The sequence below is a fragment of the Cucumis sativus genome, unplaced genomic scaffold, assembly GCF_000004075.3.
Source record: "Cucumis sativus cultivar 9930 unplaced genomic scaffold, Cucumber_9930_V3 scaffold67, whole genome shotgun sequence".
Classification (NCBI taxonomy): Eukaryota; Viridiplantae; Streptophyta; class Magnoliopsida; order Cucurbitales; family Cucurbitaceae; genus Cucumis; species Cucumis sativus.
The window spans coordinates 135,868-207,956 of record NW_022279560.1 but is presented as its reverse complement, the minus strand read 5'-3'; the positions used below and the strand labels follow the sequence as shown (position 1 = coordinate 207,956).

General features: G+C 37.0%; 1 protein-coding gene and 6 long non-coding RNA genes across 7 annotated transcripts; 2 read left to right on the top strand and 5 right to left on the bottom strand.

Moving 5' to 3' along the window:
* Positions 1–40,521: 40,521 nt before the first annotated feature.
* Positions 40,522–44,441, bottom strand: LOC116406140. Its single transcript, XR_004219170.1, has 2 exons — positions 43,774–44,441; positions 40,522–41,209 (listed from the first exon to the last, which is right to left on the bottom strand). It is a non-coding gene; the product is annotated as an uncharacterized LOC116406140 (long non-coding RNA).
* A 202-nt stretch (positions 44,442–44,643) lies between these two features.
* Positions 44,644–46,568, bottom strand: LOC116406137. The gene is made up of 4 exons (XR_004219167.1): positions 45,891–46,568; positions 45,726–45,798; positions 45,592–45,640; positions 44,644–44,821 (listed from the first exon to the last, which is right to left on the bottom strand). It is a non-coding gene; the product is annotated as an uncharacterized LOC116406137 (long non-coding RNA).
* A 659-nt stretch (positions 46,569–47,227) lies between these two features.
* On the top strand, positions 47,228–48,469 carry LOC116406138. The gene is made up of 3 exons (XR_004219168.1): positions 47,228–47,442; positions 47,528–47,577; positions 48,405–48,469. It is a non-coding gene; the product is annotated as an uncharacterized LOC116406138 (long non-coding RNA).
* A 4,743-nt stretch (positions 48,470–53,212) lies between these two features.
* On the top strand, positions 53,213–55,533 carry LOC116406136. The gene is made up of 4 exons (XM_031889837.1): positions 53,213–53,507; positions 53,596–53,693; positions 53,870–54,045; positions 54,139–55,533. The coding sequence occupies exons 1-4, from the start codon at positions 53,372–53,374 to the stop codon at positions 54,149–54,151; spliced, it is 423 nt and encodes a 140-aa protein (XP_031745697.1). The 5' UTR covers positions 53,213–53,371; the 3' UTR covers positions 54,152–55,533.
* A 500-nt stretch (positions 55,534–56,033) lies between these two features.
* On the bottom strand, positions 56,034–57,347 carry LOC116406139. Its single transcript, XR_004219169.1, has 3 exons — positions 57,109–57,347; positions 56,982–57,029; positions 56,034–56,259 (listed from the first exon to the last, which is right to left on the bottom strand). It is a non-coding gene; the product is annotated as an uncharacterized LOC116406139 (long non-coding RNA).
* A 3,284-nt stretch (positions 57,348–60,631) lies between these two features.
* Positions 60,632–62,205, bottom strand: LOC116406142. Its single transcript, XR_004219172.1, has 3 exons — positions 61,728–62,205; positions 61,592–61,642; positions 60,632–60,752 (listed from the first exon to the last, which is right to left on the bottom strand). It is a non-coding gene; the product is annotated as an uncharacterized LOC116406142 (long non-coding RNA).
* A 396-nt stretch (positions 62,206–62,601) lies between these two features.
* Positions 62,602–64,370, bottom strand: LOC116406134. The gene is made up of 2 exons (XR_004219165.1): positions 64,224–64,370; positions 62,602–63,121 (listed from the first exon to the last, which is right to left on the bottom strand). It is a non-coding gene; the product is annotated as an uncharacterized LOC116406134 (long non-coding RNA).
* Positions 64,371–72,089: the final 7,719 nt, after the last annotated feature.

Sequence of the window (72,089 nt, the reverse complement as noted above, 5' to 3'; positions counted from 1 at the left end):
TAATCCTTCACATGTTATTCGTAACCTCGAATGGATCAAATTACTGTTTTATCCTTGAGACTACATCTTATTTCTTAAGTTTCATTGATCCACTATTGAACAATTGGTTTAAGGTCCAACCTATAAACTTAATCCCTCTCGGGCTAATGTGAGGGTGGGGCCCCTTGTTCAAGACTTGGATTCAGTGCTTAAGAGAACAACCTATCTACTAACCCTAAACAGGTAGAAGTGAATTTTGTCTTGCATCCTATGTTCCTAGCCATTCATCTGATCTTACCCTTGAAATAGGAGGCTTATTGGGAGAACGTTGATGAGATACCCTCACCTATGCATATGTAACCCTAAAACAAGTAGAAGTGAATTCAGTCTTATGTAAGTACTTTACAGTGCTTAAGAGAACAACCTATCTTCCTAAAACAGATAGTGAATTCTTATGTAAGTACTTTATAGTGTTTAAGAGAACAACCTATCTACTAACCCTAAAACAGGTAGAAGTGAATTCTGTCTTGCATCCTATGTTCCCAGCCATTCATCCGATCTTACCCTTGAAATGAGAGGCTTATTGGGAGAACGTTGATGAGATACCCTCACCTATGCAAATGTAAGGATAATCTCATGTGAACAGGAGTTCATAGTTAGCTTAGGATTAAGATTAAGCTACCTAAGTCATCAATAAACGAAATAGTCAGTTCTAAACAGTAAACGGTGTTATAACGTAAAAGTGACTATTTCATGGATCAGTCTTATGTAAGTACTTTACATAGGATGCCCCCACTTTCATGTCTCTACATGAACAATTTAGGATCACCTCGTTTGTACTAATTACAAAGCGGGTCACATCCGTAGTTTCTCTAAATAAGGCACTATAGACTATTTAGGCTATACACTCGAACTTGATCCACGTTTATGTCTCGACATAAAGTTCAAATGTATTAAAAAATAGCATTAAGACTTAGTTTATTGGATTTAAGATTATAATTTTAAATTTTTCAATAACGATTTTATTGAACTGAATATGATAACAAACTACGAGTTTTAGGACATAAAATCCCAACATATGTATTTTTGCCTCTAATAATAATGTTGAAAGATGTTTGTTGTGGTTTCATATAGGTGATATCTCTTCTGGTTGGACATAGTTAGGTTTTGTAATGGGTGACTTTAACGATATCAAAATGCATTTTGAGGCTTTTGATAGGTCTTCTGTTCCTATGGATATGGAGGAGTTCGATATGGCTATTTGCGAGGCTTATTTAGTTGAACCTACAGTACAGGGTAACTGGTTCACCTGGACTAGAAAGGTTCATGGGTCTGGTTTGATAAAATGGTTTAATCGTATTCTGGTTAATGGTGTTGGATTACTGCATGGCCTTCGGGTATTTCTGATCACTCCCCTCTTATTTTATCCCAACTTTTAGCAGAGACAGTGGGTAGTTTCTTTTTGTTTCTTCAACCATTGGGTTGAGGATTCTTTGTTTATTGATGTTGTCTCTTTGATTTGGAGTCGCCATGTAGGAGTTTCTCTGATTGTGAGTTTCGTGAGAAATTTACATAACCACAAGCCTACCCTCCATAGACAGTTTGGTAAGCACATTCAGACCTAAGTGAGGAGGTTCGTATTGCTAAAGAGTCCATGGATAAAGCTCAGAGAAAGGTTGGGCAAAATCCTATGTCTGATGTTTTGAGTCGCCAAGCAGGTCTTGCCATTGAGGCCTTTTGGACGGCTGTTAGATTGGAGGAAGCCTTCATGTGTTAGAAGTCCAAGAGGTTTGTGAGTTGCCTTAGAACTTGTGTTACCTCCTCGATGTTCTCCATTATGATTAATGGCTCTTTCAAGGGTTTTTTAATGGGAGGAAAGGTTTGTGGTAGAGTGATCCTTTATCTCCTTTCCTTTTTATCATGGTGATGGAGGTCCTCTCTCGTATGTTGAATCGGCCTCCTCCGAGCTATCAGTTTCACAGGCATTGTGAGAAGGTTAGCTTAACTCATCTAACCTTTGCTAATGATCTTATGATTTTTTGTGCTGCTGATGATTCCTCTCTGAGTTTTATTAACGAGACTATTAGAAAGTTTGGTGATCTCTCGGGGCTATTTACTAATCTTAGTAAAATTTCTATGTTTGTTGTAGGGGTTAATAGTGATGATGTTTATCGTTTGACTACCAGTTTGGGTTTTGTTCTCAGGCATCTCCCTGTTCGTTATCTTGGGCTTCCTTTACTTTCTGGAGGTTACGACCTACTGATTGTGCTCTCTTATTCAACGTATTACTAGTCAGATTCATTCTTGGTTTGCTAGAGTTTTATCATTTGCAGGTAGATTGCAACTGGTTTGATATGTGCTTGATAATCTTCAGGTTTACTAGGCTAACGTGTTTGTGCTGCCTGTGAGTGTGCATCATGAGGTTGATAAAATCTTGAGGTCTTATCATTGGAGGGTAAGGAGGAAGGTAGATGAGGTGTTAAGGTGGCGTGGGCTGAGGTGTGTTCCTTTTGAGGAGGGTGGTCTTGCTATTCTTGATGGGTCTTCTTAGAATGTTGTGAGTACTATGAAGAATCTTTGGTTGTTGCTGACTAGTTCGAGTTTTCTATGGGTTGCTTGGGTGGGCATATGTTCATAAAAGGAAGGTCATTATGGGAGGTCGATTCTTGTGTTGGTCGGTCTTGGTGTCTTTGCGCTATCATGTGTAAACGAATAGTCTAAAAGAGCATGTTCAGATGGAGGTTGGGGATGGTAGGCATTGTAAACTGTGCCTGGATCCGTTGTTGTAGGGTGGTCCTATCCTTCAACAAGTTGGTGAGAGAGCGCTTTATAATGTAACGAGTAGATAGGAGGCTAGGCTCTCTAAGTTTATTGGTTTGAAAGGGGAGTGGAGGTGGTCGAGGGTGTCTTTGGATGTGATTAATTTATGGGATAGGGTTCAAGTTGTAAGTTCGTGTCCTAATGTTGGTGATAGGTGGGTTTGGGTTCTTGGCCGTCATAGTGGTTTTTTGATTGCTAGTGCATGGGATACTATTCATCCTCGTAGTGTTAAGGTTCGTTGGACAGGTTTCTTGTGGGTGGGGATTGAGAGTCTCGTTATCATTTGTTTTTTCATGTCCTTTTGGTTGTGATATTTAGTCTGGTCCTTTAGGTTATGGCTTCCTCTCAAAGGATTGGGTATTGGGGTTGAGTTGTTTAGGGTTTGTCATTAGAGTATTGTAAGGTGCTGTGAGAAGGAAGTTGTGGTATGTTCTCTAGTGTGCTACGATTTATTTTATGTGAAAGGAGCATAATCATTGTCTCCATGGTGGTCAAGCTCGTGAGCTCATTGTTTTGTTTCAGCTTATTCCATCTTGTATCAGTGCTCGTGTTGTTTATTTGCGTGAGGATGCTCATGGTATTATTTAGCTTGTTTTCTTTTGATTTTTGTTTTATCTGCTTGTTCTCGGGCTGTGGGGTTGTTTGGACTTTTTATGTTTTTGTTGGGTTTATTATTGTTCTTTCTTTTGATACTTTGGATTCTTCCTGTTTTTGTGAGCATTGTCCGCTCTTGTGAGGTCATCCTTGTTGTATTATGATATTAACTTTTCAAGAAAAAAAAAAGATAATGCAATTCAACTTTAGATAGAAACATGATTCGAATTTTCATTTCAAGAAAATACAAGGGGACAGAACTCAAGGATTATGTGGATCACAAAACTTGAATTACTAGAATCTAAATTTCCATATGTTAGATATCATTAGAAGCAGTTAGACCAAAAGTTATTATCAATATGTTAGTTCAGGAACTGTATAATCAAGCACATAAACATCCACATTGTCATTCATTGTAGGCAGCTTTGATACACAAAAAATATGGATATTTTCAGAAGTTCAAGCATACACAAAAACATATCCTTGTCAGAAAATAGCCAACTAAGAAAAGAGAAGTTCAAGATTATATACAAAGTGCAGCTGCAAAAGGACAAGCAAGATGCCAGAATCTATATATTATGCAGTCGGATATTAATTGGCAAGTACTAACAGCAAAGGTACCAAAATAAAACCGTATCAATTTATCTTGTCTAAAACTAAACAGTATATGTAAATCTTGCAAACAAACAAGTTTTTTGAATCAAAACTGCCAAAAGATTTTGATTCAAGTGATATGTGGATTGTGATCTTTTGTGTCACCCATCCATTCCTCCTGCTTTTAACCATTTAAATCAATAAATAATTTTATGTTCAAACATAAGTTGGACAACCTTTGTTAAAGAACTGCTTCCCAAAACAAATAGCATTAACCACCCTTTTTTAATTCAACACATGGGAATAAAGATCGAATCTCTGATTTTTTGGTCTAAGGTACCTTTCCTAAACTTTTCGAATTCCATTTTCTACACCAACTTTAGAACGAGTATATACATCAAGTAATTTCATGTTCAACTCAAAATTGGACAACCATAGTATTACTCCAAAGCAAACAATACTAACTGTTCCATTAAATATTTTTTTATAGCTCTTGATTGTCTCACTTTTTTGTATTTTGAATTTACAAGCCTCTTTTTTCTTTCTTTGGTATGAAAGGTGGCAACTAGGCCTTGCTAGAACGAGTGGGGTATCCTTTCTATGGTAGTACACTTAGTTTCGAAGTTCGAAGTTTTCCTCCTACAGTGGATCATCGATATTGATTCTTCTACTGTTAATTCGACCTCCCACTAATTCTCTTCTTCTAAGGATTCACTTTTCTCTAAGGCTCTGCACTTTACTAAAAAGCCTTGATCTTCTTCCCCCCAATGTTTTCATAAACTTCTTAAGACAGACCCTGACCTTGGTTAGGCTCGGATCTCCTTGGATTATCAACTTATTCCCCTGATATGTAAATGTTAACATCATATTCTTCCAATCCACTCCAGTCGTTCCCAAGGAATACAATCACTGCATTCCAAGTATGGCAACTACCCCTCCCAACTTAAAGGGTAAAAACTCATTCACTACCTTCTAGTCTCCCAGCATTAACTCAACATCTTCACAAATTACCTTCCCTTTGACTACAGTGCCCGAACCCAAAATGACTCCATAATTTGACGTTTCTCTTGTACTCAGTTGCAACTCTTTCACTATTTTTTCCTGAAATGAAATTGCGTGTGACTTCACAATCAATTAGTACTATAGCCACATTCCCTTGTATCATCTCTTTTACCTTCATTTTCCCTAGGTTGGATAATCCCACCACATAATTAATGGATAATTCCACCACCACCTGACTCTCCTCTATGATCTCAGGGGCATTCAACTCTTTCTGATCAATTCCTCATTCTTCAATAATTTCATACTCCTCGCCTTCTTCCTTCACAACAATCATTCACAATTCCCTTTTCTCTTTCATCTTGCATTTGTGGTCATGAGAATATTTCTCATTACAGCGAAAGCACAATCCCTTCTTTCTAGATTGAAATTCAGCATCAAATAAGCGCTTCGCCTATCCCTCTTTCTGTACTTCCTCTTTTGTTGTTCCTCGTAGAGTAATAGTTCTCATCGGCCAATTCATTCCTCCTTTACTTTCTTCTGTATTCGCAATGGTATTAGCCTTGGTGCTATTATGGGAGTTTATGACCTTTTCTCCAGAATATCCATAAAGATTTGCTTCCTGGTGTATATCTTCCTTGTTCTCTACCTTTTGCGTGATTCTTATCGTTTGTGCTAATCCCTTCGACTCACATAAATCCATCTCCGCCTAGATCCACAGTTTCAATCACGACATAAATATCTCTTTTACCACCTTCTCTAATAGGTCCGACAAAGGAGATACCCACTTATCGAATAAATTTTAATATTCCTCTATCGTTTTCTTTTGTTGAATTTACAAGAACCTTACATACAACGATTCCTCCCTCACGGATCGAAATCGCACAAATAATCTTTCCTTCATATTCACCCAATCTACAAAGTTCTCTCGTTCTTCTTGAGAACGGTAAAAGTTCAATGCTAGTCCTCAAAACTAATAGTGGATACAGTCATTTTCTCAAATTCAGTAAGTTTATGAATGTGCAAATACCTCTCTACACGAAACAGCCAAGAATCGGGATCATCTCCATTGAATATCGACATCTCCACCTTCTTAACTTATTGCAGTAACTATTACTTTCATCATATATTTTCTTTCCTTCCTTCCTGTTTTCGTTCTCCCATCTTGGTCACCCTTCGCCTTCGTCCACATTCTTCGTCGATGAATTGTGCATTGTTGTCGATTCCATAATTTGTAACATCATCTAAATTCTACCTCTCCATATTTTTGGATATTTTGGCCAACGTCTTTTCGATCACCAGTATCTTACTAATCTCTTTCTTAATGTCCTGTATTTCCTGGTCAAACGTCTCCATCTCTTCGATCCGAGTCTGAACCATTTGCATTCTTCTTGCCCGAGATCAATGCTCTGATACCAATTTGATGGAAACCAGTCTTGGAATGAAATTGCTATATATATTATTAATGATAGAATAGGAATGAAATCCTAATTACAATATGAAATCCCTCTCCTGTTATCCTCTCTCTCAACGAAGAATAGAAATTCACTTTCTCAAACAAAACCTAACTTTCCCGCCCACGATTTTTTATTTATACTAACAATAAGGCAACTAACCTTCCCTTTACTAACCCTCACATGCTATTCATGTGCACGTGATTTTTTAATTTCTTTGTCCCTCTTCCACTATACAGATGTAATATAGGGGGTCTATCAGATTCCTCCTCTTTTCAAGCCTCCAACCAAACTCAATGCTAAGTTTGACTGCTCCCTTCAGAGTGAAGACCCTCATTTTCCCCCTTCCGTGGTTTGGGGAGGATTCCTTCTCTTTTTAAAGCCCTCAATCAAACTTGATGCTATGTTTAGAACGCTAAGAATAGGTGATCTAGTTTTGGTTAGGCCAAAGGTGAAAATTTCCCCCAAAAGCACTAATAGTTAGGGAACTCAACACATTCTACTTGACTTAATCGACTTGACTCTCTAATTTTTATGAGCTTTTTTCAATGCATATTGCATATGTTTTTTTTATAGTTGTTGATTGTCTCACATTTTTATGGTTTGCATTTACAAGCCTCTTTTTTCTTTCTTTGGTATGAAATATGGTAATAGGCCTTGCTAGAACCGGTGGGGTAATCTCTTTATGGTTCTACACTTAGTTTCAAAGTTTGATTACTCCCTTCGAAGTGACAACAAGCCTCGTTTTCCCCTATTGTGGATCATAGAGGATTCCTCCTCTTTTCAATGCCCTCAATCAAACTCAATGCTAAGTTTAACTGCTCCCTTCGAAGTGACAACAAGCCTCGTTTTTCCCTATTGTGGATTAGAGAGGATTCCTCCTCTTTTCAAAGCCCTCAATCAAACTCAATTAGAGTAAAAAGGAAAAATTTTCATCTCGGGTGCGTGTACCTCACACACGTCTCTCTAGGATTTCCAAGTTCTCTCACTCAGCTGGTGAAGGAGGCGAACGACTGGTGAGTGCTGCGGTCAGCAAGGGATCAAATTCGAAGGTAATTCGTTCGGTTTTGGCAGATTGAATGTGAAAACTAATGTCATTTGGTATCCATTTTGAAATTTATTACAATTGATCAATTGAACCATTACGAATGATATTCTTTTTGATTCCGGAGAATTAACGTTTGTCAGAAATTGTTTAAATCGGTTTCCAAGCTGAATTGATTTGAACTATCTTGAAAGTATTGCGTGTGGTACGAATCAATTTATTGGCTATCAGTTCTGCATTTGAAGACCGTGATTGAATTCACTCGCTGGAGGGATCTCGCATGAATCTCCTCGGTTGAATTTCAATTCTTTTTTAGTTCATTCGTGCTCCTAGATTGGGCCGAAAAGATCATCACGGGTGTTGGGTTGATGTCCTTAGCATGAAACGATGAAGAAATTTTCCTTTGTGATTAAAAGGAGGCGAACGACCGAAGGGCGGAGACTGTAAAGGCTGACCTAATTTCTGCGAGGAAGAAACGGTCGGACATGAGTGGACCCGAACTGTTTACGTGAACTGTGATACATATAAAAACCGAAATACAGGAAATGGACCGAGCGAAAATGGTCCCATGAAGATTGTTGGCCCAAAGGCATGTGGGCCGATTGTTTTGAATGAAAACTTGATGAAGTCCAATGAGCCGATAAAGGGGCTGAAGCCGAATGGTGTGGACACATTTACGAATGGAATTCGTCATGGATCTCTGGTTGATGGGCCATCGTTGAATGATGGGCCGTCCATCTCACACGAAACTGGGATCTCACAGAAGGAGTGCTTATCTGTTGGTGCTTCAAGTGTTTAGCATGTTGGGCAAATTGCAGCGGCCAAAGGATATGGACCTGGGCTGGATGCTATTGCAAGTGCCGCAAAGATTGGGCCGGTTGATGGGCATTTGAATGATGGGCCAGCCATTAGAGAACCGTTTGGTACTAATTCAAATGGTGGGCCGCCTGTTCCGATTCGTGGGCATGAGGTGCATAAATCTAATAATTCTGGCGGTGCAGGCAAAAATTCATGGGCTTCCTTATTTGGCTCAACAAGAGGTTTCTCTATGACCTATACACCTCTAACTACCGTGGGAGAGAAAATTGTGGTGACCCCGTTTGAAGAAGTTATTAGTCAAGGAGTTAGAGTGCGGGAGAACTCCCTCGTCAGCCAATTACTTGATGCAAAATTGCCGTATCTAGTCATCTATCGTCTTATAGAGAAGATTTGGGGTAGAATTGAAATGCCAACAATTACTCTGATGGAGAATGGGCTCATCTACTTTCAATTCAAACATCTGAAGTCGATAGAGTGGATCTTATCCGGTGGCCCATGGCACCTTGGAGGCAAACCTATGCTCCTCCGCAAATGGACTCCAGGAATAGTTCCTGAATCCTTTGTCTTTGATTCAGTTCCTGTTTGGATAAAGTTAGGGAGGATTCCGTTGGAGCTATGGACGGATGCTGGTTTGGCTGTGGTAGCGAGTGCAATAGGAAAACCTCTTTCAGTTGATCTTGCTACTAAAGAGAGGCGTCATCTTTCTTATGCCCGTATATGTGTGGAATTGAATGTGGACAGTATTATGCCTGCCGAAGTAACAGTCAACCTTAGAGGAGAGCAATTTATTGTAACTGTCACTTATGAGTGGAAACCGAAAAAATGTAACTTGTGTCGATCTTTTGGACACTCGCAGAACACCTGCCCTAAGAAAAGAGGCAATGAAGATAGTAAAAGGAAGCTGCAAGTAAAGAGGTTCCTGTTAAAGAGGTTGTTCCTACTAAAGAGGTGGTTCCAGATTGTGGGGAGTATGGAGATGTTGTGTTGGAATCCTTCCAACACATGGAAGAAGGAGAAATTATTACCCATAAACTACCTGAAAAGGTGGAGGTAAATCGGGAGGAATTTACCTCAGTGGACAGGAAAAATAAGGGAATGATCTCTATTCGGGACAGAGGGAAAAGGGTGGAAGTGAGTATCACTGACTCCTTTAACAACCTCATGGAGGTGAATAAAGGAGATAAATGGCCTTTATCTATAGTGGATGGCTCCCCTCCTCCCTTACGAGTAGATGACTCTTCTATGGTCCTTTTGAGTACTACAGGTGATGTCATTCCTATGGGAGAGGCAGCTCCCATACGACCTCATGGTTAGTTGGTGTACGTGCAACGTGCGGGGCCTTAATAGCCCTGTAAAGTGTAGAGCGGTGAAGGACTTCTTAGCCGTGTCTACGGTGGGTTTCTGTTGCATCTTGGAGACTAGAGTTCGAGAGGAGAACTTTGTCTCGATATCTAGAAGATTTGGTGATTCGTGGGGGTTCATTAGTAACTACAGCAATAGTGGAGTAGGTCGGATGTGGATTATGTGGAAACGTAACAGATTCGTGTTCACGACTAACGAGGTTATCGACCAGTTTATTTCTGGTGTAATAACAGATTTGATCTCTGGGGAGAAGGTAGAGGTTCTGTGGTGTATGCCTCTAATAGTAATATCAAGAGATGTGTTTTATGGAGGCGAATGGCTGAGATCTCTGCTGGTTGGAGAGGACCGGGTATGGTCTTGGGTGATTTTAACACCATCAGACTCCACTCTGAAGCCTTCGGGGATGCTTCGAACGTGGGGGATATGGAGGAGTTTGACATGGCTATTCGAGAGATGGACCTTGATCGTATCCTAGTGAATGATGAGGGGCTTAGTACATGGTCTAACATGAGGGTTAACGTCCTCCCGTGGGGTATTTCTGATCATTCTCCCATACTTGTCTATCCCAGTAATCAGCGAAGCCAACAAGTGGTCTCTTTTCGTTTCTTTAACCATTGGGTTGAAGAAGCGTCCTTTATGGATGTTGTGTCCTCTGCTTGGACCAAAGATACTAGAGTTTCTCCAACTGTGAATATTGTGAGGAACTAAAGAAATCTCAAGTCGATTCTTCGCAGACATTTTGGTAGGCATATCCGGACCATCAGTGAGGATGTTCGTCTTGCCAATGATACCATGGACCGAGCTCAAAGAGAGATGGAGACGAACTCTTTGTCGGAGGAGGCGAGTAATCACGCGAGCTTAGCCACGGTAAACTTTTGGACAGCCGTTAGAATGGAGGAAGCCGCTATGCGCCAGAAGTTGCAAATCAGATGGTTGAAGCTAGATGACCAGAATACTGCCTTTTTTCATTGATCTGTTCGATCAAGGCAGAGCAGCAATGCTTTGAGATCAGTTATTGACCCAGATGGAAATCGGTTGACTAACCATGATCAGGTGACTCAGGTGGTAGTGAATTATTTCAAAGATAGTCTGGGTTCTCAGAATATTAGCTACAAAAAGCTCTCTACTAGTATTGAGGAGATTGTTCAGTTTAGATGGACTGAGGAGTGTTGCCAGACCCTCCAGTCGCCTATTGGCAGGGAGGAAGTGAGACGTGTTCTGTTCTCCATGGATGGTGGAAAGGCTCCAGGCCCTGATGGGTATTCAGTTAGCTTCTTCAAAGGAGCTTGGACGGTGGTTGGAGAGGGTTTCTATGATGTCGTCTTACACTTCTTTGAGACCAATTACTTCCCTCAAGGGGTGAATACGATTGCTATTACACTTATTCCTAAAAGGAATGGTGCTGATCGATTGGAGGATTTCAGCCCTATATCTTATTGCAGCGTTATTTATAAGTGCATTTCAAGAATATTGGCAGATAGGCTTCGTGTGTGGCTTCCTTCTTTTGTTAGTGGAAATCAGCCAGCTTTCATCCCTGGGAGGAGTATTATTGACAATATTCTTCTTTGTCAGGAGCTTGTAGGGGCATACCATTTGCACAGAGGTAAACCTCGGTGCACTATGAAGGTTGACCTAAAAAGCTTATGATTCTGTTAATTGGGATTTCCTCTTTGGCCTGCTGATTGCCATAGGTACGCCTTTAAGATTTATGAGTTGGGTTCGAGCGTGTGTGACCTCTCCGATGTTCTCCATTATGATTAATGGATCGTTGGAAGGTTTTTTCCATGGGAGGAAAGGACTTAGACAAGGTGACCCTTTATCCCATTCTTATTTGTGATGGTCATGGAGGTGCTTTCTCGCATGTTGAACAGCCCACCTCAGAATTTTCAATTCCACCAGTTTTGTGAGAAGGTCAGATTAACTCATCTTACTTTTGTAGATGACCTAATGATCTTTTGTACTGCTGATAATCATTCTATGAGTTTCATAAAAGAGACTATTAAGAGGTTTGGTGAGCTTTCGGGATTGTTTGCTAATCTTCCTAAAAGCTCAATTTTTCTTGTGGGGGTTAATAGTTCGAAAGATTCTCGGCTTGCTAACATGGGTTTTTCCATTGGTCATCTCCCTATTCGTTATCTTGGGCTTCTCTCTCCTCTCTGGAAGATTGCGGAGCTCTGATTGTGATCCCCTTATTCAGCGTATTACCATTCGTATTCGGTCTTGGTCTGCTAAAGTGTTATCTTTTGCAGGTAGACTTCAGCTTGTTCGCTCAGTCCTTAGGAGCCTTCAGGTTTATTGGGCTAGTGTGTTCATGCTTCCTATGAAAGTCCACAGAGACGTTGATAAGATCTTGAGGGCTTATCTGTGGAGAGGTAAGGAGGAGGGAAGAAGTGGTGCTAAAGTTGCCTGGGATGAGGTTTGTCTTCCTTTTGATGAAGGAGGTCTTGATATTCGCGATGGATCTTCTTGGAATATAGCAAGCACGTTGAAGATATTATGGTTGCTACTTGTTAAATCTGGTAGTTTGTGGGTTTCTTGGGTGGAATCTTATATCCTTAAAGGGAGATCGCTGTGGGAGATCGATGCTGGGGTGGGTCGATCTTGGTGCTTTAGGGAAATCTTGCGTAAGCGGGATATCCTTAAAGCTCATGTTTAGATGGAGGTGGGCAATGGAAGGAAGTGTAGAGTGTGGTTGGTTCCATGGATTCAGGGTGGGCCGATTATCCAGCAGTTTGGGGAGAGGGTGATCTATGATGCGGGTAGTCGGTGGGATGTGAGGCTGGTGGATTTCATGGGTCGGGATGGTGATTGGAGGTGGCCGCTTGTTTCTTTGGATTTGATGGACATTTGGGATAGGGTTCAGGGAGTGAGGCCGAGTCCGAGTGTTGAGGATAGGTGGGTCTGGGTGCCGGGGAGTCGTGATAGTTTTTCGATCACTAGTGCGTGGGAGACTATTCGTCCTCATAGTAGTAGGGTTGGATGGTCGGGTTTACTATGGGGTGGGGGAAATATTCCTAAGCACTCCTTCTGTGCTTGGTTGGCCATCAGGGATAGGTTGAGTACTAGAGATAGGTTAAGTCGGTGGGATAGGTCGATTCCTTTATCGTGTTTGCTTTGTGGAGGGAACTATGAGTCTCGTGATCATTTGTTTTTTTCTTGTCATTTTGGGTGGGAGATTTGGTCGAGGATCCTTTTGCTTATGTCATCTTCTCATAGAATCGGTTATTGGGGGTTGAGTTATCTTGGATTTATAATCAGGGTATTGGGAAGAGTGTGAGGAGAAAACTGTGGCGCCTTCTCTGGTGTGCTACAATTTATTTCATTTGGCAGGAGCGAAATCATCGTCTTCATGGAGGTGCTGTTCGGGAGCCTATGGTTGTATTCCAGCTCATTCGGTCGTGTATTAAAGCGTGTGCTGCTTCTTGGTCGGATGGTGTTCATGGTCTTATTTAATGTTCTTTTCGTTTGCTTGTCCTCGGGCTGTGGGGTTTCTCTTCTCTTTATTAACTTTGTTGTCTTTCTCTCTTTTTCTTGTCCTTTTAATGTTTGGAACACTAGTTGGTTTCTTTTGGTTTTAGTTCTTGTTCCCGAGATGTGGGGTTGTTTTGGGTACTTATGGGTTGTTTTGTCTAACTACTTGTTTTGTGAGTGTTGTTCGCTCTTTTGTCTTGACCTCAGGCTGTGAGGTCCACCTTGTTGTTGTATAATATTATCATTACCTTTTCAAAAAAAAATCAAACTCAATGCTAAGTTTGACTGCTCCCTTCGAAGTGACAACAAGCCTCGTTTTCGCCCTACTGTGGATCGAGGAGGATTCCTCCTCTTTTCAAAGCCCTCAATCAAACTTGACGTTATGTTTAAAACACTAAAAATAGATGGTCTAGTTTTGGTTAGGCCAAAAGCGATGTTTTCCCCCAAAATCTCTAATAGCTAGGGAACTCAACATGTTCTACTTGACCTAATTGACTTGACTCTGTATTTTTTATGAGCTTTTTTTAATGCATATTGCATATGTTTTTTTTTTATAATTGTTGATTGTCTCACTTTTTTATGGTCTGCATTTACGAGCCTCTTTTCTTTCTTTGTTATGAACTGCGGTAACTAGGCATTGCTAGAACCGATGGGTAACATTTCTATGGTTCTACACTTAGTTTCTAAGTGTGATTGCTCACCTCTAATTTTCAAAACACTTAATTTCTAAGCACATACAATGTTCACCTAGAAAAAAATGAAAATTGTTGTAGTTAAGATCAAAACTAAATAGTTATGAAATAAGACATAAGAGATTTGATTTTAACAACCTTCCCGTTGTACTTGGGATCCACTCTGGCTTTGTGCTGGAAAATTGGTTTGGAGCTGATCGTAAGCTTTCGGTTGCTCTTCTGTAACCTTTAGATACTCTTCAAAGCTATAAGCTTTGCTTCCTGACGAATAATCTTCTACTATTACAATACATAAGAAAATTCTATTTCATAAACCCTGTATCATAATTGAGGCTGATAGAATGATTATTCTATAACCCTACCGATAGTTTCATTCTTAACATTCATAGACACGATGCATGGCAGCTATCCAATTCTATTTCATGTTCTCGAGAATGGCTCGGTTTAACAATAATGTTAATTTTTGTTTTCTATTTTAAAATAATAACGCTGCTTACTAATAACTAAATGTTTTAAGCCATTTACAAATTAGATTTCAATAAATCGATAATCATATTTTTTTACAATATAGGACTAAAAAAGATAACTAATTTATATATATATATATATATATATATATACATAACAGTATTTAGTTAAATTACAAAAAAAAATTCTTTTGAATTTTGTAGTTTGTGTAAAAAAATAACCTTAAACTTTGAAATGTTAAAAAAAATTGTTTTGAACTTTTAAAAATTATTCATAAATACATCTATATACGTAGGATGAAGGTATTGGCATGCTTCTCTAAAAAAACTTTCCAAAAAGATGTTGTGTGACTTTTGAAAAGAAAAATTACAAATGGGGTCGTTTTTAAACAAATTAGATATATCGAGTTATATTTATTTAATTTTTTTTCCTTTTTTCACATATTATCAATCACATCTTACTTTTTTCTTTTTTCTTTGGAACCCTGCAAAAATAACAAAAACATTTATAATCACATGACTCATGTCACTACATTTTCTAAATTTTAAAAGTAGTAAATTTAAAAGTTGATAACCCTATGATTATCGTTTGATAGTCATCTAATATCACTAATTTTGTCATATTCGTAATATCCAAATAAGGTTTCTTGGTGAGTCTAGAGTCAAACGTGAGGACTTATACTAAAAATATATTTATATTTTGAAATTATCTTAAGGTGATTAATAACATACGCCTAAGAACAATAGCGGTATCATCCACTTGTAAGGGGGGAGGGGAGTCATCCACTATAGATAAGGTCCACTTGTCTCCCTCACCCAACTTCATAAGGCTGCCAAAAGAGTTAGGCATAATCACATCCACACGTTTACCCTTCTCTCGAACATAAACCAACTCTCTTTTCTTCCTAATAACGAGTAATTTCATCTCGATTACCTACCTCCTTTTCCTTAATATGCCTAATGGGGGAGCTATTAGTCTTACTTTCCTCCAACTATTTAAAGTCTAACACCACATCCACAAGACACAATTGTCCATTCCTCCTCTTTGTTTGAAACCACCTTGCTCACATCCTTCTCTCGATGAACTTTGTTTTCCACAATCTTAGGACACTTACCACTAGAATGCCCAAAAGACCGGCACAAATTACACCTTCGAGGCTTCCACTCATAATTCACAGTCATAACGAAATCCTCTCCCCTAAGGTGAATTGTAAATTCAGCAAGCATAGGAGAGTCCACATTTGATTCAACACATACTCAAGCATGTGACAACCTTCGTCTTTCCTTAGTAGCTAGATCTAAAGATAGAGGTTTTCCTATAGCACTAGCCACAACAGTCAATCTGACATCTATCCATAACTCCATTGGAATCCTACCTAGTTTAATCCATATAGGAACATAATAAAAAACAAAGGATTTAGGGACAATACCTGGAGTCCATTTACAGAGGAGCATACTTTTGCCAGCAAGATGTCGCGATCAACGAGGTAGGATCCATTCAACAAGTTTTGGGCATCTGAATTGGAAACATATGAGTCCGTTCTCAAGAATTGTAATCGTTGGCATTTTAATTTTATCAACAATAACAACGAGCTAAACAAAATCCTCTATCCAGGACGCACTAATGAAAACTAAAATGTAAAATAAGTACGAAGTAATTAATTAAAACAGAAGACAAAAGAAACCCAAAGTAAGTTGACAAAATGCCCACAATAAGCTTCAAGATGAGTGAGAGGGAACACCAAGAGAAACATGAATAGCCTTGCTAACTTTTCACTACTAGCTAACTACATATATTTTTACAATACGTGTTAGGGAAATCTTTCCCTTTGCAAAACAGACCAATATATAATCAATCATTGGCTCCTTATGGGAAAATACAGAAGCCCTATACATGTCTGTTTCAAGCTTGTGTTGAACAACTTTTAATTCCCTAAGATAAGGAGATTTATCTGAAGGTTCGAGAATAATGGCATGTCCTAAACTAACCCACCATTTCGCAACAGTGAACCAGTTTGATCGTTAGGGGACAACTTTTGATAATAAGCGCACAACCATGCCCCAATTCCAATGTTGCCCAAAAGTAAAGGCCTTTCTTCACAATGCTCCATAAAAAAAAAGTTTGACTTTCACATAAAGATCTTATTTCTTTTTTATTGCTCCAAGAGATCTAATAGATCTATTTTCACCACGCAAATCCCTTTTGTTATCATGGAAAATGTGTTGGTTGTGCTCAAACCAAATCTCTGCTTGCAACACTTTTATCAAATTAACCCATGTTTTTTTTTAAAAAAAAAGAGGATATGAGTCTCACTATTATTAATATTGAAAAATGAAGAGACAAAGCTCAATGTCATGAGGATTATACAAAGAGCAATAGGATGGAGGATCAATAGACGCACCTGGACATCTCAACTAGGTTGACACCCCCTTAGCACCCTCATCACATCCAAAAAGCGACAACACAAGATCAAAACCAAAAGCCACAAATAGAAGGCTTTTTTTGTGTTTGTTTTGCCTTTGGACATTACTCCTTTGTTATGGGTTTTAGCTTGGTTGGATATGATGAGGGTGCTATGGGGGTGTCAACCTAGTTGAGATGCCAAGGTGCACCCCCTGATCCATGGTTACATGTTCATTGTATAAACTCTCTTGTACTATGAGCTTTTGTCTAATTATTATTATTATTTTAATATTAATAAAGAGGTTGTCTCCTTTTCAAAAAAAAAAAAAAAAAACAAAAAACAAAAAACAAAACAAAACAAAAGCCACAAATATAAAACCAAGCAAAACGATAAAATAATATGTCCAAAACAAAATCATAAATCATAGGTAGCAGGTCGAGAACAAAGAAGAATAAGCCTTGATTGAGCAAAAAATCCCAACAAATATTGAATGTTTGGAGAAGACGGAACCAACATTTCGATACAAAGACATAGTCAATTCAAAGGTGCTAAATATTTTTCATGTTATCAACACAAATGGGGCAGACATGAGGTGAGAGGACATGGGAGGGAAGTTTTCTTTGAAGTACTAAAGCACAGTTTAATTTTCCAAACAACGTAATCCATATGGGGATATTTATCCAAAGAGTGAGCTAAATAGCCCAATGAGTGATTGTTTTATAAAACATCGTTTTGAAATAATAAGTATTTAACAATTAACTCTTAACATAAATGAAATCAAACTCAAACAACTTATCTCAAACTTTCCCTTTCAGTTGCTATACCTAGAATCGTCGAGACGAAAAACAATAAACTAGGCATAGAAGCCCTATCCCGTGATACGATACTTACGAGATGAAACTCTAGGCATCAATTGTGCCCTATCTCGTTATAACTACAATGAGATGGAAAACTAGGCATTCGTACAGGCTCTCATCCCTTGAGATGGGAAACTAAGCATCTTTAGAAGTCTTCATCTCTTATCTAATACCAATGATGGAAAGCTAGGTATTTACTGAATATCCAAATCAAATGACCTCTATGCACAAGAAAATATTTCCCGAAGGGTTGCTATATATCTTAGAATATTTTAGGTATAGACTAAAACATGCTAATATTATTTTCAAGCTTAAACATTTTGAAAACTTAGCACAATCATGATTGCTTATAATTTTCATTAGTAAATTCATCAATAAAAACATGTTTACCAAAATGTTTCTAAATTCATGCTTTGGAAATACTTTATAAGTCAGTATTCTCAAATATTCAAACATCAAAGCATGCTTGAAACATTTGATAGTAAATTCATGTTTAGAAATCAACTTTAAACTCATTTTTGTCATTTATAGAGAGTAGCTTGGACCCTTGGCTTATAAACTTGTTCGATCTCCTTCAGATCTAAAATAATGAAAAATAATGGGAAATAATTCCATTTAATTCCCGTTGATCATAAAAATATCAAAACTTTGCTTAAAATTTCCAAAAACCACAAAAACAGCCCAAAGACATTAGCTTGCGTACAAAATATTGTGGCAGAAGTTGGCAGGTGCGCGTAGGGCTTGCCTTGCCATGTCTCGTTCTAACCTCATGTGCAGCGTGTCACAATCACAACTTTTCAAACACGGAACAGACTATTGTGCGACACTTGTTGTAACTCGATGAACACGTCAGTTGTATGAAATTCGATACGATGTAGCCTCCCTATAGGTTTTAAGAGAAATTGGTTTTATTAAACATGAGAGAGAAAGGAAAGCATTGGAAACATCGTTAAAAAAAACTTTGAAGACTGTCCATTGCAAAGAGAGCTTAAATTGCAAAGAGTACCATTAGTGTCGTTTTTAAGAAAATTGTTTTCTTCTAGATATTATAACTCTCTTTCCTTCTAGGAATAGAAAATGAAGTAGAAGAGAATCATGAGATTCTATTAATTTATAAATAATTAAATTAATATATATTTCAAATCTACTGATTAATTAAACATTAATCAATTAGTTAATAATTAATGAAATCGAATTTAATTAAATAATATTAAACTAAACTATTAATTAATTCTCCAATTAACTAATAACACTAAATTATTTATCTTATATTTAACTTAAATTAAATTTGAATCATATTCAAATATAAGTTTCTCTCAATAATTTTAATATGAATCCAATTCACATTAAATTAATATTTGAACTCATTCAAATATTTTATCTCTCATAAATTAATTTTGAATCATCCCCAAAGTTAAATTTATATAGTAAAGTTTGATAAACTTTATATTATAATGTATCACTATACATTATACTAATTCCCAAGTTAAATTTAAACATTTTAAATTACAACCAATACAAATAAATCTCATTACCCTTTACGAGCTAGGAAAGGGACCTAATGGACCTACAGATCAGAAGCTACAACGATCTAAGATTAATTGGCTAAACTCATTAATCAATATTTGTTAGCTTTGTGTACACTCCACTAAAGACTCACAACTGAACTCTTCTCACTAAAAATATATTTATGTGTCCATGGATATAGACCAATAATAGTAAGTTAGTCCTTCACGAGTGTTTGTAACACCAGTTGGACCAATTTACCGCTTTACCCCTATGTTACCTCTAATCCTTAAAAACCAGTGCTCCTCTAATGAACAACTTGTTTATGGTCCTACTAATAAACAAAAACCCATCTCATGTCATAGAGAGGGTACGAGCCCTTTGTTCAAGTTTTGGAGACACCATTTAAGCTAACATTCATCTACTTACCCTAAAGTAGGAAATGAGTGAATTCCATTTTGTGCAATTATAATCCCAACTCCCCACTCAGTCTTGTCCCCAAAATCACTACTACAAAAACAGGCTCTCTTGACGGTTGTAGTTTTCCTTTCTTGACGTTTTTTCCCAAAAACGTCAAGAAAGATGTGATTTCAAATAAAAAAACGTCAAGAATTTTTATGAAAGGCCAATTTTCAACTTTCTTGACGTTTATTAAACGTCAAGTAAGATGTACTTTTTCTTGACGTTTTTTAAACATCAAGAAATATCTAATAATTTTTTGACGTTTTAAAAACGTCAAGAAATTTATAAAAAAATTCTTGACGTTTTTAAAACGTCAAGATAATTCTAAAAAATCATTGATGTTTTTAAAAACTTCAAGAAATTTTAATTTGTTTTTGATGTTTTAAAAACGTCAAGAAATTTCCAAAAAAATTATTGTGTTAATATTCTTTTACAAAACGCAACGTTTCAATTAGATCACTTCCCCTTTTCTTAATTAAACCTAATTCGCCGCGACTTTGTCCCTTCTCCACCCGAAATCAAAAGCGTCGTTCACCTAACCTTCCCTTCGCGTTCATCTGTGCATTCATCTGCGTTCATCGCCGAAAAAGACTTCCCTTCGCGTTCATCAGCGTTCACCTTCATTCATTTGCCTTCATCGTCCGTCACCGTTCGTCTGCTTTGCGTTCCCTTCACCTTCGTTGATTTGCGTCCGTCTGTTCACCGTTTGAAATGTGTAAACACATTCTCTATTCGAAAACGAGTAAACACGTTCACCGTCCTTCTGTCGCATTCCACTTTCGCTAAACCTCTATTCGTTTCCAAATCCTTCATGGTTACTCATTCATTTTCTTCCCTTTCTAAAGGTAATAATTTTCCTTTTTTCCTTTGTGATTAAAATTTGTAATTTGGAATTTAAAATTGGAATGCAAAATTAAAGAAGAGGAAATATGCCTTAGAGAATGGAAGAAAGGTTTTGCATTTTAGGCTTGAAAAGGGGGATACAAGTTATTATAATTGTAATATATAATATTTTGAACAAGGCTACCAAGCGTGCGAATATGATTCATTGGTTAGTTTAGGGATTGGAAAGAGAAGGATTGTGGAGTTTGTGATAATATTTTGGTACACTGGAGCTGGAAACAGAGAATATTAAAAAACACATACTGTTATACACAATATTATAATAATACGAATCACTAGATTTTCTTCTTCGTTTTCTTTTTCTTCTCCTTGAATTTTTGTTATGGGTATTGTATTGAGTTTTGTGTTTTAGATTGTGAAGTATGGGGTAGCTAAACTCTTAATCCTAGGGATAGATGTAGACAAAGTTTATGAATTATTCTTTGTAATGCATCTGATTATCTGCTCTTAATCTTTTCATGTTTTTATGTGAATAATGTTCATAATATCTTAATCACAGATTAATTGTTGATTGGCCATGAACCTTAATCTTTGCATGACTAGAGTGGTTATGAACTTGGAAAGAGCTAATTAAGGATCCTTGAGGAGGTTGTTGAAAGAAGTGGACCTAAAAACTTTTGTTTGTTAATAAAAAGAAAAATGAACAGAGATTCATCTTCGTGAGGGGTCTTGATGTTTAATTTAATTTAAATTGTGTATGAATTTTTAATTACGAGCATTTTAATATGTTGCGTTTTAATCCTAGGGATAGATGTAGACAAAGAGCACTATAGCCAAGGTATAGAGTGAGGGAGATAAGGTTTATATGTCTTAGAGAATGGAAAGATGGAATTTGTGCTAAAATCATTAGTGTTCCAAATACAATTATGAATTGGGTATAGTTGCATTCCCCCTTCTGGATTGCATAGCACATAAATATACTCTCATGGATTGCATAGCACATAAATATACTATCAAAAACAATAACATAAAACACAAACTTGATTTAGTTTCATTCACACTTGTACACCAACATGTTTCAATTAATGATCATATATTAAAAATCATTTTCAAATTTGGTAATATAAAATGGAAGAAGTGAGACCTTGAGGTTTTAACCACCAATACTATCTAACTGATGAGTTTATGATTTTTGTTTCTATTGTGTTTTTTCCTTAAGCTTTAACTTGCTTTAGGGGCAAGATGGTGAAGGTCTAGTCCACAACCTTTCCCAAGAATTTAATGATGTTTGGGTTGACCCAATTATTGTTATTGGACACCGTTTTATGGTAATTGGTTGTTATGGTTTTTAAGTGTGTTTTGATATCTTGTGTTAAAAAGTAATTGCAAAAAGTCAGAAAAGTTTGTTAAAGATTAAGTGTTTTTAAGTTTGTCATTCCACTTTAATTCTCACCAGTACTTGCTGAATGAATGGAAGCCTCTTGTCTAAGACAATTCGAGTGGAATAACTCTCGTGACTACCACAACATTTGGGAACTCACCAAATGTAAGACTATTCCTTTATCCTAGCATTTGATCTCTCTCTATAATTTGGTTTGCTATCGTAAGTTTGATTAAAATAAATGCTGATAATTCAACTCCAATGTTCTTATTTTCTTAACTCTCATTCAGTCAGTTAGAATCAGAACTCATTTATTTATCTTGTCTCCATAATTTGGATTCAAAGATTCATCACAATAATCTTCTCAACAACATTCTTGAAAAGGTATTGAATTTTCAACTGTGTGACCTTTATACACAAATTTCTTCAAAGAAATTTACATTCTTTAGAGTTTAGAGCTTTGAATTCTAGTACAACTTATGAAGCTTTTGATACTTGTTAGACTTTTTTGCTTGGTGCGGATAAAACCTTATTTACATTCTTTCTTTCCTGCATGTTCTCTTTTGATATTTGTTAGACTTTTTTGCTTGGTTGTCCTTAGTGTTTTCCTCTTTAGCTGAAATTTCTCTATCTTGAAAAAAATAGAGCTTTAAAATTCAACTTCAACTTTATTTGATACTATCTTAGTCCATACTTATTTTGGTAATTCTTTCCTTTCTCACAAACACATCTAAGAGGTTGCCTTCACAATATGGCCAAATTAACAATATGGCAACCTTTTTCATTGCAAAACATATTAGAGGTTGGTTACTTAGTTAGCCTTATTGGGTAAATAATTGACATTTAGGTACTTTTTAGTTTGTATATTTATAGATGCCAAATCGATATGTGAATTTTAATTGTTGCTTATTTGAAACATTGCAACCATTTGATAAAATGTTGCTATGTGAATCCATCTTAACTTGATATATTATTTTATTTTTGGTTTAGGTTGTGGAATCCAAGTTTGTATTTGAAGTCAAATTCATCCAAGATCATTGAGTTTCAAAGCTTCTTTAATTAAGATTTTGTTTCTTGAACTAGAATTGTAGTCTTGTGATTTTTGGAATAGCATAGTTGGATTGGTTTTGTAATTTTGGGATTATCATATTAGGTTGGGGTTGACTGAAGTAGTGTTTTGTATATGACAATATCGAACAAACATGTAAAGTTTTCGAAATGTTCATACATATATGATTAAATGTTAATATATGTTAAAGTTTTGGAATTGTATTCGTGCATATTTATGAGATTATTGGGCCACACTACAAGAATTAAAGAGACAATACATGAACAAAAATATAAATAAATTATAATTTAGAAAAAAAAGAAACAAGCTTCATGTTTTTTAAATGTCATAAACAAATACATTCTTGACGGTTTTTCAATGTCATTAACAAGTAAATTCTTGACGTTTTTTATGTCATAAATTACATTTGTCATTAACAATTAAACGTCATAAACAATTGTGTTCTTGACCGTTTTTAAATGTCATAAATTACATTCTTGATAGTTTTTAAATGTCATGAATACTCATTCACTTGACGATTTTTAACTGTCATGAATATTTGTATACTTGACGTTTATAAACTGTTAAGAATCGCTATTCTTGACGTTTTATTAACCGTCAAGAACATTAACTTTCTTGACGCTGGCTTCAACGACAGTTTTAAAACCGTCAAGAATAGTGATTATTGACAGTTTAAAAACGTCAAGAGAGTCTATTTTTGTAGTAGTGAATGATAAGCTTATTGAGTCGGCGATCTAGCCACTCTCACTCGTACAAATCAAAGGACAATCTCTCGCGAACAAGAGTTCATAATACACTCAAGATTAAGACTAAGTTATCTAGGTCATCCTAGTGAAATAGAAACCTGTAACGCCCCAAACTTGAAGGAAAATTATTTTGAGAGAATTATTTCGATTTGTTCAAGATTTTTTTTTTAAAATATGTTGAAGGGGAGAAAGAAGATTTGAAAATGTATTAATATAATTAAATATATATATGTATTTAATTATATTTTTATTATTATATATATTTTACATTTTATTAAATAAAAGAAAAGAAAATGAAAAAAAATTTACTTTCTTCTTCCTCCCGTACGCCCATCCCTTCCGTTCTCCTTCCGTTCGCAGCCAGCAACCGCCGCGACACTCCTTCCCCTTCTCTCCGTTCGCGCAGCAACCGCCCCAACCGTCCTCTTCTCCTTCCTCCCGTGCGCCGCGACAACCCCACCGTCTTCTTCTCTTCCGTTCGCAGCAGCCGTCGGCCGCCGCGTCTCCCCTACTGAAGCCGAGTGCCGCGACCTCCATTCCGTTCTCCATCACCGTTCTTCTTCTCCTTCCGTTCGTGCCCAGCCGCAGCCCAGCCGCCGATCCTTTCCCTTCCGTTTCCTAATCGCCTCTGTCTCCGTCGAAGCCAAGGCCGCCGCGTGAACCTGTAACCGCCGTGTCTCTCCGCGCCGTTGTCCAGATCTGCAACGTCGGGTCCCCACCGGTAGCCCCGTCCCAATTGTTTTGCCGACGCTTATCGTTCAGATACGAGCCGTGTAGCATCCAACAGTTGTGCATCGTGAAGTCCTCATCTATTGCGTAACTCCTCGTTTTCCAGTCGCGGGTCCGACGTTCATCTTTATTGTAGTGTATATCTGTTTTGCACGCATCAGTTTCATTCGATTGTCGCTGATTCTGTTCTGTTGTCAATCGTCAAAGCTATGTTGTGATTTCATTGGTAAGGAGGAATTGTGGATTTAGTAGTATTGTTCTTGGCTAGCGTAAGTTTTGAAATTGATTAATTGATTTGGGTATTGCTTGATTTTAAGGTGATATTGGAGAGCTGTGCTTGGATATTTAAGTTTCGAAGTGAACTTCATTGGAATTGTTGCTTCATTCTACTTGGAATTTAATTTATTGGATTTAGTACGATTGAAGAACTTTACGTAAACTCGAGGTAAGGGATTTTCTACTGGACTCAATTGTGATTGTGAACTGTGAATGTGAACTGTATGTGTGTTGAATGTATACTGGGGTTGACTGAAAATATATATGAATGTATATGAATTGAAGTAGACTTGACGTCGAATGTATGTCGTGATTGTCATGGAATCTATATATAAATGTGTGTATGTGGACAGGACGGAGATTGTAGATTGTGTTTGTATGAGATTCTCGTTTAGATTGGGTGTATGATTACGCTAAAGTATGACTGTGTGCTGGTGAACTGAGGGGTGCATTGACTGTATAGTGGATTGATTGATCTATTAGAATATTATTGACAGACATATGACTGTAGTAAAATAAGTTGACTGTTAGGATGTTGAAAGAAAGAACTTTGTGACTTGAAGTAACTGAAAGATGGGTTGAATGGAATGAGGGGATAAATTGTTAGATTGTATTGGGATGTTTACCTTGTAGGTGTCCCACGGGATCACCAATTTATTGTGCACCTTCGGGAGCATTTGACTGATATGTGTTTCTGCAGAACACTAGACTGATATGTACGTCCCTCGGGGCGTTAGACTGAGATGTGTATCCTACGGGATCACAAGACTGCGACTGTATAGGGTGTCCCAATAGAACTTTAACAATTTATTTTCCCCTGACGAGACCAGTAGAGGGTCTCTTACTGAGTATTTAAAATACTCACCCTTCTTATGTTTAATTTTCAGGCAAAGGTAATAAAGGCGGCAAACAGGCGAGGGGCAAGAAGGAAACGTGATGCCATAGGAAACGTGTTTTTGCTTCCGCTTATGGGTTCTTGTGAGGTTTAAAATGGATTGAAATTTAGTTTACAAACGTTTGTTGTAAATAGTATTATTTTATGTTTTCTTGAATGTTTAAAAATCAGGCCTGACTTGAAGATGTTTTTTTTAAATTGCTTACGTTTTGTTTTATATTAATCAAAGTCTTTTATTTGTTAAAAATTAACGATCTCGACTTACTTAGAAAAGTTGGGTCGTTACAGTTGGTATCAGAGCCTAAGTTTTAGGTTCTGTAGACTGACTTACGATGTAAGTCTATGTTTTTTGTGTCCCTATGGCTAACGCGACCCTTCGTCTCTCGTCAGGTATGCTTTATGCTTATATGTATGGTTTATGTATATGACCTTGCCTAAGTTAAACTAGAATTACATGAATGTTATGATTTAATGGTGAAATTTAGGAAAAATGTTGCCATGTAGAGGTGTTCAAAGGAGTGGTCGAGTAGTAGAAAAGTAAGACGTTGTTAGCGAAATTGTCTGTTTTGTGATTGGAAATCTAAGAAAAATAAGTTATGTAGGTGGTTTTAACGAGGACTAAATACACGGTCAAGTTTATATAAAACACATTAAATGGTTTTAGAATGGAGGTATTGGAAAAGAAACAAGGAAGATGAGCATGGTTGTCTTGATGTGACTTTAAGAAACAATTTTGAGTTTCTCGTGAATGAAAAGTTACTAGTTTGGAGTTTGAAAATTGGAATGTAGTTTAACCATGTAAACATAAAATGTTCAGTGAAAATGTAGTTTCTAATCCTTCTCCAGAGGCTAGTTTCAAGTACAAAGAGGTTGGAACTATCGTTTCGCTAAAAGTTATCCCAGCTATGAAGGTTAGTAAGTTGCTTGACCAGGGTACCTGTTGTATTTGACTAGTGTGGTAGACACCAGAGAAGTCGATGTTTCTTTGTTATTTGAATCAGTGGTGAAAAAGTATTATGATATTTTTCTAGAAGAGTTTCTAAGATTACCGCGCTAAACAGAAATTGGTCTTGTTATTGAGATAGAGTTAGACTCGTTCTTATATCTAAAGCTTCATACAAAATGGCCCTAACAGAGTTGAAAGATTTGAAGGTGCAATTGAAAGAAATGTTTGACAAGGACTACATTCGACGAAGTATGATATCTTGGGGTGCACCAATTTTTGTTTATTAAGAAGAAAGATGGGTCGATGCACTTATGTTTTGATTGTAGAAAGTTGAATAAGGTGTCGGTTAAGAATAAATATCTTTTACCAATGAATGAGGATTTGTTTGATCAACTGCAATAAGTCCGTGTTCTTTAAGATTGAATTACATTCAGGTTATGACTTGTTGAGGATTAGAGAACAGTGACATTCCTATGGCAGATTTTCGTTCGTGATATGGACATCATGAGTTCATTATGATGTCTTTTGAGTTGGCAAATGCTCAAACAATGTTTACGACTTGATGAACAAAGTGTTTAACGATCTCTTAGACACTTTCGTGATTGTATCTATTGACGATATCTTAATTTATTCCAAAATAAAGACAGCGCATGAGGAGCATTTAACATGGTTTTAGAGGCTCTTCGAGTCAACAAATTGTATGCAAAGTTTTCAAAATGTGAGTTTTGGATGAGGCCAAGTATCTTTCCAAGCCATGTGGTATCTAGAGATGACATTTATGTGGATCTCATAAAAGATTGAAGTCGTTACCAGTTGGCCTCAACCTTTCATAGTTAGTGAGGTTCGTAGTCTTTTTGGGTTCAGCAGGTTATTACTAACGGTTTGTATAAGAATTTTCTCGTATAGCTACTCCTTTGACTCAGTTAACTAAGAAAAGGGACTCCGTTTGTTTGGACAAAGCCTATGAGGATAGTGTTCAGGATCTTAAGCAGAAGCTTGTACAACTCCCGTGCTTACCGTACATGATGGTTCAGAATGTTCCGTAATTTATAGTGATGCTTTTAGGAAAGTTTAAAAGGTATTCTTATTCAATAAGTTAAAGTAGTTGCTTGTACTCCTCGTCAGTTGAATAGTCATGAGGAAAATTGTCCAACTTATGATATGGAATTGACAGTTGTGGTTTTTACATTAATGATTTGAAGGCACTATATGTATGATGAAAAGATATAGATATTTTCTAACCAAAAGAGTATAAAATACTTCTTCACTCAAAGAAGTTGAGTATGAGATAGCAAAGATGGTTTGAATTAGTAAATGACTATGATTGTGAGATTTTGTACCATCTAAGTAAGGCGAATGTGGAAGTTGGTGCTCTTCATAGAAAAGTATCACATTTTGACAGCACTTATTACCAGACAGGTTTCATTAGACAAAAACCACGAGAGAGCTGAGATTGTAGTTTCAGTGGGGGAAGTCACCTCAAAGTTAGCTCAGTTGTCAGTACATCCGACCTTGAGACAAAGAATTCTTGTGGTTCAATTCATTGATCCTTATTTGATTGAGAAGCATAACCTAGTAGAAGTAGGGCAAGTTAAGGAGTTTTCCATATCCTTTGATGATGAACTTATGTTTGAGAGATAATTGTGTGTGCCAACAGAAAATGCAATTAAGACAAGGTTATTGGTTGAGACTCATAGTTTCCCATTTCTCATGCATCCAAGTAGCACAAAAATGTATCCGGATTTGAAAAGAGTTTGTTACTAGCGTAATATGAAGAGAGAAATGGAAAATCTTGTTAGTAAGTGCTTGGTGTGCTAGTAGGTTAAAGCACCAAGATAGAAAACAACAGGTTTGTTGCAACCTTTGATTATATTAGAGTGGAAGTGGGAGAATGTATCTATGGATTTTATTATATAATTGCCTAAAACCCTGAAGGGTTACACAGTGATTTGGGTTATTGTCGATAGGCTTACGAAATCGGCACATTTTGTACCAGGGAAATCCACTTATACTGCTAGTAAGTGGGCAGAGTTGTATTTAACTTAGATTGTGAGACTGCATGGAGTGCCTGTATCGATTGTTTCTGATAGGGATGCATGGTTTACTTCCAAGTTTTGGAAGGGACTTCAGACTGCTATGGGACGAGATTGGATTTTAGTACAACCTTTCATCCACAGACTGATGGTCAAACTGAACGTTTGAACCAAGTTTTAGAGGATATGCTACGAGCTTGTGTTATAGAGTTTCCAGGTAGTTGGGACTCTCATCTACATTTGATGGAGTTTTCTTATAACAACAGTTTCCAGGCTACCATCGGTATGACACCATTTGAGGCTTTGTATGGCAAATGTTGTAGAACCCCTGTTTGTTGGGGTGAGGTTGGTGAACATAGGTTGATGGGACCTGAATTAGTTCGGTCTACTAATGAGGCTATTCAAAAGATTAGAACGCGTATGCAAACAGCGCAGAGTAGACAGAAGAGTTATGCAGATGTACGGCGAAAAGACCTTAAGTTCGATGTGGGAGAAAAGGTATTCTTGAAGGTAGCACCTGTGAAGGGTGTTATGCATTTTGAGAAGAAAGGGAAGTTAAGTCCTCGTTTTGTTGGACCATTTGAGGTCTTAGAGAGGGTTGGCGTTGTGGCGGATCGCTTGGCGTTACCACCATCACTCTTTGCCGTCCATAATGTTTTCCATGTTTCGATGTTGAGGAAGTATATGGCCGATACATCTCATGTAGTAGACTATGAACCCTTGGAGATTGATGAGCGTTTGAGCTATGTAGAACAACCTGTGGAGATTCTGGCTAGAGAGGTAAAGACGCTTCGTAATAGAAGCATTCCATTAGTAAAGGTTTTGTGGCGGAACCATCGAATTGAAGAGGCGACATGGGAGCGAGAGGAAGAGATGAGGACTCGTTATCCAGAGTTATTTCAGGATTAGAACTTTCGAGGACGAAAGTTTCTTAAGGAGGGAAGAATGTAACGCCCCAAACTTGAAGGAAAATTATTTTGAGAGAATTATTTCGATTTGTTCAAGATTTTTTTTTTAAAAATATGTTGAAGGGGAGAAAGAAGATTTGAAAATGTATTAATATAATCAAATATATATATGTATTTAATTATATTTTTATTATTATATATATTTTACATTTTATTAAATAAAAGAAAAGAAAATGAAAAAAAAATTTACTTTCTTCTTCCTCCCGTACGCCCATCCCTTCCGTTCTCCTTCCGTTCGCAGCCAGCAACCGCCGCGACCCTCCTTCTCCTTCTCTCCGTTCGCGCAGCAACCGCCCCAACCGTCCTCTTCTCCTTCCTCCCGTGCGCCGCGACGACCCCACCGTCTTCTTCTCTTTCGTTCGCAGCAGCCGTCGGCCGCCGCGTCTCCCCTACTGAAGCCGAGCGCCGCGACCTCCATTTCGTTCTCCATCTCCGTTCTTCTTCTCCTTCCGTTCGTGCCCAGCCGCAGATCCTTTCCCTTCCGTTTCCTAATCGCCTCTGTCTCCGTCGAAGCCAAGGACACCGCGTGAACCTGTAACCGCCGTGTCTCTCCGCGCCATTGTCCAGATCTGCAACGTCGGGTCCCCACCGGTAGCCCCGTCCCAATTGTTTTGCCGACGCTTATCGTTCAGATACGAGCCGTGTAGCATCCAACAGTTGTGCATCGTGAAGTCCTCATCTATTGCGCAACTCCTCGTTTTCCAGTCGCGGGTCAGACATCCATCTTTATTGTAGTGCATATCTGTTTTGCACGCATCAGTTTCATTCGATTGTCGCTGATTCTGTTCTGTTGTCAATCGTCAAAGCTATGTTGTGATTTCATTGGTAAGGAGGAATTGTGGATTTAGTAGTATTGTTCTTGGCTAGCGTAAGTTTTGAAATTGATTAATTGATTTGGGTATTGCTTGATTTTAAGGTGATATTGGAGAGCTGTGCTTGGATATTTAAGTTTCGAAGTGAACTTCATTGGAATTGTTGCTTCATTCTACTTGGAATTTAATTTATTGGATTTAGTACGATTGAAGAACTTTACGTAAACTCGAGGTAAGGGATTTTCTACTGGACTCAATTGTGATTGTGAACTGTGAATGTGAACTGTATGTGTGTTGAATGTATACTGGGGTTGACTGAAAATATATATGAATGTATATGAATTGAAGTAGACTTGACGTCGAATGTATGTCGTGATTGTCATGGAATCTATATATAAATGTGTGTATGTGGACAGGATGGTGATTGTAGATTGTGTTTGTATGAGATTCTCGTTTAGATTGGGTGTATGATTACGCTAAAGTATGACTGTGTGCTGGTGAACTGAGGGGTGCATTGACTGTATAGTGGATTGATTGATGTATTAGAATATTATTGACAGACATATGACTGTAGTAAAATAAGTTGACTGTTAGGATGTTGAAAGAAAGAACTTTGTGACTTGAAGTAACTGAAAGATGGGTTGAATGGAATGAGGGGATAAATTGTTAGATTGTATTGGGATGTTTACCTTGTAGGTGTCCCACGGGATCACCAATTTATTGTGCACCTTCGGGAGCATTTGACTGATATATGTTTCTGCAAAACACTAGACTGATATGTAAGTCCCTTGGGGCGTTAGACTGATATGTACGTCCCTCGGGGCGTTAGACTGAGATGTGTATCCTACGGGATCACAAGACTGCGACTGTACAGGGTGTCCCAATAGAACTTTAACAATTTATTTTCCCCTGACGAGACCAGTAGAGGGTCTCTTACTGAGTATTTAAAATACTCACCCTTCTTATGTTTAATTTTCAGGCAAAGGTAATAAAGGCGGCAAACAGGCGAGGGACAGGAAGGAAACGTGATGCCATAGGAAACGTGTTTTTGCTTCCGCTTATGGGTTCTTGTGAGGTTTAAAATGGATTGAAATTTAGTTTACAAACGTTTGTTGTAAATAGTATTATTTTATGTTTTCTTGAATGTTTAAAAATCAGGCCTGACTTGAAGATGTTTTTTTTAAATTGCTTACGTTTTGTTTTATATCAATCAAAGTCTTTTATTTGTTAAAAATTAACGATCTCGACTTACATAGAAAAGTTGGGTCGTTACAAAACCCTAACTAGTTAATGTAGTAACACCAAGTGGTTACTATTTCACGGTCTGGTCTATTGCAATCTCATTGCATAGGATACCTTCACTCGCATGTCAACTACATGAACACATTGGATCATTGTATTTGTATCAAATACAAGGTGAGTCGTATTCATAATGTTACCAGGATAAAGGTACCCAGTCTTATCCCTATACTATAGACCCTTTAAGCTGATCTCGAACATTGATCCTTGTATGTCTCTACATAATATTCAATACTTATTAAACAGTTTAGGATGTTAGTTTACTGGATTTGAGTTATTAAGACAAAACTAATAATATAATCAATAACAATTATTACAATAATAACACTTTATTAACAATGGTCAATGGATTATATTTACAATCTACGAGTTTTAGGACATACATTCCAACAAACTCCCACTTGGACTAATACTCTAGTCTCTTTGGGATGTTCATAATAAAGTAATCCTCTAACATTGAAAGTGTATTACATAGAATGTGTATATACAAATACAATAAACTAGGGAGTCCTCATACCCATTACACATCTGCCACTTTTCCTAGATTACCTAATGTACATAACTCGCAGATCTAGACTTTCTAGAAGACCCTTGAACACTTTAGCCATGAGAGTCTTTGTAAATGGATTAGTAATATGCCCCACTATTATCACAATATAGAGTGATGGGGTATGTTCATGTTTGGAACAACTTCCAAATTATGCAAGAACTTCCTCAGCAAAACTGCTTCTTTTGCTGCTTCACAAGTATCAATATACTCAACTTTCATAATAGAGTGTGTAATGACGCGTGGCTCAGGCTGCTTGATCATGCTAGGACATGCTTCCTGCATGTCCGAAGCCTAAATAACCTCTTTCGCTCAAAACACACGCTCATCTCACCTTGTCATCCTGGCAATCAACCCACCCTTGGCCTTGCCTAGAAATATGATTTTTCTACCAGAAACTTAACTCGACTTTGAAGCTTAAATCAATAAGATTCCTTCTACAAACTTACTTAGAATGTCTTCACTAGCTTACCACAAAGTGTCACTAACAAATTCCAAGTATTGAGTTATGTAGCTCCAAAATACTCTAACATTGTTTAGGTTTTTTTTTTTTTTTTTTTTTTCTGAAAATGACCTTTGAGTCTTTCTTCACTTCAATGCCTTTCTTCCTGGTAGCCTTTCTCCTGATACTACACTCAATTTAGGAGATTTTCGAAGTAGAGTTACCCAATTAACACAAGTTGATTGTTAACATAATTCGTCCAAAGTTGTACATATAGTGATCCTTGCATGCTCTTTGGTTGACACTTTTATTATCACCTCTTACGCCTATACTTGCCACTTTCCACCTCATGCAAGACACTTATTTGGCAAAACTTAGGTATCTTGTATGTTGTCCACTTGTACTCTACCGCACATCTTACCTCATATTGCTTAAGTCATCCTTGGACGCATATCCCTTTTTCTATAAGGGTTCTTTAGTAAATTCTTACTGCCAAGAATGCCTAAGACTTTTTTTTCTCCCTAATCTCCCAAACATCCCTCAATGCCTTCAACAAACCATGCCATCTTGACTAGCATTTGGTTGAATTGCCCATTGGCCGCATGGCCTATGTCCACATAGCCCACCTCTTTGTTGCATGACATTCCTTATCCACGTTCTAACTTCTTTAGAGTTTCTTGACATTTCCTAGATGCTTAGCTTCCTTGCCTAGCGCATACCCTTGGTCATATAGCCTTGTCTTATAGAGGTTGTCTTGACACCTTTCGGCCATACCACATCTCAACCTTTGGCCACCCAACATGTCTCTTTAGAGGTTCGCTTGACACTTTTGGCCGCCTAGAGTATGCAACATGCCCTAGCTAACACTTAGCCAATTTTCGAACACCCTTTAGGCCTTTCTTTGTTACGATGACACTTTTCTTTTGTCATCTTAAAAATATTAACACATCTTCCATAACACTTCAACTAAACTATCCAATCTTAAACCATCTTTCTCCTAACATCAACCCCTAATGTCCTATTGAGTTATTTAGATGAATTAAGGATTATTGGGTATCGGGGTTTACACGCGAGATGTAAGTCTTCCTCCTTGGAATTACGTATAGTAGTGTGCGGAGGGAGAGGAATGTGATGCAGTTCTTCCTCCTCAACCCTAAGGAATTCGTCTTCGCTAACAATGCCCTTTTTATCGGGTAAGGGCTTGTTCGGTCAGGTCGTGAGGTGAAGGATGTTGTTATAATGATGAGGTATTTGGTGGTGAGAGGATAATATTAAAGGTTTTGAGGTGTCTTCTTCTTCTCTGCCATTCCATTCTTCTCCCTTAGCTTTATTAAAGGTTTTGAGGTGTCTCTGTTCTTCTTTATTTTGATGGAGTGTTATGGTTTGGTTGAGATTCGCCTGAGAACATGCATAAGGGGTGATTGGAGAAAAGCTAAAAGCTTAGGAACCGTCGGAGGAAGGGCAGATCATTAATTGTATGTTACGCCTTCCTCTGACGTGGTGGCAGCAACGTTGAGAATAGATTTAGGGATTCCCGACGTATCATTAATCGCGTGGGAATATGTTTAGGGATTTCTGACGTTTAACAAATCAGGTCAAGAATAGGGTGCTATTCCGACGTTTTCGTTGTGCGTCAGGAGTTCTCTGTCTTTTTTAACTCCATTCTTTACATAAAAAAAACATAAAGAGAAAGAAAATGAGAGAGAGAGAGGGAGACCGAGAGGAAGATTGAGAAGAAGAGGGCATTGTCATCTCCATTGCCGTCCCTGTTGTCGTCCTGTCGTCGTCGCCATCGGTAAGTGGTTTAGTTTAGATATTGTTTTGTTTTAGTTAATTAGTTTTAGTATTTAGATTTCAAATTTGTTTTAGGTGTTAGATTTTAGATTTCAAATTAGTTTTAGTATTTAGATTTTGAATTAGTTGTAAGTTTTAGTATTGAAATTTAATTTCAAGTGTTGTTAGAATTTTAAATTAGTTGTAGGTTTTAGAAATTTGAATTTGAAGTGTTGAAGTTGAGATTGAAGTGTTAAAGTTGAGGTTGAAGTGTTAAAGTTGAGGTTGAAGTGTTGAAGTTGAGTTTGAATTTAAAATTTTCAATTTGAATTTAGGAATTAATTGAAGTTATTTTTTTTTAAAAAAATAGAGGATCTCCCGACGCATGGTTCCTAGACATCTCTCGATGCTATATTGACAACATCTTCGACGTTCATACAACGTCGGAAGATGTCTAGAAACTCTCGACGCACAACATTGTGCATCGGGAGAGGAACTCCCGATACATTTTTCCTGACTTGTGTTCCGACGTATATTAGTGCGTCAGAAAAGCCTTTTCTGACGCTTTTTATATATCTCCCAATGATTTTATGCATCGAGAGAGCCCTCATTTCTTGTAGTGTTAGACAAAGAGCTTCAATGTGGTAGAGGGGAAAGGCATGACACCTTTAGGTTTCATCAAAGGGAGGATTGAGGTTCTGATTACGGCGCTAAGGTTAACTGCGCCATCTTCTTCTTAATGCAATAAATCATCATTGTGCACTCTAGTGGGATGGTGTTGTTGTCAACCAGGCAGGCGGTTTCGTTTTCAAGTCTTAGTTCTTAATTCTTAACAACCTTTGAGTATTGATGCTCTACCCCAACCCTCATCCAAAACGATAACTAACACAATGGTTTGGAAGTTTTTGTGAAACATCATCTATACTTTTTCTTTAATGGTCGATGAAAAAAAGTCAGGAAAATGGTATTTCTGACCATTTTAAGTGTTACCAAAATATCACATTTGGTGTAGTATGGTATTGTTTTGAATATTTTTGTAAAATAGTGGATCAAGAAGTTTTACTAAGATAAAGTTTCATGTTGGACAAGAGGATAGTGGATGGGAATTAAGTTGAATGGTCCACTTTTTTTTTAAATCCTTTAAGGTTTTATGAAAACCTTTCACAATACCTTTTCATAATCATTTTGTAAAAATAATATCAAATCATTTAAATATACCAAAAAATTATTTCATTTCAAATAAACCTTTCTATGCTTAAAAAATCATTTCATTTTGTCAAGGATCCCGAATCGTTCTCTACGCTTGGTCTCATTACCTCGCGTTTAGACTACTGTATCAACAGCATCTGAGAACATACAAATTCGTCTTTGTTGCTCATACCGCTAAGCTTTATACGCTCATTTCAATGCATAAGTCAGCTTCTTATTACCATGTAGTTCGTACACTCCATAGTGGCCTTCACTCTTTATGTGCACACAAAAGTTAGCATCATCTCAAAGAAACATAATATTGAAATCATAGTCATCAAATCAAGCTTTAACATTATAAATAATGCTTGAAAACATAACTTTTCATAGAAATCTTTCTGAAACATTCTCATCTGAATTCTTCTTTCGAATCAGTAAAGAGAAATCGTAATAAAGTTTCTTAACATAAATTCTTTTGACTGAAAAGCACTCACCAAACTTTACTAAAGAAGTCCTTCTCACAACCATCTTTTCGTGTGGCTAAACCAACAACACTTTAGCATTTCAACAAAACTCTCATCATCCCCTCCTTAGTTACCTAAATTCTCCTATTTTATAGATCCCTTATACTAACTTAGTCATGCAAATCCTTAATATTTAACCTAGTCATGCTCAAATCCTTAATCTTACATGTTAACCCATGTCAAATCAGATTTGACATTTTCTTTACAAACCTTGCTCCCCACCTAACCCAAACCGTGAATAAATTCAACCACTTAACATTTCTCGTGAATAACCTTATCGCTTGATTATATTTTTATTATAAGAAACGTTCCACATGAACTAACCAACTTTTACTCGCATAAAACTCTTATCACGAACTTAAACTCCAAGGCTTCCTCGTAGACTTCTTCTCCACGAAATGCTTGATTCTTCTCGCGAAGACCACCCAAAACTCCTAGTCTAACACTCAAAACTTTCATTTCTTAACTTACGCAAAGACTTTTTCGCTTCTTATCGCACAACTTCTTTCGCGAACTACACACTTATCGCAAAAAAGTATACTTAACCGTAAAAGATCTTATCACTTAATCTTTCCATGGATTTATTTGAACACCAACTTCTTAATTCTTAGCCGAATTTTACTTCCTTACTCGAATTAGAAATGGGTCGCACAACTTCCTTCGCAAACTACCCACTGAATCGCAATAACGTATACTTAACCATAAATTTTTTTATCGCTTAATCCTTTTCGTGGATTTATTCAAACGCCAAATTCTTAATACCTAGCCAAATTTACTTCATTACTCAAATTAGAAATGGGTCTCACATTTAGAGCCTATCGCTTCTTTAAGATACATGATCTTACTGATTCAGAGAAATTAACCACAGGCGTTATTAGTTTTGATGATCTGGCATTGGATTGGTACCAAGCACAAGAAGAGTTGGAAGTTTTTAAGAATTGGGCTGACCTGAAAGAACGAATGCTTGTACAGTTTCGATCAATTCGAGAAGGAACTTTGGTTGGAAGATTTTTCTCAATCAAACAGAAAATGAATGTAGAAGACTACCGCAACCGATTTGATCGATATTTAGCTCTAGTAGCATTTCTTCAAACGGTAGTGTTAGAGGAGACTTTGATGATTGGGCTTAGCCCATGAATAAAAATGGAAGTGGAAACTGTGGAACCGATTGGGTTGGCCCAGATGATGAAATTTGCGTTGAAGATTGAGAATAAGGAACTAGTGAGAAAAGAGTGTGGGTTGAGCAGTGCATTTCATGTAAAACTGCAACTCACCCTATCTATTGTGGAAAACAACAATACAATGATGACTAAGGAAGAAACCAGCAATGGAAAGTCTACTGATGAGAGCTATCACCCTGAAGGGAGTTACTGATAGAACTAAGACATGCACAACAGAAAAAGAATCGAAATTCTACCCTAATTGGGCTTAATTAACGAGACTAAACCAAAAAATAAGGTTTTTAGAATACTTACATTTGAAGCTGCGTTTTATTCGAACAACCACTAAGTTTGACTTAGTATCCTCTAGACTCATAATCGAGTTGTGGGACCCGTTGGATGAAAGAACCGGACGAGAGAAATAGATGAAAAAAATGGGCGTGGTAAATTTTCTTTTTTTTTTTTAAGTAAATAAGAAAAAGAAATTCCATTTGGTGTGAAAGCCCAAATTTAATAGGAAAATGAAAGGGAATTCCTTGGAAAGTTGGTTTGTGTGTCATTAAAAGTCAAGGTGGAAAACAAAGTACAACATATGGCTAAATGTGAGAGTAGGCGTGCAAGTATAATAAATACCTACCAAGATGTTTATTAATAACATGTGTTTGATACATAATTACAACACTTTGACCAAACAACCAATGCTTAACTATTTTCAAAACGTCTGGTCATCTCGCTGCAAATCCTTCAACCTTCTTCTCTACTTGGCCTAAACACCTCATCTTGGAAGATGAATTTTTGAAAGAATGTCTAAAAGACTAAGGTTTTATGAAATCCTTTTCGCAATACCTTTTCATAAACATCATTTCGCATAAACAACATCAAATAATTTTATCTCGCATAAACCTTTCTTTATCCTTAACATACTCATAACATAACAATTTCACATAAACACACATTAGTTAACATTCATTCCTTTCACCAAGGATTTTGAATCGTTCTCTACACTTTGATGTAGAACATCTCCCTTCTTGATGTTTCTTGAGTTTTATCCTAGAGGAGTGGTTTGAATTACCATTTTTATAGTTTAGGATTAGTTATTTGAATTACCAATTTTGTATCTTGAGTTAGTTATAACTAACTCAACTCCAAGTTAAACTAACTCAACCCCAAGTTAGTTTAACAACTCTCGTAATCTCCAGCCTATAAAAAAGCTTCTCATTTTCATTAATAAGACATAAAAAAAAAAGAGGCATTATACATAAAGATTTCTAGCTTTGCAATTACTGCATCAATTGGTATCAGAGTGTGATCCTAGCTCACTCTTCCCTAAAAAAACTTGGATCCTACCACTCTTATCCATGGACGCAGAAGCCTCCTTCAACCAAGGCTTGCAGTTGGTAGAACAAGCTATTGAAGAACTTCGAAAAGGGCAGTCGGATATACAGCAATCGTTAGTAGAATTAACAAACCTTTTTACCCGATTTCATGTCCAACCTTTAGAAGAAGCAATTCATCCCCCAAGAAACCCAATTGCAGCAAACCAAGAAAGACAAGAAAGACCAAGAAACCCAATTGCAGCAAACCAAGAAAGACAAGAAAGACCAATAAACCCTGTTGTAAACCAAGAACTACTAAGAAATCAACCTATTCACATCCACAATAATCGATTGTATGGAAACAACGTACTTGGAAATTTCTTAAACGATTCTGACTCTTTCGATGAAGACAACTTGCTGAACATTCATCAAGAACCTCAACAAAGGTTTGGACTTCGACCATACTTTCAAGAAGATCAAGAAATACGTATGAAAGTGGATCTCCCTACCTTCAATGGTCGAATGGACGTGGAGAAGTTTCTTGATTGGATCAAGAACGTAGAAATTTTTTTCGACTATGCCAATACACCCGAACACAAGAAGGTTCGATTAGTTGCTCTCAAACTTCAAGGTGGCGCAAGCGCTTGGTGGGATCAATTACAAAACAATAGACGATTATTCGGTAAACAATCTAAAGATTAGCTGAATATCTTATAAAAAGATGTTGCCGTAGGCTTAGTGGTGACAGGTGAGAAAGTAAGCTGTATCTTTTATGACTCTTAAACGTTGAAGTCAATCAATGAGTTCCAAATGCAATATTGGAAGTTTTCTTAAATATTTTGATGCTTTTGCATGTTGTGAAAGAACTTGGTTAGATGTGAGAAAGGGGTTTATGAGATTAGTTACTTACTATTCCCTTTTTCACTGTCATTGCTACTCCGTAGACATGCTATGGGCTCGTGTTTCTGTAGAATATAATTCAGATGCTCTTTCTCTAGAATATAATTTATGTGCTTTCTCTACAAATTTGAAGTAATTTCTACTGCTTTTGCTAATATTCTCTAAAGCTTATTCAAAATGTAGTTGTTTAATGACTGTTCAGATTTAAAATATATTATAGAGTTAAATTTAACACAGTTAATCAGCTTAAGCATTTGACTCTGGTGTTCTTAAGATATAAATTCAAATCCCTATAATTTTATCATGTTGATCTTTTCAATCTTCTCACATACCGTCTTCATTTCATAATCTTGCCTACTAGCTGTGTATCATCAATGAAATTACCATAGGAGTCCACATGTGGTAATTATGGATCTAGCACGATATACTGCGTATCATGTTGTTGGAGATCAGTTTAAATGATTAACCAGTCTATTGGTGGTTTGAGTCTTTTCTTTTGAATCTATAGGTTGTTCAATGGTCTAATATTAACTGTGTTTAGATTTATGGTAATTTTCATTCTTTTACAGCCTTAATAACCAAGAAAAGGTGTGCTTTGATAATCTTTTCTTTCTCTTCAGCATGTTGGTAATGTAGAAAGATTACATGTATACTATGCCCATGGACTAGATAGCCCAACCTTTGTTCGCCGGTGTTATTGGCTCCTAGATAAGTATGTTATGGTTGAAAGAAAATTGTTAAATTGCTTGCTACCAGTTGTTTCAGTGGGGTCTATCCCCATCATGCCACAAGCAAAGAAAAATGAAATTAGACAGTGGCAGTATATCGTGTTCTACTTATATAATTTATGACTTTCTTCTGCTTTTTGTTCAGGACCTTTGAACACATTGTCCTTGTTCATTACCGTGAAACACAAGAGGTTAGGTTCAACACAATGCATCTGCAGTTACTAAAATATTATCTTGAGACAAACTTTTATCATTTGGACTACTACATCTATTTAAGATTTGCTGATTTTTCCTCCATGGTTGCAATATTAGAACTTCATCCAAAATAATGTTGTCATGTGTGTCTTTAAATTTTTACTGGCAGTCTGGCACCATATAGATCTAGTAGTTGTGCATGCATGTCTTCCTCTCTATCCTCCATTGAAAAACTCGATAATTATCTATTTGTGTTTTATTTTGATGATTTAATCCAACATTTATTATGGATAAAGTCAGCCATAAAATACATATGTTTACTACTGCTCTTTGTACATTTTAAATACTAGATTTCTTGATGATTGTTGTCTTTAAGTTGCTCTTAATGTTGTTGCATATCGAGAAATGCACTGTAATTTCTGTACCAATTTTATCACTGCTTTTAACTAAATCTTCAAAAATCAAGGCACCACCTGGATGTAGAGTGCTATATGGTGATTCAAGTGTTGAGAGTTCTCTTTCTTCTGCTATCCATAAATTTATGGAATGGAAAGGCAATGATCATGACACTATTTTTTGTCAGATAAACACAGGTTTCATATGCTTCAACTCTGTGGTGCTTCACAGCACACGGATAAAACTTCCAAACATTCTGCACCCAATATTACCATAATGCATTTGGACACTTCATTAACAACTTCTTACAATTAGCCTTTCTATATTGAAAATAATTCGTTGTCTTAACTTCATGTTGCTGCTAGTTTCAAAATTTTGCATCCACATCGTTGAACTCAAATTCTGGTTCTGTCTCTAACCCATCAACTCCGTGGCTTTTATCGGAGGAACTTGATTCCAAGGCTACTCATGTTTATTCTCTTGGTGAAAATGAATTGTTAGGTGATACTGGCCGAACCTGTCAAAAATAAATGAGTCATAGTTTGTTTGATCATTCATTTTCTAATCTTTCTTCTTTATATTTAATTAGTTGTTTAATTTCTTAAAAAAGAATTCTGGTTTATTTATAGTATATTTGGTAGTATGCATGCCTCAGCTCCTTTAATGCATGTCTCTTACAGTATATTTGGTAGTCTTTTATAATGTTACACCCTTTTTTTTAATTCCTAAAACCTTTTAACTTTCCAAATTTTCATTCATTCTTTTAGAAAATTATTTTCATTATTTTTTTATGGTTACAAAACCATCCATTAACTACATTAATTAGACAATTCACTCCAATAATAAATAAATAACTTTTTTGGATCTAAGGTCTTTTCTCATTCTACAAATTTAATTTACTATATAAAGGTTATTATGCTAATTGAAAAATATATTTCTCTCAAGTATGCAATGACAGAAAATTAGGTTATAAATATAAAAAAAAAATAGGTATTATAATTTTTTTAAAAAAATTATATTTTATTTTTTAATAAAACCTTGCATTTGGGGATTCACATGTTGTTACTTGTCGAACCAAAAAAGATAAATTCGTGGTGAAAACTCTTTAAAAGCCCAATTCGTGGAAGGAAAAATTGAACTGTGGCGTTGAGTTATTTTGTTGTTGAAGAAGATCAGTAAAAAACCCACAGCATTAAAACTTCTTTTTGTTTCTTTAAGTATATTTTAGATTGCAACGTATTTTCTATTTGGGTTTAGTTAGGGTTTCTCTTGTTTATTCCAAGATATGCATGGATAGTTCATGTTCGACTATTTGGAAAGAGGGATTTATGTAGCACGGGTATTATATTCTGGTTTTGGAAGTGTCGAGATAAATTAAGGACTTTTTTAATCTTCTTCAAACAAACCTATACGAAGGCGAAGAATAATTTGTGCTTGTATTTTAGTCGGAATAAGAAGAAACATGAAGAGAATGCCCACGAGGAAAATGACCATGAGAAAAAGTTGTGTATTCCTCCATCCATAACTGAGCTCTCTAATGTGTATTCCTCCCTCCATAACTGGCTTACTTTGGACTGTTTGGATAGAAAGAAGAATCCTTCGAAGCCCTAGACTTGTCTCTACCGCATTCGAAAATGCCAAGTTCTCTCTGAGGATCTCTAACTTCTGCCGTGTTCACCGTCCGTCCGTCCGCGTTCACCACGTCTGCGTTCACCGCGTTCACCACGTCCGAGTTTATCTAATATATTTTTCCAAATCTTAAAGAAGAACTTTTGATTTCATTGGAGTTTATCATTAGAGGCATTACTATATTGGCTGCCTCTCAGTGGGCGATAGGTTTTCCAATGGTCATTTGAGACTGGTTGATAATAGCAAAAGTTAGAGCTTGAGAAGAAGGAGCGAAGAAAGTAGTGAAGACAAAAGAAGAAAGAAAGCTGAGTGAAAAACGAAAATTGACAAGGTAGAGATGTGACATGAAAATGATGATGAGAAGTGAAGGAGGCACGACACAATACTGGTACACAATAACAAAGCCTTGATAATTAAAAAAAGGATGGTGCCAAGAAAATTTAAATACAAAAAAAATGAAGGTTCTTGCAAGTGTATTGAGTGAATGGGAGAAAGAAAGGATAAAAAAGGTAGAAAGAGAGAAAGAGAAGTCAAGGGTAGAGATACATAGCTTTGTATATAGAAACTTTATGTTTATACTCCATTATACGTTGTGGAGAATATAACATCCTGATATGTTTGATTCAATTTGAATGATGCAATTATTTATTTTTCTGCAATAATTCTACTTCTAGAACCTAAATTTTGAAAGCCTACTAATTTTTCAGAATTAATTCGAGACCCCACTTTTGCTCCCCTTCCTACCTACGGTTACTTTTTGCTTAAACTTTAAAAGTTGTTTCAAAATTTTTGCTGAAACTTGTAAAATTTGTTTGAAGTTCGTATATCTCTCACATATTGCAAGGTTTCTTAATTATTTTATTGAATTTCCTACATAAATGCATTCAAACATGAGTTGACATAAATGCATTTTGCTATCAAGAGAGTATACCATACATGCATGTGTAGGACTTTTATCCCTTATATTTTATAATTTGTCTTACTACTGTTATTGACTGATATACCAATATACATGTGTAAAGTATTGATCATATAATTAATATTAAATTTATTACATTCACTCATCAATTTAAGTTTTTTAGTCAATGTATGTTCATGATGTACCATGGTCATATCATAATAGAATAGATCCAAGATTATATATGTTCAAACCAACTGGTGATTTAATTATCAAAGATATTATGATTTTGTCCAGTTTTTTTTTCAGTCACTACTAGAAAAATGGATTTTAATCAAGACATTGTGTCGTTGAAAATAAAAGAAAAAAGAGGTGGGATGAGGTACATTGTGTTGTTGAAAATAAAAATATGGATTATTTCTTAAAACAATCATATTGACACAATTTAATTTATTTCAAAACAATTTTTGCGTCATTAATTAACAATTTTTTTGTCATTAAAAAATTTTCAAATGAAAAAACCTCAAATTTCAAAAAAGTTCGAAGTGGGCTACCGAGTCGTTATGAAGAACCCTTGCCCTCCAATTTTTTGCCACTTGCCGTCGTCGATTCCACACTCCAACCACTGTTGTCGTTGCTCCCACAACAAGCCTTCGCCGTCAAACCCACCAATCTAGCCACTTTCGTCGAATAAATTTATTTAGAAATATAAGTTTTAATGACACTTGAAATCAAGAAAAAGGGATATGAGGGAATAAAATGTGTCGTTAAAAATAAAAATACAAAATTTTTTGTGACACAAATTGAGTTTTCTTGACAAAATTTTCGCATTGTAAATAATGGCATAAATTATGTGTCATTAAAAATTACCCTAATAAAAAATCAATGTTTTCCTTCAATCATACGCTTTTTGATTTAAAACAAATAATTCGAAGCTTTCATCCCACTTGTGAACAATGACCGAAAAAAACCTTACTTCATCCCACATTGTCACTATCTTTAGCTCTCTCGCAAATGCTCTCTGGCGACGTTCCCCCCTCTCTCGCAAATACTCTTCACAACTTTTCCTCTCTCAAAATTAAGCTCTTCGCCCACCGTTTGAAGGAACTCACCAAATTTGCAAGTAATTGAAGAATTTGTGGTCCATGAGATCGATTAAGTCCATTTATGAGTTAGTTTGATTAGATTATGTCACATATACATGTATTACAATTAAGGGACACTTGCGAAAATGGCAAAATAAGTTATAATAATTAAGTCCATAGAACACATACTTTATTATTTGAGAAAGTGACAAAAAAAAGACCAACTGTAACGACCCAACTTTTCTAGGTAAGTCGAGGTCGTTAATTTTTGACAAAAGACTTTGGTTGATACAAAATGAAATGTAAGCCAATTGAAAAACAACTTTAAGTCAGGCCTGATTTTCAAATATTCCAAAAACTTAAAAAAAGTACTATTTACAAATAAAAGTTTGTAAGCTAAGTTTCAATACGTCTTAAACCTAAAAAAAACAATAAGCGGAAGCAAAATAACACATTTCCTATGGCAATCACACTTCCTTCCTGCCCCTCGCCGGTTTGCCGCCTTTATTACCTTTGCCTGAAAATTAAACATAAGAAGGGTGAGTATAAAAATACCTAGTAAGAGACCCTCTACTGGTCCCGTCAGGGGAAAAATAAATTGTTAACATTCTATTGGGACACCCTGTACAGTCGCAGTCTTGTGATCCCGTAGGATGCACATTTCAGTCTAACGCCCCGAGGGACGTAGTACATTTCAGTGTAGTGTTCTGCAGAAACACATATCAGTCTAATGCTCCCGAAGGTGCAGAATAATTGGTGATCCCGTGGGACACCTATAAGGCACACATCCCAATAAAAGCTAACAATTTTTCCCCTCAATCCATTCGTACCATCTTTCAGTTACTTCAAAATATAAAGTTCTTTCACTCAACGTTCTAACATTCAACTTATCTCACTTTAGCCCAATGTCTGTCAGTAACATACTAATACGTCAGTCAATCAAACTATATAGTCATAACGCCTCTCAGTTCACCAGCACACAGTCATACTTTAGTATAACGTACACCCAGTCTAAACGACAATCACAAGTTCACATCCGCATCTCATACAAACACAATCTACAATTGTCGTCCTGTCTACATCCACACACATATATATATATATTCCAAGACAATCACAATATGCATTCAACATCAAGTCTACTTCAATCCATGTGTATATATATATTTTCAGTCATCCACAGTATACATTCAACACCGAACCTACATCCATACGTACTCAATCAGAGGTGACTAACATTACAATTCAAAAGCATAGGTGAGTCTAGTAGAAAATAAAATCCCTTACCTCACTTTTATGCAAGTTCTTCAATCTACTAAATCCAATGAATCAAATCCTAAACATAATCAATCATAAAATCAACATCTTTCTAAATAGTTTCAACCATTCAAATTACCCCATATGTAAATTCCACAACTTACCCAAGAAGTGGAAAATCAAGTCCACTTCAACCTTTTGGAAAATCAAGGATTCGCTCACTGAATCAAGATGTACCTTCAAGAATTAAGCATTTCGCCAACAATTAAATCCAATGGCAGCATTCAACAAAAACCAAGAAACCAACAAAAACCATAACTTGTTCTTACCCAAATATGAGCCCAATGGTTCACGGCGAGGCAAAAATGACAATCAAGAACGAATCAAGTAGCTGTAAATAGAGCAACACTGAATGCGACTCCACTGGAAAAGAAAATCGGCTTCAAATCGTAACTCCGTCTTACAACGAGCAGAAGAACATCGACTTGATAGGGGACACGTAATTTAGGAAGAGATCGACTTGGATCCGTGTATGACTTCACGAGATGTATGCGTCGACGGCTTCACGGAGGTGAAGACAGACGCGGTCGGAGAGTCACGCAGCAGTGCAGAAAACGGAGGAGAAAGGAACGGGCGGCGGCTGGGCTTGGCTTCGACGGAGACAGAGATTGCGCAGCAGGGCTTCACGAACGGAGAGGAAAGGAATGGGCACGGAGACGCAGATCTGGACGACTGCTGCAAGGTGACGCGTACGGCACTTCACGAACCGACCGACGGTTGCAGCGACGGATCTGGGTTATGGCGAATTGCAAGGGTGAAGCACAAGTGACGGCGAGGACCTGGACGGCTCGGCGATGCAGATCTGGATGACGATTTGCTTTCCGAGGGAGGCACGACGGTTATGAGCGGAGAGGCACGACGGTAGTGAGCGGATGGGCGCGGCGGTTTCGATCCGAAGGAGAAAAGGAAGACGACCGGAAAGAAGAAGAAGAAACGACCGACAGCTTGTGTGGCCGACTGGGTGAACGGAGAAGAGAGGGATTGTAATGCCCCAAAGGTATATATATATATATATATTTTGTTTTTATTTTATATATATATATATATATATATATTTATTTAATTATATTTAATTTAAATAAAAAAGAAAAGAAAAAAGAAATTCTCTCTCTCTCTCTCTCGCGCGCTGCACAGCCCCCCCCCCCCGTTCTCTTCTCTTTTCCTTTCTCTTTTCTTTCTTCTTTTTCTTCCTCTTTTCTTCTCCGCTCTACGGCCGCCGCCCCTATTCTTCTTCCCGTCCTGCCGCAGCCAACCGCAGCCAGCCGTCGATCCTTTCTCCTCCGTTTTCTTTCCGCCGCAGCCCAGCCGCCGTCTCTGTTCGCGAAGCAAGGCCGCCGCGTGACCTTCCGCCCACCGCCGTGTGACCCTCTGTCCAGATCTGCACCGCTAGATCGAGGCGTCCACCGGGTTCGTCTGTTTCTGTCTCCGTTCACCGAAGCCGAACCCAACCGCCACCCTTTCTTTTCTTCTTCGAGCCAAAAAAACTGCCACTGCAACCGTCAGCCGCCGCGTGACCTCTGCCCAGCACCGCCGCGCGACCTCTGTCTCCGCGCCGTTACCCAGATCTGCGTCGCCGTGCCCCGTCCTAATCGTCTCTGTCTCCGTCGAAGTTTTTGTTGGTAAGATTGAAGTTATGAAATTGTAGTCGTTTCCAAAACAATTTAAGTATGGGTTGTGATGTTTTCAAGGTGTTCAAACGTTACGGATGGGTTAATTGACTAATTTGATAAATTATTCTTCAAGGTGTGAAAGGTAACTTTGGATCACTTAAATTCACAACCAATTTGTGAATTGTTGAGGGTTCAGTTCGCCAGTATTTCGGTAAGTTGTGGAATTTACATATGGAGTAATTTGAAAGGTTGAAACTATTTAGAACGATGTTGATTTTATGATTGATTATGTTTAGGATTTGATTCATTGGATTTAGTAGATTGAAGAATTTGCATAGAAATCGAGGTAAGGGATTTTCTACTGGACTTACTTATGATTGTGAATTGTATGTCTGAATGATTATCTTTGACTGAGTAAAGATGTTGAGATGATACTTATGTTTATACACGTATGGGTGTAGATTCGGTGCTGAATGTACACTGTGGATTGACTGAAAATATATATACATATGCATAGGAATTGAAGTAGACTTAATGTGGAATGCATATTGTGATTGTCATGGAATATATATATATGTGTGGATGTGGACAGGACGAAAATTGTAGATTATGCTTGTATGAGATGCAGATGCGATCTTGTGATTGTCGTTTAGATTGGGTGTCGTTACGCTAAAGTATGACTGTGTGCTGGTGATCTGAGGGGTGTATTGACTGTATAGTTTGATTGACTGATGTATTAGTATGTTATTGACAGACATATGACCTAAGTGAGATAAGTTGACTGTTAGGACGTTGAGAGAAAGAACTCTATGTTTTGAAGTATCTGAAGGATGGGTTGAATGGAATGAGGGGATAGATTGTTAGGTTGTATTGGGATGATTACCTTGTAGGTGTCCCACGGGATCACCAATTTATTTTGCACCTTCGGGAGCATTTGACTGATATGTGTTCTGCAGAACAACTTGACTGATATGTACGTCCCTCGGGGCGTCAGACTGATATGTACGTCCTTCGGGGCGTTAGACTGAAATGTGTATCCTACGGGATCACAAGACTGCGACTGTACAGGGTGTCCCAATAGAACTTTAACAATTTATTTTCCCCTGACGAGACCAGTAGAGGGTCTCTTACTGAGTATTTAAAATACTCACCCTTCTTATGTTTAATTTTCAGGCAAAGGAAATAAAGGTGGCAAACCGGCGAGGGGCAGGAAGGAAGCGTTGATGCCATAGGAAACGTGTAATTGCTTCCGCTTATTTAAGATTGATTTGAAATTTAGTTTACAAACGTTTGTTGCAAACAGTATTATTTTATGTTTTCTTGAATGTTTAAAAATCAGGCCTGACTTGAAGATGTTTTTTTTTTTAAAAAAATTTCTTACGTTTTGTTTTATATTAATCAAAGTCGTTTATTTTGTTAAAAATTAACGATCTCGACTTACTTAGAAAAGTTGGGTTGTTACAGTTGGTATCAGAGCCTAAGTTTTAGGTTCTGTAGACTGACTTACGATGTAAGTCTATGTTTTTGTGTTCCTATGGCAAACGCGACCCTTCGTCTCTCGTCAGGTATGCTTTTATGCTTATATGTATGGTTATATGTATATGACCTTGCCTAAGTTAAACTAGAATTACATGAATGTTATGATTTAATGGTGAAGGATTTAATGGTGAAATTTAGGAAAAATGTTGCCATGTAGACGTGTTCAAAGGGGTGGTCGAGTAGTAGAAAAGTAAGACGTTGTTAGCGAAATTGTCTGTTTTGTGATTGGAAATCTAAGAAAAATAAGTTATGTAGGTGGTTTTTTAAAGAGGACTAAATACACGGTCAAGTTTATACGAAACACATTAAATGGTTTTAGAATGGAGGTATTGGAAAAGAAACAAGGAAGATGAGCATTGTTGTCTTGATGTGACTTTAAGAAACAATTTTGAGTTTCTCGTGAATGAAAAGTTACTTAGAAAAGTTGGGTCGTTACAGGGATGTGCGACTGCTAGGGTACGGGAAGGAGAAAGGGATGGAGGACGCACGGGAGGAAGAAGGAAGGAAAAATTTCTTTTTTCTTTTCTTTTATTTAAACAATAAAAAAAAACTAAAATATAACTAAATATATATATAATAAAATTCCTTTTTCTTTTCTTTTATTTAAACTAAATAATAAAACTAAAAATATAAATAAATATATATATAATTATATTATCACATTTTCAAATCTTCTTTCCCCCTTCAACATATTTTCTTCAAAACAATAAATCTTGTACAAATCGAAAAAATCTCTTAAAATAAAATACCTTCGAGTTTGGGGCGTTACACCAACTCACACATCAAGAGGTAAAATGTCACAAATGTCTTCGTTATTGATGTACATTTGATACACCTTATACACGTCTGATACACCTAATACCTCTTGATACATTAAGTCCATTTATGAGTTAGTTTGATTAGATTATGTCACATATACATGTATTACAATTAAGGGACACTTGCGAAAATGGCAAAATAAGTTATAATAATTAAGTCCATAGAACACATACTTTTTTATTTGAGAAAATGACAAAAACAAAGACCAACTCACACATCAAGAGGTAAAATGTCACAAATGCCCTCGTTATTGATGTACATTTGATACACCTTATACACGTCTGATACACCTAATACCCCTTGATACACTTGATACTTCTTACTGATACACTTGATACAATTTGATAGATACAATTCATGCACTCGGTACTCATTGATACACTCGATACTTCTTTTGATACACACCTGAAACATCTTCATACACATAATACTTCTCGTTCCACATAATACTTCTCGTATACACTTGATTCTTCATGATACAACTTGATACCCCTGAGACCTTGATACACTTGATTAGTTTGATACACTTAAAGACTTCACTTATAAGTTTGATACACTTGATACACCACTAATAAACTTGTTATACTTCATTGGTACACTTAACAAATTCGATATGTTTGACGTACATGCACTACAAGAAATTTACCCTTTGTCGATGACAAATATCGTCAGTAAATCTTCAAAAACTAATCAACTTTTCTTTTGCCAATGAAATTAAGCTGTCAACACACACCGTCAGGTAGGTCTGTCGAAGATCCTCTATCGATGGCAAAAAATAAACTGTCAGCAAAAATAGGAACTATCGATGAAATTGAACCATCAGTGGGCGTGTGTGTGTGCGCTCGGGTGTGCGCATGTCCACGTGTGCTTGGGTGTGTGTATACGCACATACATGTGTACGTGAGTAGGTGTGTGCGTGTGCATTTGTGTGCGTGCGGTTTGGTGTGCGTGTGCATGTGTGTGTTTGTGTGTGTGTGCCTATGTTCGTGTGTGTGTGCGTGTATGGGTGCACGCGCGTGCAAGTGTATGTATGTGTGTGCGCGTGTGATTGTGTGTGAATAAGTTGATATTTTCTAATGTTGAGTTTCTCCCAATTTTAAAACAATAATTTAATTATCTTGCTATTCAAGCCATTAATATTATTGTGAGATAAAGATAGTGAATAAGTTGATATTTTTTAATTTTGAAATTCAGTTAAAGTTATTTTGATACAAAATCTATTGCTGAGATTATCATATTCTGAAAAATAATAATTTTGTTATTTTGAAATTCAATTTGGTTATTTTGAAATTCAAATTCAATTAGGTTATTTTGAAATTAGTAAGATTAAATAAAGTTGAAGTCTTGAATCCATTAGTTGAGTCCCGAGATATTAAGAAAAATGTATGATATGAGTTTATGTATCTTTTTCAGGTAAAAAATAATTAAAAGTTGATAAATGCATAATATAAATTAATTACAATATAGAAACAAGATAATTTTAGTTGGAGAATGTGAATATTTTGGTATTTTATAAAATATTATGCACGTGCAAAAAATGTTATTTGCTAAAATTAACAAAAAAATAGTTTTGCCATTTTTCAAAATGACCCATAAAAATGTTGCTATATCTCTTATGACAGAGTGTATATCTACTGGTTCATATTCGACATGTTTGTTGCTAATAGAATTGGATAAAATTGCATTATATTGAAATAATTACACGAATGACACTTTTAAGCCAATATTGGTAGAAATTATTAATGTTATTAAGTCAATGAACATGGTTTAAAAGTCCTTCTAAACACAATTAATGTAGTTGTTTTTTAATTTTAACTCATTTATACATCTTTATGCATATGTGCGTGTGTACGTGTGCGCGTGTAGGTAGGTGTGCGTATGTGTATGTGCGTGTGTTCGTGCGAGTGTCCGTGTGCATGTGTGTGTGGGTGTGTGCATGTTTGTATGTGTTTGTGCGTGCGTGTGTGTGCACGGGCTATTGCGTGTGTGCTTGGGTGTGTGGGTGTGCTCGCGCGTGCGTGTTTGTGCGCGTGTGCGTATGTGTTTACGTGTGTGCGTTTGTGCGTACGCGTGTGTGCGTTTGTGCATGTGTGTGTGCTTGTGCGCGTGTGGATAGGTGTGTGTGTGTGCATGTGTGCGCGTGTGCATGTGTGTGTGCGTGCGTTCGTGCGTCTGTGGGTGTCTATGTGTAGGTGTGCGTGTGCACGTGTGTGTGTAAGTGTGCATGTGTACGTGTGTGCGCAGTGCTTCTATGCTTGTGTGCGAACAAGTTAATATTTTTTAATGTTGAGTTTCTTCCAATTTTAAAAATAATAATTTAATTATCATGATATTCAAGGCATTAATGTTATTTTGAGATAAAGATAGTGAACAGGTTGATATTTTTTAATTTTGAAATTCAATTAAGGTTATTTTAATACAAAATCTATCGTTGATACTCCCAAATTTCGAAAAATAATAATTTTGTTATTTTGAAATTCAATTTTGTTATTTTGAAATTCAAATTCAATTAGGTTATTTTGAAATTAGTATGATTGAATAAAGTTATTAATATGTTGAATTAATTAGTTGAGTCTCGAGATATTAAGAAAAATATTATGATATGAGTTAATATATCTATTTCAAGTAAAAGATAATTAAAAGCTGATAAATGCATAACATAAATTAATTACAATGTAGAAACGAAATAATTACAGTTGAAGAATGTTGATATTTTGGTATTTTATAAAATACCATGCACGTGCAAAAAATGCTAGTTGCTAAAATTCAAAGGAAAAAGTAGTTTTGTCATTTTTCAAAATGACCCCTAAAAACGTTGTTATGTCTCTTATGACAAAGAGTGTAGATCTACTGATCCATATTCGATTTGTTTTTTGTTGGTAAAATTGGATAAGACCGCATTATATTGAAATAATTACACGAATGACAGTTTTAAGCCAATATTGATAGAAATTATAATTAATCAATGTTATTAAGTCAAATGAACATGGTTTAAAACTCTTTCTAAACATAATTAATGTATTTGTTTTTTAACTTTAATTAATTTACACATCCTTGTGCGTGTGTGCATATGTGCGCGTGCGTGTGCGTGTGTGGATGGGTGTGTGTGTGCGTGTGTGTGCGTGTGTTGTGCGCGTGTGCTTGTGTGCGAACAAGTTGATATTTGTTAATGTAAAATTTCTCCCAATTTTAAAATAATAATTCAATTATCTTGATATTCAAGTCATTAATGTTATTTTGAGATAAAAATAGTGTACAAGTTGATATTTTTTAATTTTGAAATTCAATTAAAGTTATTTTGATACAAAATCTATCGTTGAGATTCTCAAATTTCGAAAAATAATAATTTTGTTATTTTGAAATTGAAATTTAATTAGGTTATTTTGAAATTAGTAAGATTGAATAAAATTAAAATCTTGAATCAATTAGTTGAGTCCCGAGATATTAAGAAAAAAGGATGTATCTTTTTCAGGTAAAAAATAATTAAAAGCTAATAAATGCATAACATAAATTAATTACAACGTAGAAACGAAATAATTACTGTTTGAGAAGGTGAATATTTTGGTATTTTATAAAATATCATGCACACGTGCAAAAAATTCTATTTGCTAAAATTTAAAAGAAAAAGTAGTTTTGCCATTTTTCAAAATGACCCATAAAAACGTTGCTATATCTCTTATGACAAAGAGTGTGCATCTACATATTCGACTTGTTTTTTGTTCGTAAAATTGGAGAAATTGAGGACACAACTCCAATTCCTAGCATGCTTTCTCCCTAAGACTATGCTGGTCCTAGTCGGGGAGTGGCATTTACATCCCAGAAAGACACACATGTATCACCTCGTGTTGGCACTTCCATTGCAATGCACAACTCTGACATATATAGTGCCGACATTTCCTTCCTTAAGCTTGAAAAAAGGTGATTTGATGTCCATAAAAAATTAACTGAGCAGTTAGATATTTTCTAATATGTATCTCACGTAATTTGATGCTCATTGATACTGCAGTACTGTGTCAGGAACGTGTTGATGTAAAATCTTTCAGTTTTGATGGATCTTATTACAAGCTTTCAACTCTTCTTAGCACGACTTCTGACAGAACAAAGGTTTGATATATCTTTACACGATCGCATATCACATATGAACGATCGCATATCCCATCTGAAATATCGATCACCCTTGGTAAAACAACCGTTTAGATATTCTACACGATTGTTTGCTTAAGGATACACGATCATTTTGTAACTATTTTTTTTATTATCCTTTTTTCTTTCTATACTAGAACCAGAATCAATTGTTTGATGATATTAACAACATGTATGATGATCTTCGTGATGATTCTAGTCATCACAATCTGGACAAGAATGATGACCATCAAAATAACAAACATGTGATCATCCATGAGAATCCATTTGTTCAAGAGTCACATCTTCAAGAATCTACTGTAGAAACTCAACAGTTAGTGTTTAATTCATTAGTTACCGCTTTATATTGTTTAAAATTGCTTAGATTATAAATAAACAACAATAATTTTTTTTCTTTTCTGTGTAGGGAACAAAAATGAACAACGCCTCAACATCAAGAGTAGTCAGGCAGTGATATTAGCATATATGGCAGAGATGCACATTTGATATTAACTATAAGTAATATAGCAGAAAATATGGAAGGTCATACTCAAACAGAAAAGGGATTGCTAGAAATGATTGAAAATCTTCCGTTGGTAAGCCAACCACTTCCACTTTGTGAGATGCTACCATTAACTACTGTCAAAGGTCTTGCATTAGTTTAATTGGTATGTGTGCCCTAAAGGGATAAAAGCTCTTGGCAGTGAAAGATTTTACAAAACCATTCATCAATTTTAATTTGAAAATTCCAAAATACCAGTACATTGACAATATTTAGAATCAAAGTTCTAAATAAAGAACTAAATATGCTTTTAAATTAAAAGATACATAGAACTGACTCTTGTTGACGTCTTTGAATCTATAATCCACCGAATTGGGGACACCACCCGTTGGAGACCTTCCTATCTTCGAAGATGAGATTGGTTTGTGGAAAACAATTGGAATGAAAAAAAAATTTAGAGAGAAACTATGTAACACCCCCAATATCAAGGTATTTCTCTCAAGCTAAATTTTTAAAATTTTATTAAGATTTTAAGGAATTTGGTTGTGGTGTGGATTTAGCAGGAAGTGAAGGGGGCTTTTATGAAAAAATATACTAATACTAAAGGTTAAATAATAATAATAGAATTAATGTTATTATTAATTTAAAATATCAATTCTTTATTGATTCACGTGCAACCCCATCTCTTTCTCCTTCACTCTTCCTCTTCCCCGTGCCCACCGCCGCCTGCCTCCCTTAGCCATTTTATATTACTCTTGGACGTCAGCCGGCCACGCCGTCACCGATCCCTTCGTCTCCGTTGAAGCCGAAGCACCGTTCGTCGTGAGTTCGAACTCTCGGCATCGCGTCTCACCTCTGTTTTCCAGCCAAGCTGTGATTCATTCGCGCGTAGCTCCTTCGACGTTCGCGCCACCACATTCTGCTCCAGGTGACGAGGAGCGTCACCGATTGACCTATCATCTCACCGGCGTTGTTACTTAGTTGAAGCAGCCGTCGACCAGACCTGAGCCCGTCACGTCTGTTGAAGTGTCGTCGCGCGGCTCTTCACCTTCCAGCCATGGGTTGTAAGCTGAAGTTTGTTTTTCGTTTGTTGATTAGATCTGATCTATTACACGCGTCGATTCCAGTTATTCGAAGTTGTTGCCCCCATTTTACTCTAATTTTTGGGATTTTTGTGTAAGTTGTATTGGTGAGTGTGGTGGTTTTACATTGTAATTATCCTTGGGTTGTAGTTTTGGATAATTAGTTAAATTGTTAATTGATTCTTGAAGTTAGCGTTTGAGTTCTTTGGATTCACAACTAAATTGTAGATTTGTTGGAGTTCGATTCGCCAATACTTTGATAAGCTAGAATTTACATTGAGGAAATTAAATGAAAGAAAGTATTGTGAAAGTAATTGAGTTCCATATTCTTAGTATTAGGTTTCCTTCGTTCGAGAAATTTAAGTAACATTAAAGTAAGGGGTTTCTATTACTGGACTCTTTGAAAGTTTTGAAATGTGTTGACTGTTTGGATCTCTGGACTTAGTATGGTTTACCAAATATGTAGAAGTAGATATGATGACAAATGTATATTATGCCAGACTAGTATAGAAGTAGATACGATGGATAATGTATTTGTAAACTGAGAAAGGTGTTATGTATATATATATATCTTGACTGTCTGGTGTGTTGTTATAGTATCAACTGATTTTGTGATAGATTGAATAGATTGAACGTAAGTGTGTTAAGTTGGATTGATGATATGATTGTAACGACCCAACTTTTCTAAGTAAGTCGAGGTCGTTAATTTTTTTTACAAATAAAAGACTTTGATTAATATAAAACAAAACGTAAGCTAATTTAAAAACATCTTTAAGTCAGGCCTGAATTTCAAACATTTAAGAAAACATAAAAACAATACTATTTACAATAAACGTTTGTAAGCAAACTTTCAATTCATCTTAAACCTCACAAGAACCCATAAGCGGAAGCAAACAACATATTTCCTATGGCAGTCACGCTTCCTTCCTGCCCCTCGCCGGTTTGCCGCTTTTATTACCTTTGCCTGAAAATTAAACATAAGAAGGGTGAGTATTTAAATACTCAGTAAGAGACTCTCTACTGGTCCCGTCAGGGGAAAATAAATTGTTAACGTTCTATTGGGACACCCTGTACGGTCGCAGTCTTGTGATCCCGTAGGATACACATCTCAGTCTAACGCCCCGAGGGACGTACATATCAGTCTAGTGTTCTGCAGAAACACATATCAGTCTAATGCTCCCGAAGGTGCACAATAAATTGGTGATCCCGTGGGACACCTACAAGGTACACATCCCAATACAATCTAACAATTTTCCCCTCATTCCATTCAATCCATCTTTCAATTACTTCAAAACACAAAGTTCTTTCTTTCAACGTCCTAACAGTCAACTTATTTTACTTCAGTCATATGTCTATCAATAATATGCTAATACATCAGTCAATCAAACTATACAGTCAACACACCCCTCAGTTCATCAGCATACAGTCATACTTTAACGTAACGTACACCCAATCTAAACGAAAATCACAAGTTCACATCTGCATCTCATACAAACACAATCTACAATCTTCGTCCTGTCCACATACACACACTTATATATATATTCCATGACAATCACGATATACATTTGACGTCAAGTCTACTTCAATTCATATGCATTCATATATATTTTCAGTCAATCCACAAGTATACATTTAACACATACAATTCACAGTCATAAGTGAGTCCAGTAGAAAATCCCTTACCTCAAAGTTAGGGAAGCTCCTTAATCAACTAACGTCCTCGAAACAATCCTAAGCATAACAATACAAAATTCAATTACTTTCACGATACATATGTCACTTACTTTCCTCAACGTAAGTTCCAACTCACCGATATATTGGCGAACTGAACCTTCAACAATTCACAAACGGTTGTGAATGTAAGGGAGCCTAACGTTACTCCCAACACCTCAACGCACGAATGTCGAACTCGCAGCAAAAATCCTAAGTGTGGGTCGGTCAGCAGTAGATCGGCGCGCGGGACGACTGCTGCAAGGTTGCTTCGCGAACCGGAGATATAGACGGCAGATCGGGCGTTCTGCTTCAGTAGGGGAGACGCGGCGGTGAGGCTGGGTTTGGACGGAGCGGAGAGGAGAAGAGAAGAAGGAGATGGCCAGCGGGAGATGGTCGGCGGCTTGCTGCGAACGGAAGGAGAAGAGGAATGGAGGTCGGCGGTTGCTGCGAACGGATGGGGGTCGGTCGCGGCGCTGGGTGGAAGAAGAAAAGAGAAAGAGAAACGGAAGAAGAGAAGTCTCGGGGTGGCGGTTGCTGGGCTGCGGCGGCGGTTGCTGGGCTGCGAACGGAGAGAAAGGGAAGGGCGCACGGGGAGGAAGGAGAAGAGAGAAAAGAAAAGAAAAAGAAAAGAAAAAGAAAAAAGAAAAGAAAAGAATATATATAATAAAGAATTTTCTTTTTCTTTTCTTTTTATTTAAATTAAATAAAAATATATAAAAAATAAAAAAATGTATATATATATATATTTTTACCTTTGGGGCTTTACATTGATGAAGTAGTTTGACTATACTAGGAATGGATTGATTAAATGTTTACAACGGACTAAGGGAAAATTGTTAGCTTTGTCGATTGGGTAGTGTGCCTTGCAGGTGTCCTACGGGATCACCACCTGTTGTGCATTCTTCGAGAGCACTAGAATGACATGTGCATTCTTCGAGAGCAATAGACTGACATGTGCATTCTTCGAAAGCACTAGACTTACATGTGCTTTCTGAAGAGCACTAGACTAATATTTGTGTCCTTTAGGGCATTGGACTGATTATGTGTATTTCTACATGATCACAAGACTTTTAAAGTGCAGGGCACCTCCAATAGGAAGTTAACAATTTTATTTTTCTTCTAACAGGATCAGTAGTGGGTCTCTTACCGGGTATGTTTATACTCACCCTTTTATGTTTAATCTTTTTCCGCGAAACTGCCATAGGGAAATGTCCTTCAAATTGCTTATACTTTATATTTTTTTTATTTTGGTTTTCTTTAGTAATTGAGACTGTTTTGGGTTTCATGATTGAACGACATTTATGTTCTTGAACTTTCTTTATTATCGATACTTTTACACTTTCAAAATTTTATTTGAAATAGAGCCCGAATAAAAACTCTTTAATGTTGTTAAAAAATATATTTTTTTAAATTATAAAGTCTTATGGTTAAAGGACGAATCTAGTCTTAAAGTAATAACTTCAGCTTAATTCGAAAAATTAGGTCGTTACAATCTATTTTGCATAAAAGAAATTTTGGTTAAGAAAAGCTGTTTTTCTTCTACATATTTATAACTCTCTTTCTTTCATTGAATTAGGAGACGGGGTAGGAGAAAATCATAGGATTCTATTAACTTAAAAAATATTAAATTAATAGAAGTTTCAAATCAACTAACTAATTAACCTTTAATCAATTAGTTAATAATTAATTAAATCATATTTAATTAATATTTCATTTAAATCTTATTGAATGAATATCTCTCCAATACCTTATAGTTTTATATTAATTTAATTAAATCAAATTTAATTAAATAATATTAAACTAAACTATTAATTAATTAATAACTAAATTAAATATTTTATATTTAACTTAAGTTAAATTTGAATCATATTCTAATATAACTTTATCTCATAACTAAATTAAATTTATATAATAAAGTTTCATTAACATATAAACTTTATATTATAATGTATCACTGTATATTATACTAATTATACTAATTTCCAAAATAAATTTGAATATTTCAAATTAGAACCAATATAAATAAATCACATTATCATTTTGTATCATCCATTACTTTGTATTTAGTCATACTAATTGGATCAACCTAATACATAAAACAAATATAGAAAAATTAAAAAAAAAAAAAAAGCATGCACAAATAGAGACAAATAGACATTGATAGCTATCTATCTCTATCTATCTGAAACAAGCACACATAAATTGTTATATTTCTCTATCGATAGACAAAAATAGCAGTCTATTTATATCTACCTGAGATACAAACATTAAAAAAAAAAACCTTACCAATAAAATTCTTGAATTTATTCTAAATGCAACACGTTCTCAGCCCAAGAAGTCAAACAACTCTTCATTGTAAAAGTAGCTTTACTTCTTTCATCAAACCACTTTTGCAATACATCTCTAATTGAACTAAGCATGGTAGCTATAGGTAGTTCTCTAAGATCTTTAAAAACTAAATTTACACTGTCTACACAATTTGATGTCATCATTCTATATATGAAACTCATTATACCTGAGATAGATTCAACCAATTTATCAAAGAACCTTGGAATCAACATGTATGATTTAACTGTGTCACCTTTTAATATCTTTACTATGTGTTCTTTTGCCCTCCAAGCTTTCTGCTAACTTATATTAACTTCAAGATTTGTACATGCCTTATGCACAATTGCTTTCGGAATGAAACGATCAGTAGACATGAACCTGAACTCATCTATCAAGCAACTGACAATTACTGTTGAAGAAGCTTGCATATAACAACTAGTATTCAATGAACGGTCATGTTCATAATTCTACTTATCCATCCAATTGAATCTATTCACATATTAAATCAACTAGAGAATTAAAGCTGACTCGGACATCTACCAAAATTTCAGCAACTAAGTAATTCTCATAAATATTACATCCATTCCATTGACCTCCATAAAAAACAACAATAGGAAAAGACATTATAATCTGTAAAAAAAAAAAAAAATTAAGTATTTAATTGGGATAGAAAGAAATAGATAGACATAGATATACATTTATTACTGAATAAAAGAATAAAATGTACAAAATGATAATACTAAACACAATGCAAGAATAAGTAAACGATCGTGCAATGAAATAATATACATTAAACGATCCTATTAACCATGATAAACGACCATTTAACAACGGTAAATGATAATATTGATTAAAATAAATTATCGTGTTGACATGGGTACACGATCATATGATATTGGTGATCGTATTGAATAGTGTAAACAATCGTCTTGTTATCGGTACACGATCGTGTTAATATTTGTAAGTGATTCTATTGATAGTGGTAACTGATCGTGTAATTCCATGTAAATTATCGTAAAAAACTTTAAACTATCGATCTTTATAATGAAGTACATAATTCTTACATTAATACTTAAAATTTGTTGTAACGATCCAACTTTTCGAACTAAGTTGAAGTCATTAATTTGGACAAAGAGACCTTGATTGACACAAATTATAGTAAAATTCACTTGAAATCATACGATCAAAGAAAACAAACTTAAGTTCGGGCCCTATTTCAAATAACCAAAACTTTAAAAGTACTATTTACAAAACAACAGTTCGTAAACTCAGTTCCATCACAAAACTTTTAAACAACCTCATGTACAAAGGAAAAACAAGAAACATAAAGCGAAAGCATTTGAAGAACATTCCCTTATGGCAATCACGTCTCCTTCTTGTCCCTCGTCGGTCTACCTCCTTTGTTACCTTTGCCTGAAATAGTTAAACATGAAAGGATGAGTATAAACATACCCAATAAGAGACCCGCTATTGGTCCCATTAGGGGAAAAAGAAACTGTTAACTTCCTATTGGGGTACCCTGCACAGTCACAGTCTTGTGATCCCGTAGGATACACATAATCAGTCTAACACCTCAAAGGACGCATAAATCAGTCTACTGTTCTGCAGAAACACATATCAGTCTAATGCTCTCGAAGGATGCACATATCATCTAGTGCTATCGAAGGATGCACATATCAGGTGGTGATCCCGTAGGACACCCGCAAGGTAACTACCCAATAGAAATCTAACAATTTTCCCCTCAATCCATTCTAAACATCTTAACACTCATTCATAGTACAGTCCAGCTACTTCAACATATAATCCTTTCACTTAACACCTAATAGTCAACCTATCTCACTTGAGCCCAATGTCCGCCAGTAACATATCAATACATCAGTCAATCAAACTATATAGTTATAACACCCCTCAATTCACCAGTACACAGCCCTACTTTAGTATAACCTACACCCAATCTAAACGACAATCACAAGTTCACATCCACATTCCATACAAACACAATCTACAATTGTCGTCCTGTCTACATCCATACATATATATATATTCCAGACAATCACAATATGCATTCAACATCAAGTCTACATCAATCCATGTATATATTTTTTTTTTCAGTCATTCACAGTATACATTCAACACCAAGTCTACATCCATATGTATATATATCGTTTTGACATCTTTACTCAATCAGAGGTAACTATACAGACAGCACAATTCAAAACTATAGGTGAGTCCAGTAGTAGAGAATCCCTTACCTTATAACCTTACTTAAGCTTCTTTTTCAAACTAAAGTGCAACGAACCGACCTAAACATAATTGAAGAGAAATCAATCACTTCCACAAACAATTTAATCCATTCAATTCACTCTATATGTAAATTCCATAACTTACCCAAATTGTGGAGAATCAAATTCTAACGGAGACGGATCGGTGCAACAAATAACCGAACAATTCAGATCTAAACATACATGGCGTGACAGAACTGGAGTGACTCGGGCTAACGGTTATGCGACGATAGGAAAAAATTTGCTTGACGTTCGGTGTAGGTGGAAGACGGTGGTGAAGTTGATTGGAGAAGGAAAAGAGAAGGAAGAAAAGAGAGATTATGCATACACTGTGAGAAGCACACAAAAAAATTGAAAATAAATTGAAAAGAAGAGAGAGATAAGTCTGAGGGAGAAATATTCATTTCCTTTTCAAAGTGAATTGCAAAGAAATTTTCTCAAATTGAAAAGAAAGGAGAAATATACAAAGTCAGCCACCGCTTCTTCTCCCTTCAGTTTGCAGTTTTCGTCTCCCTCTCTTCTATTATTAAAATAAATAAATAAAATATCACAACCCGACTTAACACAAACTATTTACTCCAACTTTTTAAACTACAAATTTAATTTCTCAACTTTTAAACTATTTTAAACTTACAAATCTACTTTATTCATTTCTTCAGATTTATATCTAACAAATAAAAAAAAATCAAAATTTATAGACACTTAAAACATAAAATTGAAAGACCTATTAAACAATTGAAAGGTTTAAGAGGTAACTAGACAAACTTTAAAAGTTCTAAGGGAAAGAATCTTTTGTTTAACTATTACAGTAATTAATTTTGAAAATATGTTATTTTAGAAAAACTACAAGTGTTTGACAACTCTTTGAAAGCTATTGAAATACTCTCAAATTGTATTTTAAGCAATTTTAATAAAAAGAAAGTCTACATAAAAAAATTACCCTTTTTAAAGGAACATTTTTTCTCTAATCACTCCAATGGAACTCAAACACGTACTTCAAGTTAATTCTGGTATCCAAGAATCAGTCTCATCCAACATAAACAAGAACATTCAACTTGATAGAACTTCATTACCTCATTTTTACAATTCCCAAAGTTACTAAATGAAGGACCATTCCTAAAACATACTTACATCCAACTTTCTCCATGAATAAACTTATCGTCTTTTATGTACTGATGAATATAGAGATGGAGCGATCAGAGTTTGTTTATGTACCAAATTAGAGTGAGTTGAGAAAAGAGTGGATTTACACAAGGACGAAATGGCTGGCTGCTGCTTGTTCAAAACTGAAAGTTAGGGTGACCTTGTTTCTCATAGGGACTCAGCAAATTGAGGGGCCTCCAGGTCAACTTCTGGTCTCATTATACATGCCATTAGCCATTCAACGTTGAAAGTCCATATCCCTTTTTGTACGGCCACCAAGGCTTCCTCCACGTCTTCCTCACAAGCCACAAAGATCGTCTTCCATACGTTGTTTACTTTATCTAGCTCATGAATCACCTAAATTTTCAAGCATAATGAATTTGCCAAATGAGAGAAAAAATTATGTATATACTACAAGGAAATTGCAAGAATTCACCCTATCAAAAAATATTAAACAAATTCTTGTTCTAGTCCCTAAAATTTTCCATCTTTTCCCAACTTTCAAAATGATTCCTATGAGATATATTCCAATCACATATAGCAGAAATGACCGATGAGTATTGGATAAATGAATATTAGTTGATAAAATAATTTACAAAATACTAAAATCGTTAGTTGGCTACGTTTTGGAAGCTCGATGATTAAAATGGATGTTTTGAAAGTTCTAAGGCTAAAATGGAATTTAAATCAACATAATAGTAAGTTCAAGATCAAAGACAAGCTAAACAATAAAATGTTGCAAGCAGAAAACAATCTAATCATAATTAGAAACATGAATGTATGTATTTGTAAACCAAATCACAAAAAATAACTCCAAATTTCGATCTAGAGACAATTAAAAACTTGAACAAATTTGATAATTAAAGAAACACGGAGATGGCCATATGACCCTTGTGCATAGACTTTTTACATTACATGCTCAATTCCTAGGATCAAAACAAACATAAATATTAAAGACTTAAGAAGCACATACACTCTAGTTTGGCTAGTGTATCAATAAACAATATGTATGGAACACTCGGAGAACACGTGTTGAACACTAGTTAGTACAGTAGATGTGTTAGACAACAAGTATTCCAATGCAATAAAGGTCAAGATTGGTCAACACACATATTAAACTCTTGGCTTTGAATAAGTTTTGAGTGAAGGACAAGCTTATTTTTAAGCATATAAATACATAAACTTATTGACTTTGAATTTCTATATAAATATGATACATACTTTTTAAATTATATATATTAAAACTGTGTTCTAGCACTATCCTATATTTTTTAGAAAAAAATGACACGTCACCATGTCTATGATTTATTGACCCATGTCTAGAATTCGTATACGTGCTTGTTTGTTGAGAACTTCACGTCTTCATTAGATGGGAGGATAGCCATATTATAGTGGTTGTATATGTAATATAGAGAACCAAACCTAGTACTCGAGATTTGTACAATAACAGAGAACTTACATTTCCACCGGTTGACTTGACTATCAGGGATAGAGTTTTAGGTGGTGGTTGAGCGTGAGCTGATATGCAAACATCATACCCTTCAAATAAAGCTCAAGAACATGCTTTTGCCCTGAGAACTGCAGCTTTTAGGCTGGCTCGATACTTCGATATAGTCATCATCATTTAGTATGTAAGGCAACTCGTCTGCAGATCAATAAGGAATTAATCAATCACAAAAATTAGGTAGGATGAAAAACATAAGTGGAAGAAAATACATTACGCTTTGATACTAGCAAGCCATTCGAACTTACCAAATCTGCCTTCCCGTTAGGTTTCCTTTAAACTGGAGGAGAAAATCCAAGCTCTGAGTAATTTGCAATTAACTTGCAATTTTAGTAACAAGATATAGTAAAAATTATGAGCAAGAGCACACTGACACACTTGAAGCCACATGGTAATGCATATGCTCGATAATCATTGAGAACATTAACAGGAGAAAATAAAGTTAAGAACAGTAGCTTGAAGAACAAAAAACATTCTACAACATAAAATCTTCAAAAACACATTGCTTAAAATCAAGTTTACTAATATAAAAGGTAAGATATTACGTTCCACTCTCCACACTACTGAAGTTCAACATTTCACATGAAAGAAATGAAATACTACTCTCAAATATAACTGAAAAAAGCATAAAGGGTAAAGAAAAAGCATAGAGAAATGCAAAAGAATCCTTGGCTTTGATATATTGAAAGGTAAAGAATATCAACCATAGATGCCCGGGAGAAGAACTCCTACAAATACACACTTAACGCAGATTATCATTCGCTAACATGAGACCTTCTAGAGGAATTCTGTTAGGATACTTCCAAACAAGAACAAGATCTTAATTTATTATAATGAACTATAAGAAAATACAAGATAAAACCAAGTATAAGGCACTTGGAACCTCCCTCTTGAGTACTCTCACCCAAGCCCTAGATCACTCCCCAGAATTTCCCCTCACTTACCCTCCCTCCATTTATAATAAGATGTAACCACACTTACATAATAACTACTAGTAACTTTCTAAATATCTAATTACCCTTATACCCCTAACCTTATAATAATCTAAGTATCTAACATTACCCGATCCTTCAAAACACCTTGTCCTCAAGGTGTGCTTACAAACATGATCAAGGCCTCCTTTCTTTTTTTCTCTTTTAATTGCAAACAATCCCCAGCATTCTGCTCTTCAATGTTGAAAAAGAAATCCTCCCTTCGGCTTTGAAAAACTCTTGATTCCAATAAGGTCCATTGACTTCAGCCCACAAAGCAGCCCAATGTACTTGAATTTTCCTTTTCCAAAACACATTGTCTTAGTTAACCTTTGCATATCACCAACAAGTGTTTAATTTTCAAACTCTTCATCTCTAGTGGGCTCGGCCATAATCAAAGTGTTGCGTCAAGACCAAATCATATTGCGCGGTTTCATTCCTAGGACCCACCTACATACACGTTTTTCTTCCCTCTATTTTTGGAACTCTCCACCCACTTCATCTACAAAATGATGTGCCCCAATGTTTTATTTAGAATAAGTTGAAGCTCATTTAGAGTAAGTTGAAGCCACTTGAAATAGTAAAACCAAGATTGTTACTTTTGTCCTAATCCTCTTTTCCTACCAATTTCTACCACGTCATTGTCACCATCATGTGTGCAGCAACTTCTTCCTTGTCACGTGATTCACCCTATTCCAGACCACCTTCTCGAGCCTCTGTAGACCGGTAACTGTCGGCTTCTTCTTTCTCCATTGCAACCAGCCATTTTGTGTTTCTTTGAGCAACAAATTTTTCTCCACCTAATCCTCTTTCCTACCAATTTCTACCACGTCATTGTCACATCATGTGTGCAACTTCTTCTCGTCACGTGATTCACCTATTCCAGACCACCTTCTCGAGCCTCTGTAGACCGGTAACTGTCGGCTTCTTCTTTCTCCATTGCAACCAGCCATTTTGTGTTTCTTTGAGCCAACAAATTTTTCTCCACTCGCGTCTTCATTTCGAGCCTCACAGGTAATCTCGTCGACCTTCCTCTATAGTTTCTTCTTGGTCACTCTTTGCCATCTCTTCACCTTCGTTGTATAACCGTTGCAATCGCGTTTTCCTCGATTCTTCTATGGATTTAGCAACTTCTTGGAATCCATCGATTTATGGACCTGAAGATTCCAATCCGTTCTAAATAAAACAATCCATATCAGTGCCACTGAACACAGGATTTCAACCTTCTTGAATGCTATGATCGTTCGAGTTTTCATCCCTTTTAAAGTTATTTGTTTTACCTTCTACCTTGATTTCCTTCAATGTCTTACCTCCCTTCTACTCTCAATCGTTGGTCCTTTGCTCGACGATCCTTCCATTCTTCGGAGATTTTCGAATTATCTTCTGCTATTCTTCGATGCATTTAGCAACCGTTCTTGTTTTTCCAACTAGATGACCAGTCTTTCGATGCTTTCTGGCAAGGATAACAAGTTTTATTCACTTGCAGCAACTTGTGTAACTACTTGTATCCGAGATTTCCTTATTAGAGGTCTCCAACTTCTCTTCGATCCGTTTTTTGTGCTGCTCATAGTTCTCCCATGTTAAAACGCTCTGATACCAATTTGTTAAGATACTGTAAATATACGGCAAGTGTATCTTACTTTATTGAATTACCTCAACGAATTACAGTATAGAGAATAAAAAATCACTCACATCTACTTCCTAAAGGCACACTTCAGTGAGGATCCACAAAGAACAAGAAAAACTAGAACAAAACCACAAACCATGAAATGACCAAAACAAACAATAAAAAGAACTTGACTTGGACCCTCTACTTCTCCCGAGCACGAAAGACGGCAACCTCTACTTCTTTGGAATTTTGTCCCTTTCTCCTCCTCTTTCCTCCTTTTATTTTGCTTTACTAACAAACTAATGGGAAAGATCTCCTCCTATAATCTCTCTATATTCTCGTGTGGGTCAATATTACCCTTTTTAATTCTTCTATACGTATTTAAATAATATTGGAGACATATACTTCCTAACAAGACAGAGATCTGAATTTATTATAATGTAACTATAAGAAATCAAAATAAAACCAAGTATAAAGCACTTGGAACCCTCCTCTTGAGTACTCTCACCAAGCGTTATATCACTCCCCAAAATTCTCCCAACTTACCCTCCCTCCATTTATAATAACATGTAACCACCCTAGTTACCACACTTACATAATAACTACTAGTAACCACACTTACACAAGAACTACTAGTAACTTCCTAAATATCTAATTACCCTAGCTAGCCAACAAATATCTTTCATTAGTGAGCTTGAGCCATTTTATACGTAAAATGGGAAAAGTAAGCCTGAAACCCAAATTAGCCTAATGGTTGTCTTAACAACCACTACCCACCATCACGATATAAACAACTGAGAAGGAAGAGCATGATACAATCCAAATCAAACATAAGAATTGATTTTGATGTTTAATTAAAAGTAAACAGGTAGTAGAATAAGAAACTATGCCCTTTTAGATCTAGAAGGTTCACAACAATTTCCAGCCTAAGCACAACTACGAGGCAATGGAAGAATAACGACAAAGGCCTTGTGTGCATGGAATCGCTAACTTTTGTGCAAATGAGATGATTATCGGTATTCAAAGGCCAAAAGGATACATAGAAGAGTGTTCATCTAAGGTTGCAAGACTAACCCTGAAAAGAGAGCAATACAAAAATTTAGAGTTTTTCGCAAATTTCCTGTAATGACATGAGTGCTTGTACTCCCATCAGCAGTGAGAGAACCACCAAGCTCCTCAATCATCTGAATCAGAAAACAACTGCACATTAGAGCAGTCACAATTTGGAATAAATAGAACTTTTTATTGTTAGAATCTTAGAATATTTATGAAAAGTTTATGGGAATATTTTTCTTAATTCCTAAATATTTTCCTTTCTTATTCCTCTATATATTCTATTTATTCTCCCTTGTACACAGGTTTCCACATAAAGTTATGTGTTTATTTGTCTCCCTTTCAATATGGTATCTGAGCAGGTGGTCCAAGAAGGTCTTGTGTTCAAGCCTCGCATTGTCGTTTCCTCCCCAATTAAAATCCGTTTCCAGTTGTTGGGCCTTTCAAATATTTCAAGCCCACAAGTGAGAAGAGTGTTGGTGTTATATAATTGAACTGGGTGGTCCGATTCTGAGTGGTCTCGAAGTTTCTTTCCCACAAAAGCCGAACGGTGATGCGTTAGACTCGGTTTCTTGGTTCCATCCCAAAACGTCGAAAGAAAGGCACAGTGGCCTAGAAAGGAACGGCCGGACTGAGAACGGGGTCGGAGGCCTCAAAAGTTCACGTCTGGCTACTGGGTGGTTCGATTCTGAGCGGTCTCGAAGTTTCTTGCCCACAAAAGCCGAACGGTGATGCTCTAGACTCGTTTTCTTGGTTCTGTCCCAAAACGCCGAAAGAAAGGCACAATGGCCTAGAAAGGAACGACCGGACTTAGAACGGGGTCAGAGGCCTCGAAAGTTCACGTCTGGCTACTGGGTGGTCCGATTCTGAGCGGTCTCGAAGTTTCTTGCCCATTAAAGCCGAACGGTGATGCCCCAGACTCGGTTTCTTGGTTCCGTCGCAAAACGCCGAAAGAAAGGCACAATGGACTAGAAAGGAACGACCGGACTTAGAACGGGGTTGGAGGCCTCGAAAGTTCACGTCTGGCTACTGAGTGGTCCGATTCTGAGCGGTCTCGAAGTTTCTTGCCCACAAAAGCCGAACGGTGATGCCCAGACTCGGTTTCTTGGTTTCGTCTCAAAACGCCAAAAAAAGGCACAATGGCCTAGAAAGGAACGACCGTACTTAGAACGGGGTCGGAGGCCTCGAAAGTTCACGTCTGGCTACTGGGTGGTCCGATTCTGAACGGTCTCGAAGTTTCTTGCCCACAAAAGCCGAACGGTGATGCCCAGACTCGGTTTCTTGGTTCCCTCCCAAAACGTCGAAAGAAAGGCACAATGGCCTAGAAAAGAACGACCGGACTTAGAACGGGGTCGGAGGCCTCGAAAGTTCACGTCTTGCTACTGGATGGTCCGATTCTGACCGGTCTCGAAGTTTCTTGCCCACAAAAACCGAACGGTGATGCCCAGACTCGGTTTCTTGGTTGCGTTCCAAAACGCCGAAAGAAAGGCACAGTGGCCAAGAAAGGAACGACCGGACTTAGAACGGGGTCGGCGGCCTCGAAAGTTCACGTCTAGCTACTGGGTGGTCCGATTCTGAGTGGTCTCGAACTTTTTTGCCCACAAAAGCCGAACGGTGATGCCCAGACTCGGTTTCTTGGTTGCGTCCCAAAACGCCGAAAGAAAGGCACAGTGGCCAAGAAAGGAACGACCGGACTTAGAACGGGGTCGGCGGCCTCGAAAGTTCACGTCTTGCTGCTGGGTGTTCCGATTCTGAGTGGTCTCAACGTTTCTTGCCCACAAAAGCCAAACGGTGATGCCCCAAAACTCGGTTTCTTGGTTGCGTCCCAAAACGCCGAAAGAAAGGCACAATGGCCTAGAAAGGAACGACCGGACTTAGAACGGGGTCGGTGGCCTCGAAAGTTCAAGACTCGCAACTGGGTGGTCCGACTTTGAGTGGTCTCAAAGTTTCTTGCCCACAAAAGCCGAACGATGATGCCCCAGACTCGGTTTCTTGGTTGCGTCCCAAAACGCCGAAAGAAAGGCACAGTGGCCTAGAAAGGAACGACCAGACTTAGAACGGGGTCGGCGGCCTCGAAAGTTCACGTCTAGCTACTGGGTGGTCCAATTCTGAGTGGTCTCGAAGTTTCTTGCCCACAAAAGTCGAACGGTAATGCCCCAAACTCGGTTTCTTGGATCCGTCCCAAAACGCCGAAAGAAAGGCACAGTGGCCTAGAAAGGAACGACGGGACTTAGAACCGGGTCGGGGGCCTCGAAAGTTCACGTCTAGCTACTGGGTGGTCCGATTCTGAGTGGTCTCGAAGTTTTTTGCCCACAAAAGCCGAACGGTGATGCCCAGACTCGGTTTCTTGGTTCCGTCCTAAAATGCCGAAAGAAAGGCACATTGGCCTAGAAAGGAACGACCGAACTTAGAACGGAGTCGGCGGCCTCGAAAGTTCACGTCTAGGTACTGGGTGGTTCGATTCTGAGTGGTCTCGATGTTTCTTGCCCACAAAAGCCGAACGGTGATGAGCTAGACTCGGTTTCTTGGTTCCGTCCCAAAACGCTGAAAGAAAGGCAGAGTGGCCTAGAAAGGAACAACCGGACTTAGAACGGGGTCGGCGGCCTCGAAAGTTCACGTCTAGCTACTGGGTGGTCCGATTCTGAGTGGTCTCGAAGTTTCTTGCCCACAAAAACCGAAGGGTGATGCCCCAGACTCGATTTCTTGGTTCCGTCCCAAAACGCCGAACGAAAGGCATAGTGGCCTAGAAAGGAACGACAGGACTTAGAATGGGGTCGGCAGCCTCGAAAGTTCACGTCTAGCTATTGGGTGGTTTGATTCTGAGTGGTCTCGAAGTTTCTTTGCCCACAAAAGCCGAACCGTGATGCCCCAGACTCGGTTACTTGGTTCCGTCCCAAAACGCCGAAAGACAGGCAGAGTGGCCTAGAAAGGAACGACCAGACTTAGAACGGGGTCGACGGCCTCGAAAGTTCACGTCTAGCTACTGGGTGGTCCGATTCTGAGTGGTCTCGAAGTTTCTTGAGCACAAAAGCCGAACGGTGATGCCCCAGACTCGGTTTCTTGGTTCCGTCCCAAAACGCTGAAAGAAAGGCACAGTGGCCTAGAAAGGAACGACCGGACTTAGAACGGGGTCGACGGCCTTGAAAGTTCACGTCTAGCTACTGGGTGGTCCGATTCTGAGTGGTCTCGATGTTTCTTGCCCACAAAAGCTGAACGGCGATGCCCCAGACTCGGTTTCTTGGTTCCGTCCCAAAACGCCGAAAGAAAGGCATAGTGGCCTAGAAAGGAATGACCAGACTTAGAACGGGGTCGGCGGCCTCGAAAGTTCACGTCTCGCTACTGGGTGGTCCGATTCTGAGTGGTCTCGAAGTTTCTTGCCCACAAAAGCCGAACGGTGATGCCCCAGACTCGGTTTCTTGGTTCCGTCCCAAAACACCGAAAGATAGGCACAGTGGCCTAGAAAGGAACGATCGGTCTTAGAACGTGGTCGGCGGCCTCGAAAGTTCACATCTAGCTACTGGGTGGTCCGATTCTGAGTGGTCTTGATGTTTCTTGCCCACAAAAGCTGAACGGTGATGCCCCAGACTCGGTTTCTTGGTTCCGTCCCAAAACGCCGAAAGAAAGGTACAGTGGCCTAGAAAGGAACGACCGGACTTAGAATGGGGTCGGCGGCCTCGAAAGTTCATGTCTCGCTAATGGGTGGTCTGATTCTGAGTGGTCTCGAAGTTTTTTGCCCTTAAAAGCCGAACGGTGATGCCCAGACTCGTTTTCTTGGTTCCGTCCCAAAACGCCGAAAGAAAGGCACAATGGCCTAGATAGGAACGACCGGACTTAGAACGGGGTCGGCGGCCTCGAAAGTTCACGTCTAGGTGCTGGGTGGTCCGATTCTGAGTGGACCTCTGTTAGAGAACATGTTCTGGACATGATGATGCACTTAAACATCGCTGAAGTGAATGGTGGTCCCATCGAAGAGGTTAATCAAGTTAGTTTTATCTTAGAGTCTCTTTCGAAGAGCTGCATTCCATTCCAAACGAATGCGTCTTTGAACAAGATAGAATTTAACTTGACAACCCTTCTGAATGAACTCCAGTGATTCCAAAACCTTACTATGGGTAAAGGAAAACAAGTGGAAGCAAATGTTGCTACCACAAAAAGAAAATTTATAAGAGGATCGTCCTCTAAAACAAA

Bases quoted from the DNA above. Each gene is read 5' to 3' on its own strand.
- LOC116406136 (XM_031889837.1), top strand. From the start codon at position 53,372: ATGCTGGTCCTAGTCGGGGAGTGGCATTTACATCCCAGAAAGACACAC. The intron at 53,508-53,595 runs GTGATTTGATGT...TTGATACTGCAG, and splicing joins TTCCTTAAGCTTGAAAAAAG to TACTGTGTCAGGAACGTGTT. The intron at 53,694-53,869 runs GTTTGATATATC...TTTCTATACTAG, and splicing joins CGACTTCTGACAGAACAAAG to AACCAGAATCAATTGTTTGA.